This window comes from Rhinichthys klamathensis, unplaced genomic scaffold (assembly GCF_029890125.1).
Source record: "Rhinichthys klamathensis goyatoka isolate OS25496 unplaced genomic scaffold, OSU_Roscu_1.1 h1tg000082l_1, whole genome shotgun sequence".
In the NCBI taxonomy this organism is placed as follows: Eukaryota; Metazoa; Chordata; class Actinopteri; order Cypriniformes; family Leuciscidae; genus Rhinichthys; species Rhinichthys klamathensis.
Window position 1 is genome coordinate 3100910 of NW_026606624.1, and position 71102 is coordinate 3172011.

The window sequence follows — 71102 nt, forward strand, 5'->3', positions numbered from 1 at the left end:
TCTATTCTATTTTATTCTATTCTAACAATAATATGTATTCTATTGCATGTTGCACAACAATTTCCAGTTTGGTTTTGTGGCTATATAGAGATTCGATTCTAATCTATTCTATTCTAATAATATGTATCCTAATACATTTAATATACATTACATGTAGCGCAATAATTTCTAGTTTGGTCGTGTGGCTAAAGAGATTCTAATCTATTCTGTTTTTTTTTTTTATTGTAGCTAGTACTGCGCGCAACATTTCGTATTTTCTATTCATACGGTTGTTACAAACATGCGTTTGTAGTAACCTATATGTAGTAGGCACATGCTCATGATCTGTATACTAGGTTGTTTCCCCCCTCGTCCTTATACGACCTACTGACCGAAAGCGCTGCTCCATATTTCTGGCTATATTAGACATTTGCGCATGAGTCACTCCCTTCAGTGTGTCTGCTCAGCCCGTCCTAGAACAGAGAGGGGTAGGATCAGGATTTTGGGTTTGGGTGACGCGCTTTAATCACGTGCCCTTATTTGAGAGCGCCTGGCGTGCATTTCTTTCCCTTCTCGCCACTCCAGCAGCGCCCATGTCAGCCGGGCACATAATCAGTGTGCCATAAAGCAGTAGATGCTCCTTATCGCGGTGACCCGACGGGTTCACGTTAGTTCACAGGGTTCATCTGAGGAGAGGTCTCGGCCCCTCCTGTTCCCCCGAGACCCGGAGCGGAGCGAATCCTAAATGTTATTCATTTCTGTATCAATAACGGATTTCCATTCGCAGTCACCAGAGCCGACGAAAAGGTAGGGAACTTTGACTTTTCAAAGAAGTGAAAGCGATTTATTTAGGTGACGCGAACAGTCCTCAAAAGTAGTTCTAGTATAGAGAAGCGTGCCTTGTTATTCTACTCATATGCGGCGCGTGAAGTCGCCTCTATGTATAAAATGGCGACAGTAGATGGGAGTGCTTAGTTAAAAATTTTGGTAATAGCCAAAATATTGCGCCGCGCTATACACTCAAACTCCCGATAAAAACGTCTAGCCGGATGGAGGTTACTACTGCCTCAATATGAAGCGAAAGGGTTAACTTACCAGTTTGTTACAGTTTGTTACTCAGTGTTCTCGTCTGCTTTCAATTTAACTATTCGCACGCTACAACGTGCCTGTGTGATGTTACTATAGTCTGTCCATTTCGGAGCGTCACGCGTCAGATTCCTACTTCAAACGGGGGTCAAAATGGGACCCGTGACTCGGATTGATCACCGGCGAGGAGCACGGAAATATTGGCACATAATCGATTTCCAAAAGTGATCTTTACTATGACGAACGCTTCGGGGGGTTCGTGTAGTTTAAAGCTGGCGCAGATCTGGATAAGCACGCGCTATCAACTGTTAATGGGTACAGAATGTACTCAAACTCAGATTTAACTCCAGACCATAACCCTGCTGATACCACACATAATAAATCATTATTTAGAATGATAAATGCTTAGGGCATTTCATCTCAACTCTCTTTCGCAAGCATCTGTTCAATAAACATCACTTTCTGCTGAAGTACACTTTTTAAAGTTAGCATGCAGAATAACCTTGTAAAATGTATTATAAGTAGGCTATAGTATGCATGCTATCTATAGGTCCTTGTGTTTTTGGGTGAACGTCTGTTCCCTTGTGGGATTAGTGTTCTGGTCTGCAGTGTTGTAATCAGAGGCATAGCAATATTGCCTTTCATCCTGATTTTGAGCAATTAGAACAGTAAACCATTTAGAACGTGACCTTCCCAAAGTATTTGTAACAAAAAAACAAAAACAAAAAAAAAATACTCAAAGAAAAATGTGATTTGTACATACATGCACACTTTGCTCTGTTCTTATTGTGTCCAGTTAGAACAGCATGACGGCACGAAATGAAGGACTAAATGTTAAGTCGCTTGTGTGTGCACTTTATTGTATGTTGTTTTCCAGTAAAAGCTGCCGGTTTATGTAATATTCTTTGAATTAAGAGAAGAGAATTGTCTGTCTAATGCCAACTGGATTTTTCTAAGCAGAATTATAATTATGGAGGCTCTATGTCCTCTATTCGTGCTATAAAAGCAGTCAAAATGATTAAATTATTTATAATGAAAAGCTCACTGTGCATCTAATAACAAAAATGCCCTTCTGTGATATCTCACATTACCTTATTAAATTTGTAAATCTAAAGAGTGGATGAATGTTGTGGAGTTACAGACAGAAATGAGCTTCACAATAGGAGTATATCCCCAAAACCTCCCCGTAAAGCCCGTATTAACCTCAGTAGTTTTTGAGACAAACTTTTGGCTTAACGGCGGAGTGTCGGCCATACAAGTATTTCAGCTGTTCCAGCGCGGTTTTGTATGGAGGAGTCTGGCATTCGCCGAGACCTGGCACTTGACTCAGTACAATTCATGGTGCTCCGCCATCTTTCTTTTCTGTAACTAATGAGTGTGTCGCACCGGTGATCAAACTCAGCACATCACATCAATGATTATTTCTCTCCTATTTGAAGGCGTACAAAGTACTTATTTCACATGCGGATTTCTGAGTCTTTTCAGTGCCTTTAATGACAGATTTTTGTGTCACAAGACTGGCAAAGTAATTCTGAAAACGCAAATACCGCCTTTTGTAAAATTCTGGGGTGCTCTGTTAGTGGGGGGAAAAACTGCCATGATTACAGAGCGGAAAAAGGGATGGATCCTCATTTGTTTCCAATTTGTATATTGGCATAAACAAATAGCACAGTCAAATAAAATATTTGGAGTTTTGTTTCTCTTGGGTTGGAGGGCTACAAAAAATGTCCCCCAAGTGTGTGTGTTTTTTTGGTGAAGAATAGAGGATTTAGTCCCCTCTGTGTGTTGTGGGCAAGGAAAGGGAAAGGAGAGGGGTTGCTATGGCAATGTTAACACATGAGTGGCAGCGCAGACTGGCCTCCCAAGAGTCCGTGCAGCAGTCACCGAGGTAAGGGGGGCAAAGCGGGCACTTCTAATGGCACCCAGCTTTCTGTAGTACTACTCGCATAAGGTTCATTGACTGGATTTAAACATAAACACGGGCAGCCTAGAAATAGCTGATGGTAAAAACGCCTGTGTTGGTGGCATTTTGCTAATGAGTCGCATCCTATAATGAAGGTGAACTGTAGGATGCCTCAGTGGCGCTTCAGTCCCTACATAATTAATATGGACATGTTTGACGCCGTCACTGATACATCTCGCAAACAGCATCGGACAATGATGGCATGTAGTCACATGCCCATCTTAAGTACTGGCACACACATTCAGGAAATATTTCAATGGCATGCAAGCATTGAGGGCACTGCATATGGCTTCCGGCTCAGTGTCATATTTCCCTCGTAAATGGGAGCGCCATTGTGTAGAATGAAGAAAAATGGTCACGACAGACTCTTATGATGACCCTATTTTTTTCTTGTACTTATAGAAATATAATTATTACAGCATGTGCTCACTGACCTTTGTTATGGCTTCTTGCCGTTAAACAAAAGTCACATTCATGCAGCACTTATGAAAGATGTTCATGCTAAAATTGACTGAAATCTTTATGGGCTTATTCAGATCAGCCTCGTGTAATAAAGCATATCCAGTCTAAGAAATAAAAGAGGACGTCATGGTCGTGTCTGGGAGCACTGTGTATTTTGGGCCGTCATTTCAGGGTTTTTTTTCTAATTCCTGAATGGTTTCCTCCTTTATTTAAAAGACAGCTGGAACCATTGGAAAAAATATATACACATGGACACCACATTGTTTTTACCCAAAATGTATTTATAGTCTGATGAAAGAGAAGCTCACGAACATTCAGAGCTAAAAGCAAAGGTTTAATCAGTGCACGTTACTCGCACAAATCTTCTGCCAATATTTTCATTGAATTTGAAGAGGGATATTAGGACATATATACACAGCAATGACTTTACTACATATGGTCGACACTCAGATCTACAGTCAATGCAAGATATTTACATAATTGTTAAAGCAGAACTGGAGGAAAAATGTGAACCGCAGATGAACTTTATCCTAAAATGCTCCCGCACTGCCTGAAGTGTGTGTGGAGGAGTGCACCAAAAAGAAGAGGATTTAGGGGGGTGTGGGTGTGTGTGTGAGCAAATTATCAAATAAAAGAGAACTGGGTGCAATATTGCATGCAAGAATACAAACATACTCGCAGCTTGAATTAATTTGGCTGTTTATAACATTCTGTTTATTTTAGACCCCTTATCATGAAAAAATTATTTTTGTTGCTGCGCAGAAAAATTGAGATTTTATTACAGCTGCCTTATAAAAGATGTTCATGCTGAGAATCTTTGCAGGCTTATTCAGCGTCGTCCTATGTAATAAAGGACGTCCAGTCTGGGATGCTTCGGTCTTTAATCAATAATGAGAGAGAGGATCTTTATTATGTAAGGCCCGTATTGCCAGGCCTTTGCCCTCACACTGCATTTAATACTGTGCATCTAAAATGTTTAAGCAGAGCCAGACTTATTAAATGTGAAACATGTAACATGATGTAATATTTTAGTTTCAAACGGTTCAGAGACGTAAATGTAGGTCAGTGTTGTTGTGCTAATTTTCAACCAAATCTATTGCATGCCTTGACTCCACAGGTTGCCGGGATAAAAAGGCCTCCGGTTTCGCCGCTAAAGCTATGAAAGTACTGAGACGCACAGTAGCAGGATAGACTGTTTTGTGTGAGACTGGTTCACCCCGGTGCTGAAACACGAGGCCTCTCTTTCTGAGTTCCCTTTTCAATAGCTCACTGTCTGGAAACCTCTTGTCCTGTGTCTAATCGCACGTCTCGGTTGCCAGATAAAGCATCCCATTCTTTGAAGGGTGACCTGTTTTTTATATAACATTTTTGAACCATCTTCTACTTGTCCGGTGCTAATCAGGCTAGTCATTCAAAGCTTCATCTAGATATTAATATGTCTGTTGTTGTAGCATTTTATGGTTTATAATAGAAGAATCTGGAGAGCAGATTTTTGTTACCATCTAAGATAGTTTTTTTCTATTCTTTCCCAAAAAAATGACACACACATTTATGAACATTGTTAATATTATTACGCAACTTCTTGTAAAGTTTCTTTTCAGAGCCGTCTGGTGCAATTTCAGTAACCCTGATTCATGTCAGGGGTTAACATCCATTGATGAAATCTGAGTATCATGCACTCATAAGCAGGCTGAACATACAGTAAATGCCCACGTCTGGATGCAGGGAACCAGGATTACAGCATAAGTTGCTGGTGACCTAGTTTTATTTGTATTTATTTATTTATTTTTTTCTGGCAGGAAGGCAGCCGTCATGTGAAATAAAAGAGTCAGTTGCAAAAGAGTACGTCACTGCCATGTCTGGGAGCACTGTGTATTTTGGGCAATGTTTTTACTTCTGAATGGTTTTACCCTTCTTTTTTTAAAGACAGCTGGCCATATTTAAAATATATATATACACATGGACACCACATTGTTTTCATCCAAAATGTATTTGTAGTCTGATGAAAGAGAAGGTCAAGGAAATTTAGAGCTAAACACCAAACAGAAGTCTTGGGTGGCTTAATTAGAATCTTTTGCAGATGCATAACGCATGGAAAATCAAGTATTATATTAGCCTATACTAGATTTATTCAGCAGCTAGTTTTTAGCTGAAGTATTGAAACTGCTCAAACAAGATAAACTAATTTATGTGCTCTCCTATCAGCTTCCAAGATAGAGACAACACATGCTTTCATCAATCTATAGCGCCATTTTTTTATAGGTTTAAAGTAACACACATTAATTTATATTGATGTTTAAAATTTTCTATATTTTAAGTTTCAAAGTCAACTACATATGGCAGATGTAAGAATCTTTACAAGATATCTATTTATTTTTAAAAACTGGTGGAAAAATGTGAACCACATGACATTTATCCTGAAATCCTCAGAAACTGCCCAATGTGTGTTGTGTGTGGAAAAGTGTAGCAAAAAGATTGTGTGTGTGTGTGTGTGTTCTAACATATGTAGAACTGGGTTTGATTCGCTATGCAGGAATATAAACTCACATTTTTGGAGTATATTTATAACAAGAAACGGTATCTTGCTATCTGTTTATTTTAGATCCCTTATAATGAAAACTTCTTACAAGTACATTTTGTTCATTTTCTTTGCTCATAAAAAACAGATTTTATTTCAGCGCATCAGTACAATGTTTCTGCTCTTAATAAGGAACTGTATTTAGCTCTACTAGGCAAAGAGAAAAAGAGTTTTTACTTCATATTAGTGATTTTATTATAATAATCATTTAACAGTGGTTGGTGAGAGCATTTCAATAAACTCTCTCATTTAGAACAAATATTGTGATGCATATTCCATGCTGACATTCATTTCTATTTTGTATCAGTGTTTTATATAAAAATGTCATGTTTTCTCTCTTTAGGTTCACAGGGAGTTGTTACTTCGCTCCCTTTTACAATGGGAAGCCCTGATAGCTGAAGATTTTACCAATTGCTGGTTCATCACGGCTGGCTGATGACACCTCAACTTCATACAATTCCAGTATTTGTTTCTGACTCTTTACTCATCTGCACAATCCTACACTATGGCCAGCAAGAGGAAATCCACCGTTCCCTGTATGATTCCATCAAAAAACAAGCACTTGCGGGAGGACATCATACTAGGATGCTTACCTGAGCTCTTACCCACAATACCCGAAGACAGCATTCTCAGTATCTCTTCAAAAGATGAGGATACACAACGATTCCATGATATCTTGAAAGCCGAACCGAAGACTTCATGCTGGGAAAGGGGAACATATAGCTGCCCTTTGTGCTGCTTTGAGTCCGGAGACTTGAACCTGTTTCTTCACCACATGGACAACTGTCACATGGACTTTCATGCTCAACCAAACTTTTACTGCCTGTCTTGCAAGGTTTCAGCAGTGAAGTTTGAAGGTCTTGCTTTACATAATGCAAAATCACATCCAGAACTCCATACCACGCACAAGAGAGTATCCTTGCAGGTTACCAAAAGAGAGGGGGCTATCACAGTGGAGCAAACCCTGTTTACAGAAGAGGATTTCAGTGAATCTGGAATATCCATTACCAAGACACCCATAATGAAAATGACCAAAGGGGGGCACAAAAAAATTGTCGTCTCCCATACTGTTGAGGTACACCGGGCCGTCCCTAGCAGCGAAAAGCCCGCAACTGTAACCAATGGCACTTCAGTAAGGACCTTACCCCTAACGACATCAAATATCATCTGTGGCACTATTGCCCCTCCGGTCCATAAAATCCCAAACACACATGGAATACCAGGGATGCATAAACGTGGTCCTCTGTGGAACTCTAATCCGTCGTCACCTGATTCAAACATTGATCTCCCAAAGGTCATGATCCCTCTAAGTAGCATCCCCACCTATGATCCAGCCATGGATTTAAGCAGTTTTCTTAAGACCTCCTTTGGTAAGTTTCCTTACCCTACCAAAGCAGAGCTCTGTTACTTGACAGTGGTCTCTGGCTTCCCAGAGGAGCAGATCAAGCTCTGGTTCACGGCCCAAAGGCTAAAGCAAGGGATCAGTTGGTCTCCTGAGGAAATCGAGGACACACGTAGAAAAATGTTCAACACTGTATTCCAGGCCACACCGAAAACATCACAGAATCAGTCGCATCACCACATTTCCCAACACTGTGTTTCTGTCCAGTCCGCTTCTTTGAGTTCTAACTATATACAACAGATACCAAAGGGAAGTGTAATGGGTTGGAAAGGAGGGGTCATAGTCAGCCAGCCTAGTATGACCCAGGCTACATCCCTTAAGCAGCAGCAGGTAAATATCCATCATGCTGTCATCACTAAGGAAACTGGAAATGAATTATCTTGTCGGACAGCTGAGAACTGCAACATTGCAAGCCGAGGAGGTAGCGTGAGCAATCATGGACACACTGGAAAAGGTGAGACTGGCTTCAGCTCGTCCATCAAGACTAGCATTAGCTGCTTGCCTGGCACTCCCAAGAGTCAAAATAGCTGTTACAGTGAGGGCAGCATTATGAATCTGACGAACATAGTCAGGAAACTTGACTGTCAAGTCAATGACAGGAACACAAATTGCACCAGCAAATCTCACTTCAGTCCAACTTCCATTTATGGCCAACAGAAAGCGTCCAGTAATGCGAAAGAAAGCAGTAACAGCAGCTTTGCCACCACCAGCAAATATAACAATGGAAGCACTTATAAAAGCACCAGCCACAGTACTATTTGCACTAAAAGGGAGGGAAACATCTTAGATCACACCAGCAAAAGCAACTCTGACACTAGTGCCATTTGTAGCAGCAGCAGCAGCAACATACGAACTAAAGAGTTCATACCACCCCTTACCCATAGCCTGGTCCCAAAGCCTGGAAGTCTCATAGATCCATCCCTTGGAAAGGGCAAGGTATTACCTGAGCAACCAGGCACTCTGAGAAAAAGCTTTATCCAAAACTCATTCCCAGAACAAAAGCAGTTTCTTGCTCCCCAAGGTCAACTATACCATGTACGTACTTTTACAGACTCCCAGTCTGCTTTGGGGGGACTGTTTAGTAACTTGCCCCAGAGCTCCCTGCAAACTAACCCTGCAGCAAGTTCGCATCTTCTGGAGGAACAGAATCAGCACTCCTCTCCATCCCTTTCTGCTCCTCAGGAGCAACATCCTCCAAAAATCCTGCTGGGAGCACCTCAGGTCCAGTCCACAGACTTTACTGCCATTCACTACAAGGAACATGACCCCAAGCACTTACCTGCCTTAGACAAAGACTCAGAGCAATCAAATTCTGACAAAGAATGGAACAGAAACATAACACAAAAAGAAAACGAAGGAAGGGTTTCTGAACAGCACAGCGGAATTACAAATACATTTTACAAGTCTGACAAGAACGAGCATAACAACCTTGTTAAAACACTACATAGCTTCACAAACGATAACACTAACAAGGCTAAACAAGGCATGCCGCTTTTACGTCAATACATACAAGAAGTGGACCAATGGGAAAGCAACAGCGACTATCCTGAAGAGTCAAGCGTGAGCCCTATGAAGATAAACGTAATAGCGTTGAACAATGAAGATAGTTTGTACAAGACCAACAGCAAGCAGCTAATCAGCAAGCCGTTGGAAATCTTGATCAATGACAGTGGTCCCAGGCATAAAAACGACTCTTCAAAATGGCACGAAAGCTATCGGCACATACCGGTGGAGGCTGAAGAGCGTATATCTGATATAGGTAACACCGAACCACATCAACCAGATATCCTTGTGGGGCTTGAAACAGAGCAAGTTAAACTTGATCTGCGCTCGGAGCAGAAAAGTATTTTTCAGAGTCTAGACTCTGAAACTCCAATGCTGCCGATAAAGAAAAAATCAAAAGAGGCTATGGCGGAATTAGACAAATCAACAGCGGGAGAACAAGATTACTGGGAGATAAAGGATGAGGAGCATCAGCAACCAATGGGCAACCAGAGTTTGAGGGGGCATCAAGCGCAAGACAGTCAATCAAGGTAATAGCTGCAGACTATTGATGGACCATTAATCAGTTTATTTAAGAAAAATAAAAAAAGCTAATTTTGAGCATTTTCCCAAGAGACCCATTGTAGTTTTTCTAGCAGCTGACTTGTTGAGACTGACTGAGTCTTCAACTGCTGTCTACTACTCTTGGATTGTCACATCACATTACTTTGTTTAAGGTAATCAAAGTAGCACAAATTTTAAAATTAGTTTAATTGGGAAATGTGAATTAAATTATGTGCATATTAACAGCATTTGGCGTTTTGATCAACTGATTTTTGATACAGTATTTTGACTTAGTCACTGGCACGAACGTTTATGTGCTTTATTTAAAAGGCTATTTTTGGTGTTAGTGAAGGCAGAGCTTATGAATTATAGAGTTACTCAAAGTGTGTCTTAACGTGAATAAATAATGAAAATTGTGTGTAGCAAAGTGCTGGAATCTCTGCTCTCTTGTGGAGTTCATGGTGTGATGCTGTTCGTTGTGTTTGGGCTGGTCTTACACATTTTTCTTTCCCCCTACAGGGACTGTCTGAGAGGAGAGCTTCTGAAAGTTTAAGGACTTCACTCCGCAAGATGAAAAGGCAGAGGATCCCATATTCATCCTGAACATTACATTTCTTGTTTTCTTTAAATATGACAGCAGATGAGATTGTAACATTTGTGATGGTCAATGGACTTGAGTTTTTGGAAGACGGCCAGAGAGTAGCCGCTCCAAATGTAGGTCTGATTTGATTTAGGTAAATTCTGTGTAGGAAACTATGATGTATATGCTTGAAACTGCACTATCGAGGGTGTACTGGACGTTAGGAATGTCAGTTAGATATTGTGATACTTTGTAATATGTCAGATGATCAGCACTTCTGCAATGCCTTTGGTTTTACGATATTTGTTGGGATATTCCAACCAGTTTTCCTTCATGTCCAGATCAAATAAGTTCTCCATGGCTTATTTTTCCACACAACATCGAGCAGTTAGTGACAAATCATGCACTATAACTCGCTTTAGTGGTGTCTGTCTGCACACACAACGAATTGGCCAGACATTGCCTTAAACGTCACCTTTCTATTTCTATGACTGGCTGCACAAACAAGCTTTTTAGCAACTGTGTTGATGTGTGTATAAATTGGGGGTTTGAAATCCCAACAGAACTGCTGCTATATCTTCGGAGGTGTTTTTTTTTAATAAGCATTAGCAAGACTATTATATATGTGAAAAGCTTAAAAAAAAGAAAAAGAAGAAATGTTAATTTATGGTGGAGAAAGTTTAAAATGTTGTGCTTACAATCTGAGGGGTATTACAGTTCTCACAGACAGTCAAATCAAGTGCTCTGCTAACTGGATATTCCCTGTGTTTTGAGTTGGGCTACGATATAAATATAAATATATATAGTATATATTCACACACATTATGCATCATTTATATGCTGCTAAGTTCAGACCATCCAAAATGAATAACAGGTGCTTTTCATCCCTTATTATTTGCATTTGTATCGAACGTGGTTTCTCTTTTAAAAGTTAACACGTAAAGATAATATCTGGACTTAACAGTATTACTTTCCCGTCCGTTCCCATTGTGCAGGTCTGTCTAAAAGAACACGGTGCACTGGAGTGTTATCCTTTCTACACATTACAAATCTTTTGGTAATAAATGGAGAATGTCAAATTTAAGAACTGGCGTCTTGAATGCATTTCAGGCCATTGAAAGTTATACACAATGACTTGGCAAAGTTCTATTCCAACAAAAGTTCCAATGTAGTAATGCAAATGGACAATTGCTAGGATTTACGTTAATTGCTGCTTTCGTGGGCTAAAATGAAGCACATGAAAATGATCACCACACTGTCGCTTCAATCAGTTTCATTAACGTTAAAGCGGGAGAAGAAGCCATCTGGGAAGAAGAAACCGAGGGAACAAATGATTAGAATACTTTGCGGAGCACAAGAGTCACAGAGAGGTCCTCGGTGCACTTTTCAAAAGGAATGAAACCTTGCCTAAGACTACAGCTTGGCTAATACATCACACAGGCCGTTCTTCCAAGACAAACAGGCTGGGTCTTTTTACGCTCCCCCTCCGAGTTCTTCCTGAGGCCTGTTCTCAAAGCAAGACTTGGTGCTCGTTTCACGCGGTTCTGGGAACACAGGAAGTTCTTCAACCCATTATTCTAAGCAGAAAACATCTTAAAGCATCGAGTTCTCGAAAAATCTCGCCCGTTGATGAAACGATGTTCAGATTTTAGAAGAGATTTTAAAAAGCTAAAACCAAGCGAGTTTCTTTGATAACAACGTGTAAATCATGTTGTAGGGTTTTATTTTTTAAATAACCTACAAATGAGCAAAACAAAAACAAAAAAACAATCAGAGGTTATGGCATGAGCTTGATAAGTTGGAAAAAGTTACATGGCTGTCACTAACATTTCTTTCCAGACTGGAGTGGAAAAACAAAACAAAGATTCTGTTCAAGTTATTGTTAAAATAAGTCTATCCTCATATCTTAAAACAATTACAAAATAAAACAGCTTAAAATTAGAACACAGACTTTTGTTTTTTGGCAAAGTTGTTTTCCCTCACATACCCTTCAGAAAAAAAAAAACTCTTCTGCCATACCCTGAAATAATACATCCTAATAGTGATATCTTCAAGTAACAGATACAGGTGGTTTTTTTTATTACCTTTTTTTATCTTATGGAAACAGTCATTACACATTAAGTTAAAACCAGATGGAGACTCAAAGCCATGAAGACAATCTGTAGGATACTAAAGACAAAAGGTGTGTGTGTGTGTGGGGGGGGGGGGGGGGGGGGGGGGGGGGGGGGGGGGGTTGGGGTAAATTGGTTCACATTTACACTGGAAACAAGACCCTGATATATACGCTGTAAAAAAACAAAAAAAAAAAACAAGAGCAATTCACATTCTGCATGTTTAAGGAACTAATAGGTGAAGCTGTAATCCCCTGTAGCTCAACCAAGCATCCTACTTTGTGGTCTAGATATAGTTTACACAAGAGTTCCAACTCCAGTTTAAAAGTGAACAGTTCATGTAACACTCACTCAAACACACAGCTTTACATGGTCATATTTCCCATAAAATATCACACCTGGTGTACACATTTCTTCTCCTAAAAAGGCGTGTGCGTGTACTTAAGCAATTCTTTGATTTTTTTTTTTTTATCTTCTATTAAAATATAGAATTCATTATTAATACAGGAGGGCTAAAAATACAGCAAAACTAAAAATGAAATGATCCACAAAGCAATTTGTAGTTGAATACAGTAGCTATAGGACCACGCAAGTTCATAGTTCAGACATCCTCGGGCCCCTTTGTCCAGAGATGGGAGGGGAGTGAGACAGAAAGTGTTCATTAGGTCAGCCACTGATTTTCCAGTTCATGGCTTAAAGACCATGCAACCTTGCGTACAGACTCGCCATACTTCATTCTTAAAAGTACGACCCAATAAAACCTACAAGATTACAGGTCACAGCCTAAAAAAAATAAAATAAAAATCAGTCACCCAAATCATGGCATTTAGGCCTCCTCTCGACACTATGCTTGTTTCACATCTTTCCCTTGCCAGGTTCATAACCTGTTGGAAATCACTTAGACTAAAAGAATTATATATATATATAAAAAAAAAAAAGAAAAAAGAATGGGGTGGAGGGAAAAGTAAAAATCGCAAAGAGGATTTAAAATTCAAAGTCTTTTTCAGCCATGTCAATAGCCCAGGCAAATTTCTCACGCTGAGTTTTGTTGTAGATCTTTTCTATCGGGATTTCAAACTTCTTGCACCTGGAAGGAAATAAAAAGAATATTAAAATGGGGCATAAATCCAAAAGACTTTTACAGCACAACCTACGAAAATGTCATCTCACCAAGCTACTGAGATGCGTGGGTCCAGGTAGTTGAGCTTGGAGGTACCCAGGGCAATCTGCTTGTTTTCCTCCCGGTCAGTGGCTTGTACCTCCAGCTTCATCAGCTGCTCCTCGACCCTCTGCACGGCTTTCTTCTTGGTCTCCACGGCCCTGGGTTGCCAAAACCATCAACATTAAAGCAGCATACAATCACATACAAACGCACAATGAGCATCAGAGGGGCCAAATTCAGTTGGGCGCCCTTCAAGCAAATATTTTGACACTCACTTCTTGGATTTCTCATCTCTGCGTACTTTGGCGTCAGCCTTGGCACTTTTCAGTTCTCTTTTAGCATCAGCAAGCTGTTCCTTCTTTGCGTCAATCTGGTTTTAATGAACAAGTGAATGCAGGAAAGGCAAACATTTAGATGGTCCAACAGACCCTGCACTAACAAAAAAAATACCAGCATAAAGACAACGAGGACAAGGTCACAAACGTCTCATACCTTTGTCTGAAGATTTTGCATGGACTTCTCAAACGTCTTGGGTGGTGCCCTCTGGTGGTTACACAGGATGGCTACTGCTCGGTTAGCCCGATTGTAGGAGAGGATTTTCGCAGGAACATTTTCTTCCGCTAAAAACAATTAATAATAAACTTAAGTCACATTGTACATAACCGACTCTATTTCTGGTAACTCGCCCCAATCTAATTCTTTATATACAGTGAATAGAACTTACAGTTTGTGAGTTCGCTCAGCTGCTGCTGCAGTGTGATGGAGGCGTTGTAAGTACGGAACACTTTAGCCGTAAGGCCATCCATCAACTCCTGAAGATGCTTGTTCAAAATCGATGTCTGCAATAAAGGGAAGTCATTTTAAAATTGAGGACGTTGGTCTTAATTTGATGCATTTAGCATAAGCATTTTACTTGGTATTCTAAGCAATAAACACAGACTGGTGAAAAAGACTGCTTACATTGAGTCGATCGAAGAGGTCATCCTCCGGCTCCTTGTCCTCCATGAACAGCTGGAGATTTTTGAAAACCTGTAACATTTTAAATGGGATTTTCACAAAAGGCAGAAAAAACACGACTGCTAATTAATAGCACTCAGATAAGGAGTTTTCATTTGTACATGGCACAGTAAATCGGTGAAGCACACATTTGATTTATAAAAGCGCCTTTCACAAACCCAAGGACACTTGCAATGTACAAAAGACAGTCAAAAGTTTTTGTTCGTTTTTTTCTTTTTTTTGGTTAGACAACAAAATACAAAAAAAAGGATTGGAAAGAGCAACTGGCATGAATTGATGACTGCAGTATGAGAAGCAATCAACATTGGTTTAACAATTAAAATACGGGGGGGGGGGGGCAACTTCATAGATGCTGAAGCAAAGCACTCCCAAGTCTATGGGCACCTAGAAACATCTAATGCCCATGAAGGACAATCAAAACTTAGTTAATATCTTGGCAACAGAGGTTCAAAGAGTGTGCACAACGGCATAAAAATAAATCAATTCAGTTCAGTATCCCATGACGAGCATTAAAAACTGTAATTAGAACTTTATTGCATGCGTTTAGTAACCGGTGAAGTTGCTGGAGAATGATACGAGTGGACTTTTTGGTGTAATGGCACAGGCTGCAGAGTTTTGGATATATTAGCTCTGTACCAAAAACCTAATGAGATGCCTCAGGCAGCATCCTAACTGAAAAAAACCTTACAAGTGACTGATTTGGAATGCTCTACATCAGCAAACTGCACACCACAAAGGAGCCTCTGCATAATCTCTTCAAGAATTTCTAAATCAACGTTTATTTTGCCCCATCTTAGATAGATTGATTCTTATAGGGTATTGCAAAAAGCTCACTTTATATGTGATGGATACATGTTAGGGGTGTAACGGTACACAGAAGTCATGGTTCGGTTCATACATCACTGTTCGGTACAATGGAGGGAAAAGCAAAACAAAAATGCAGAAGGCAAAAAAAAATTTATTATGCATGTCTCAGGCTGTACCACCTAGTGTATTACTACATTTGAGTAATTCATGTAATTAACGTATTACGATTGGAGCATTTTCCCTCTCTCTGTGTGGGTGTGGGGGGGCTGGATTAAAGGAAAATAAATGTCTTAAACCTTGTATTTTTTAAATAAGTTTTATTAATAAAGTAAAGGCATACAACCAGTTTAGTGCATTGACAATATTTTTAAAATTAGTTTAATTAAATTAATAAAAAGACAAATACTTTGAGATATGTTTGGTATTTGTACCTGAATTTAAAATTAATTTGCTATATTTCAGATCAATATATATTTTTTCCCCTTAATTTTAACACTAACGTTATTCTCATCTGAATTATAAATAAATTTATTTCTGTATACAATACTACCATAAAAAATAAAATCAAATGTGTTTTTTAAATCAATGTAGAATGCGTAATTTAAAAATAAACAGATTAGTGCTCTGTTTGAGGACACGAAATGAAAACCAATGCAGTATGATGAATGTCCAAAAGATGGCACCCACAGACCGTTTCTAATGGGTTGGATAAATAGATAAGATAACAGCTGTCATCATGACTCATGAATGTTTTGCTGGTCAAACGGAAAATATATATAGTTCTGATTTTTTTCCCTCCCGTTTATCTACAGCTCAGATCTAGAATTCTGAAGTGAAACAAAGTAGCGCTGTAATAATTTTATGAATTAACCAAATAAAAGAGAAAGAAACTTGCGATCTTAAAGAGGCCGGCGGGTCCTCTAACTCTTGTGGGTCGCCACCACTCGCCATACACGTCCTTAGTGCTGCTATCTCTGACTCACTCACTGGACCGCCGTCGACCTGACAAAAAAACTGCACCTATGCGGAGCTCGCCTAGGCGGGGCTACAGATTATGTGTCCCTAAAGAACCCGCGTATCTTACGGTAGTTCCGCATTACATTAATTTGCACGCGAGTTTTATACCGTGTAAATTCATGCACCGAACCGTGACGCCCGTACAGTTTCGGTTCAATACGAATACATGTACCGTTACACCCCTAATACATGTGAGGCTGCCTTATGGTTCACCTAAAATTTGCCTTCAGAGGTGTACCTATGATGCCTTAAAGCATTGTTCGGAATGTAAAAAATATAATAGAGCGAAGAACAGGAGAGAAAAAAACAACAACTTACCCTCTTCTCAACAGGGACTTTGTTGTAGTATCTAATGGAGTCTTTACCGAGGAAGTCAAACTCCACGACATACTCCTGGCCGTCCATCTCTTGATGGAGAGATAGATGTTCCACTCTAAGTGAGCAGCAGCCCACTGTGTCAGCGGTCTCTCCTTCCTCCTTTTCATTACCTGCTCTCAGAGCCAGCTACACCACATAGAAACAAGATGTAGAACACCGTTCTGCCTTTCAACTTCTGCTTTAGCTCAAAAAGATATTACCAACTTTGCATTAAAATGTACAACCATGGACAATTTTTTGTTAACTGAACCAAATGCTTTAAGAGCTTTTATAGAGTACATCTGAATTAACATTCATTACATGCTTTCAGGGTCATGAGCTTGAAGTGAAGGATGTTACATTGATCTAAGAAATGCAAACCTTGTCAATGAAGTAAAGAGCAACAGCACGTTGTCTGATCCTCATCTCTTTTGATTTCCAGTCTTCGCGGTATTGCGAACGGATCCGCTCCACACACTTTTTCAACCGACGGGCTGTTTCATATTTCTGCCAATCCTTCTCTCCCTGCAAGAAATACAACACAAGGGACGCACCGATATTAAAATCAGATAATTAATTTTATAAGACGATAAAAACTTTCACATTATGGCTGATATTTAAAATGGCTGAAATCTACGCCATTTTGTCTATTTAAAAATAAAACCAACCAAAAATCTTCGATTTTGGAATTTCAATTTATAGAAATTAAAAAAGGCTGATGATACCAATATATACTACCGCACAAAAGTTTGGGATCACTAAGGTTTTTTTTTTAAAGATACTTATATTCATACTGAAAACCTTACTTAAATTTCAGCAAGGATGCATTAAATTGATAAGCAGTAGTGAAGATGTACATTTTTCCAAAAGATCTCCATAAATAAATACTGTTCTGCCTTTTCTGAATATTCTTTTCAATTCAAAAAAATATTATGCAGCACAACACTTTCAACATTTCCAAGTAATGGCTGCCTAATAGAAAAACTTTCACAATATTATCTTTTTTTGTGCAAATAAATGCAGCCGTGGTGAGCATAAGAAAATTATTTCCAAAACATAAAAAATAAAAATCATACTGACTTTAAACTTTTCAACGGTAGTGTACATCTGAATATTTTGAAATGTATAGAACAAATCAGTCAATGCTACTGAAATCCTAATTCTACTAAAATGAGATGCCTGTTATAATTTACCTTAATCCTTGAACTGGGGTTCAGCATGATGTATTTGATAGAGCCTTGAATATTCTCAGTCCAGGACACCAGCCACGTCACCTTGTTGTCATGACGCACCTCCTTCCACTTCGTCCCGGGAGGTGGTTTAGGATGTTTTGAGTCCCTACAATGAGAAGCATAGGATTACAAAAAAAAAATTCTCAGCAGATGGGATGATGTTGCGCTGTGTTGAATGCTCCTTACTTGCTGCAGTTAACGATAATGTCCTCAGGTCGGATACGACGCTTCAGCATGCCCATTTTGGGATGGTCACCTCTGCCACGGAACAAGCCTGGAGGCTCAATACGGAAGTTGGCAATGCGCTCTTTGTGATTGTCCATAACACAGAAGCCATACTCCTGCAGAAGGCGCTCATTCTCCTCTTTAATTTTCTAAAGGTGGAAAAAAGAAAGTTTGACTCGAGACAAAACACCACGATATTTTACCAACAATTACTTAGGTAAAATTAAAAATCAAAATACCAGTTTCTCTTCTTTAGTCATGGCCTTCCTGGCTTCGGATTGAGCTTTGAAATATTCGCTCATTTCAGAAAAGTCACACTTATTCAGATCTGAGATTTTGGATTTCTCTTCAGATGTCATTTCCTAAAATGACAAGATCATGCAAGATTAATAAAAGTCTCACACTTTTTAAAAAGCAAGAGGGGAGGATGACACCATGGCAACATTACCTTCCTCCAATCTTTGAAGAAGTTTTTCCGAAATATATCCTTGGTGGTGTACTCATGGTCCAACATCTTTGCAAAGAAGGTGGCCACCTCCTCTGCTCCAGGGCTGAGTTTCATATGTTTACCTGGTGACAGACCATAAAATACCATAAAAGCAGGTTCAGGACAGCTGCAAAAAGAGCTAAATCCATCTTTTCATCAAGATCATTCAATGTTACTAAAGCCTCAGCGTCTGAACCTTTCTACTAAAAAGCCAATTACTGAAGATAATGGCCAATGTCCATTGTAAAGAACTTTGAGTTTGGGTGGAGTCTTTAGCAATATACTAATGAAAAAAAAAAAAACCACAGTGTGTTCAAAGGAACAGAGTTGTTTAAAACATTTGAAGTTTACACAATCCAACATCTGCTTCTCCAACAGTTTTGATGGCCATCCAATCAGAATAACTCTAGAACAGGATGGTCTACCCACCTCACACACTGCCATTGAGTCGTTAAAAGACGTACCGTCATAATAGAACTTGACATTGCTGGGAATAGGGTCATATGGAGGCGCAAAGACAGGGCCTTTGTGTTCCAAAAACTTCCATTTCACGCCATCTGTGTACCTCTCTTCCTCCCACCTAAATGGTATGAAAAAGCACAAAGATGGAAGGAGGTAAACCAACATCCCAATACAGGCAACCACAATGGCTCTGCAAAGTGCCGGAACAAGGACATTTCTGATCTGCACCATATCTCTGAATAAAATCAAAACAGACTCAAGACGAGGAATAAGCCTACAATTACTTGACCATGAGAGGATGTGAGACTAACCATTTCCACTTATCTTCTGGCTCCTTTTTTGCTTTTTTCTTGCCATCTGTGGCAACTTCTCCTTTCTTGTCTTTTGTCTTCTTTTTGGGCTTTATGTCCTATGGCAAAACAGAAGATTCCAAAAAAGTTTTTTTTGTACAATTAATAATTTGAAAGTCTAACTTAGGCGAGATAAGCCAATGCCTTAAACATACCTCTTCTACCTGTTTCCGTTTCTTTGCCTTCTTTTCACTCCTGTCATCCTCAGTTTTAATCTTTTTGGGCTTGAACTCAGCACTGAAGGAATAAAAAAAAAGAAGTTTTTGTTTAAATTGTCTGGCACCCAACACCTTTCAGTTACCATATAATCACTTCCTATATGCTTTAAAGCTTAAAATTATAAAATAATTTGTGATTACACTTACTCGTCATCATCGCGTTCTCTCTTCAGAGACTTCTCGTGTTTAGGAGAGTGGTAGAAGTCATCATTCTCAGGTTCAGACTTAATAAAAGGGCTGTATAAAGGATGAGACACATTATTTGTTTTCTTGCTCATGAGATCAATACTGAGAACCCATTTAAATTGTCTCAAGATAAATTCATGTTTTGAATTATGTGATTACAACCATGCCATTGGTCTTAAAGGGATCATACGAGGAAACAATTTTCTTTGATCTTTTAAGATAAACTCAGCGTTCAGAGGAAGCAGTATAGATACTATTATACAAAACAGAAGTTCACGAGTAATAATAAGGTACAAAAAGTTTGCTAACACTGGTGTATGTAGCAGCTGAATATGTCCCAATATTGGCAAATGAAGTTTATGTATACCAAGATTGCTGATCAAGTAGGATCTTTTGCAACTCTCTATGCACACCTTGGCAGTAGAATCACCATTGGCTGGAAAATGTTTTAGTTTAATCACTAGACTGATATTATAAACTCATAATACATATATAACGTATAACATATATATGTATTATATATACATATTATATATATATAACCACCAAATCAGCTTATCTTTGTAAAAAGGCACAGCTTCTTAAATATCTCAACGTACACTTAACATCAGTCAATCAAGCATTATAATATTATGATATGATAATCAAGTACTATTTAATGATAAAACTTTAGTAATTAGAACTAAAACTTGGTAACAATGTATGAATGCATATTTGTCATTTTAACTAAACTTAGGACTGGTGGTGGTGCTTAAGATATTGTTGGTCATTCACCGTTTCTGTATAAAAAAATAGATAATGGTAATTAATATTAAGATACTACTACTACTAGGGGTGGTTAATCTGTCTGATTTCCCGATTCGATTCGATTATTGAAGTCCCGATTCGATTACAGTCGATTTTCGATTATTAACGATTCTCGATTAGCGATTATTGATTTTCCATTTCACAACAGTAAACGAAAATACACTACAAAGTGTTTGCAGTATTAAAAAAAGTCAGCTGCTGAATTACTTAACTCTTTTATTGAGAAACAACAACTCAAAGCACTTTCTGTGTCGTGTAGTTATAACTTCAGAATTATTTGTATGTAGCTTATGTTCTGTAGAACACAGAAATTAATACATCACATTGTGTTGTGACTCATCAAGTTGAACTAAACAATAACAAATAAATGAAAGGCTTATTTCCTTTAGGAAGTAGATCAGAACCAACATACTGTAGAAATTGGACCATTTTCTTCTAGAAAGACAGGGTGTTGTAGCAAGCAACGCTCGTTAGGCCGGAGACACACTGGCTGCGTGGCGTGAGCGTGGCGCTTCTGTTGCGTGTCAGCTGCGTCGCGTTTTCTGTGTCTTTGCACACCAGAAACGTGTCTGACGCGGCGCCGCTGCTGCTAGGTGACATAGAGGGACAGTCTACATTTGGGTTAGCGGTGTGTTAATCCTTACTACAACAATTTCAACTCTTGCCTCTTGCCTTTACGACAACAATTTCAACTGTTATCACACATCTTCCAAAATCCGAAAAATAGGGAAGTGGGCTGTCTGTTTATTTCAATAACATTTACAAATTTTGTGTAGCTTTAAAGAGCCTATATTTAGCCTGATGGTGGACCGTCACTCAGAAGACACACTATGTTGTTATTGTAACCTATAATCTTTATATCCTCCTGAGGCCCAGAACGTTTTTTTCAAAAGTTTTTTTTTTTCTTCATGTAATCACATTGTTAAGAGCATAAGAAACAAATGAAAAAAAAAGAGATATTTTATTCATATGTTATGCTATGACCTCTGTAGTGAACACCAGGACTCGATTGTTTAAAAAATAAAAATGACATAAATTTGTATATAGGCAAAAATAATGGCAATATTTGAAAATCGATAATTATTATTATTATTTGTTTAAATTACATTGATATCTGAATTTATATCAAAACCTAGACTTTCAAACATCAAAATGTAATTTATTAATATGTATTCGTGTACAAAATGACATATAACCATCGTTTCCTATTCTATTTTGCCTGGAAACGCTTCCAACACGCTTGCGTGTCGCGTGAAAAATAGGCGTCGGTTCTATTTCTAGCATGCAAGCGTTGCAGGCAGTGTGCAAGCTCTAACCTGTTAACATGGGAGCCGAAATAAAAACGGACACACCACGCAGCTGAGACGCCGCCACGCAGCCAGTGTGTCTCCGGCACACCTGCTCTCACTCGCTCTGGCTGCCGTTACACGCGCTTGCTAACTAGTGATGTGTCGTTCATGAACGATTCGTTCATTTTGAACGAATCTTTAATATGACTCGGGACTACCGAGTTGTCTCAGAGAGTGATTCGTTCATTTTGTGTTGATCGCGCATGCGCATTGCGCAACATATGGTTTCTGAATCTGTACTGGAAATGATTAGTTCATCTCTCTCGAGTTCGGGACGGGTCCGAGTCTTTCGTTCTTCCTGTCAGTCCCATAGAGGCTATGCTGTCAGTACCGGAAAGAGTAATGATTAGTTCATCTTTCGAGTCTCGAGTTCGGGTTCGGCCGGGTCCGAGTCTTTCGTTCTTCCTGTCAGTCCCATAGAGGCTATGCTGTCAGTACCGGAAAGAGTAATGATTAGTTCATCTTCTGAGTCTTCGGGTTTGAGTCCTTCGTTCTTTTGTCACGTGACTTGTCACCGTATTGAATAGCCTACTAATTCACAACCTTTTTACAAACAAGCACGTAGTTAATGTATAATATAATAGTAGTTAATTAATGTATAATATATAATAAAACACACCACAGATGCACAAGAAAAATTTAAAGAAACGGACAGGGACAATAATAAGATGGAACTTTTATTTTTCAGATAATGTTTATTTCACATATTTTGTATTTTAATTCCTAAATATAAAACAATATACATTCAGACGCAGTCAATAATACGAATCTAATATTGTATTTGATGCGAGATACCAGCGGTCACGTGACAAAAGAACGAAGGACTCAAACCCGAAGACTCGAAGAAAATGAACTAATCATTACTCTTTCCGGTACTGACAGCATAGCCTCTATGGGACTGACAGGAAGAACGAAAGACTCGGACCCGGCCGAACCCGAACTCGAGACTCGAAAGATGAACTAATCATTACTCTTTCCGGCCCTGCTGTATCACACACGGCACGGCCCAGCAGACAGATCAGAGTCAGACACTGACGAGTCGAAAACTAACGTCTCGAGACACAAGAAGAGGAGAACAAACCTGATAAATATGAAGTTGCAAAGGCAAGAACGTCTCGGATGAGGAGGTGAGGTGAACTAACAGAATCAGACTGCAATAGCCTGAACTTAAAACCCAACAACTAATCAATTCATAAAAATTTCGGTTTCTTATAATTTGGCTTTGGCTGCATTACCCTATAATTTATTTTTATTCTTTTTACAAATGTAATCAACATTTTCGTAAGTTCTAGATGTGTTGGGATATTTAACATGCCATTTTAATTATATTATGCTGAAATGAACGAAATGAACGAAATGACTCGAAAAAAGATTCGTTCATTTTGCTGAACGAGACTCAAAGATCCGAGTCAGTAAAATGATCCGAACTTCCCACTACTATTGCTAACTGGAACTGGGCGCGTTCGTGACGTTCAACTTCCGGTATAACATTTTTTACAAAATAAAATAATGCAATTTTTTTTTTATAATAATAAAAAATCGATTTTTGAAAATGTAATAATCGATTCATACTCGTCCATAACATACTCGCGATTAATCAATAATCGATTTTTTTCACCACCCCTAACTACTACCAATATACAACGCACTAAGGATTGAGCAGCTGGGTTCATGAATATTAATCACGTTGTCAGCTTTCACTCAAACTCATTTGCTGAAATCAAAACAGGGACGTAATAGATGAGCGCCAGCCAATGAGATTGCTGTTTGCGCATTAGTTCCACCCACTACCGGAGAAAACGGTATGTCTTCAGCTTGTTCTTAAAAGCTGAATAATTCCAAATGAACAAAGAATAGTTACATGTAGCGCACCGATTCTGCGTGGTACACAAGACTCTCACTCTTTGCGTGTGAGAAACAGCACTCTCAGCAAAGCGACGGCGAGTTGTGTGCCTTCACACGAGTTTATGGTACAACAAATACTCTGCGCATCCATTGAGATTAACTGAAATACTAGTACAGATCGCTTGACAGAGAGCGAAACTCAAGCGCTCAGTCAGCGTTCAGTGAGTGAAAATATATATGCTAAATTTACACTTGGCCTCTAGCGCGCACACACTGGTGAGAAAAATTCAATTCAAAATACAAACTTTTCTGAACCAGTCATGTCAAAATAGTGGAGAAAATAAAGTTTGTGACCACTTTAAAATGAACATCTACTCTTATGGTTACAGTTGCATGATTTACGTCAGATATAGGATTCTCACTCACCTTGCAAATCCGTTCTCCCTCTCTTTTTTGGGCTTGCCATCAAAAGACTTTTGAGGAAGAAAACGTAGGAGGGGAAAAAACAACAAGAGAAAGTGGTCAATAACAGCATTTAATATTGTGTGAATCACAAAAGACTATTTACAACTCCTCCATAGCCAGAGGATTCAGGTCAGATAAAAATGCTGCGATGTCAAAGTTAGAGGATTCTGCCCACCCGTTCCTCCTTTTTCTTCTCTTTGTGTTTGTCCTTCTGCTTGTCTGAGGAGGATCCATCTTTGAGTTTCAACCTCTCTTTATCTTTATCTCTGTGCTTTTTATCCGAGGAGTCCCTGTGTTCGCTGCCAAAAAGCAATAAAACATGTTGTGATCTAATTGCCACAATGGTCTGGTCCATCAACAAAATCAGCTCCAAATAGATGATAATGTTTACAAAGGAAGTTGCAGTAAAGCCAACATTCCTTCCTGTGGTCTGAACACTAAAGGCCACGCCCTGCTTATCAAACACACTCCATAAAGAGCAAACTGGGCTATAAACCACCTATACATCTACTGTAGAATAAAAGTGACATCATACCTGTTGCTGTACTTTGATTTCTCACGTTCTTTGTCTTTCTTGTGGTCCTTGTGTCTGTGTTCTTTGTCCTTGTATTTATCTTTGTGTTTGTGAGAATCTGCCAACAAAGAAATTAAAGATTATGTAGCACATTCAAAAGGCCACGAACACCTGGCAACAAAAGTATGTCCCTGGAACAGGAAAGACAGATTCAAAAGCAAAACTGAGGGTTATAAAGTGTACAAAAGAGTTAAATCAAAAAGACCTCTACATCGAAATTGTTCTGGTGCTATAGGTGTTCACAAACAAAAAACGAGGCAAAGAATAACCTGGAAACACTATGGCGGCTAATTTTGCTCACACCTAAATGAGAAATCTATTTGAGAATGGTCAAATGCTGAAGACCATTTACAGACAACTGGTTTGAAATAAGTACAGCATGACACATTTTGGGTTGTCCTTGCTGACCTACTGCAGACACATTAATCACACCTTGTAGATTTTGGCACTTTACCTCTTAAAGGGTGAAGTGTCCAGTTTTCACTCTCAGCTATGAATGGTGTTTATAGATACGCCATTCTTCACAGGGTTCAGCTAAGACTGTTTACTCTGAGAGGACTATTGCTTTAGGAAATGTGTAGGTTGGTAGGCTGGATTGGGTTACAAGAGAGCCAGGCATATCCTACTGACACTGTATCGGACAGTGAGAAACCTGGAGGTGTTTTGTAACAGGCTTCCCAAAAGGCAAAAGCAAAACGATCTACGTTTCTATTGCGAGGACCAAAGGAAAGAACGGGAATTATACGAGGCTTCAGAATCCAAACAAACTTAAATGTCATCCTTTAAGAGCACAGAGAAACAATGAACCTCATGTTACAGTAGGGTGCATTCAAGCATTAAGAGGGACAGGAGTGCTCAGTTAGGACGTGAAATCAAATCCTTTATCTTCTACAGTGCGCATGAGTGCATTTCCAAATGCGACAAACCTTCCTCTACCTCTAGATATGCATCCTTACTTGAACTCCTGTTCAGGCCTATTATTCATCTAGAAGTGTGGTGTTACATTTTAGCCTTGTGCTACATGTTATTAATTACGTAAAAAAAACAAAAAAAACATTCACTAGTATGGGCCAACCATTCACCATGTCCATTTTGCCCTTCAGCAAAACATGCACATCTGGGACTGTGGGATAACTTATTTGTGAATTGTACCCTCTAGTGGACAAGTTCATTGTCAGCAGAATTGTGAAGCTTCATTACAAAAAGCAAATCCACAGTAATGAAGTCTGAAATAAGCCTTTTGACTAAAATGAATGCATTGAGTGAACCAAACAAAGGAAACGCAAAAGAAAAGCTTCATATACTAAAATGACCAGCAAACGGACAATTAGATTTAGTGCATGCTAGGCCAGTGCAAAAATAGTCCCAAGATATATTTAAGATTGAGACAAAACACATTCCTCAAGTGTGATTTCAAAAAGTTGCCACTATGATACCAGATATATAACATTGTTTATGGTACATCTCATGCGTACAAATGTAGTTATGGGCCGACACAAGATTTGGAGAAAAAAAAGCAAATTTCTACACATTGTGTCACTGTTTTATTAAATATACGATCTCATTTTATTGTTTCCAGGGCTGAGCATGGCTTTTTAATATCCCCAAACCCTGATAAGCACTTGGTGGACGCTCAATGGAATGGCATGGTGTAAACAGGCAGCTCGTGCATCAACAGCCATCAGTTAAACATCCTAAATGCTCTTATAGTGGGGAGCAAAATTGATTACCAGAAGCATCATGCACATTTAGAGTACGGACTGTGTGGATTTTAAGTGTAGCATGAAAAAAAAAATTCAAAAAAAGCATTTATTTGAGATGAGTTGCAGAAAATAAATAAAAAATAAAGGATAAAACGCGGTGGCAGAAATCCTTTACCCACCCACATTGTTGTATCTATTATTTCCCAGTGGAATACAAAATTAATTATCAAAGTACAATCAAAATGCATGACGACTGACTTAAGTCAGCAGCGGTTTTGTTTAATTTTTTTATTCAGATTGAAACTTGAATTTTATTTTGAATTATACCATTATACTACTAACATCATTGCACTTATAATAAGCAGTGGAAGAAATGTCACTGATGCCCTGTAAAATAAAGTGCATAAGAAACCTGATTATTACGCGTTTGTGTCAGAAATATGAAAAATATATATATATATAAAAAATTAAAATCACGAGTTTTCATTTTTGTCTATTAAATTAGCACATGTTGGCACCCTTATAATGCATTGCATAACACAAAAAGAGGTCTGGTGCCTAAGTGCTGTGGGATTTCCTGTCATGGCATGCTAAAAAGTTTTAAACTGCATAGAAATAGGAAATACTCTCATTAGTAACTTATCTTTTCGAGGTAAAAAAACTACTACAATAAAAGCAGTGAGTTCAGTAATATCTTTGGATGGCCATGTTTTGAACCTGCATGATCAAACTAATGTCACCAATGACAGTTGTGTGAAATCAAGTTTAGCTACAAAAAAACAAAATCCTACAGTACTGGCTCGTTTAGGTTCATTAAATCTGGTTGTGACTTAATTTGACGCAGATTAGATTACAGTATACAGTACAGCATAACAAAAGATGAGTTTTATAGATATTAAATACCTGCATAATTACAGTTGATGTTTTAATAGTAAATGTCCATTTTTCATGAGACCTCATCGAATAAAAGTGTATTTGAGGTATGTGTTTATTTTCGTGCGCTGTTTTAAAACAGGTAACACGTTTCTCAAACCTTTTCCTCCATAATCACGTCGATGTGCACTTAACGTTTGCTACTAACGTTACATTCAGACCGCTAGACAGAGAAAAAGAAAATGGCGCAGAGACTAAGTCCTCAACCCCCAAACCCTCACTTTCACAAGCCCCGTTTGACCATTTTTCTAACTCTAAAAACGATCAAGCTACATTAACTAACAAAAAACCTCTTTCTCTTTCAAAATCGCCGTTTTTCGTTTATTTAAAAGCAGTATAAATGCGATTTAGAAGGGCTCAATGTGAACAATAGGCGCTTGTCAGAGAGCGAGAGGGGACTTAGTCTCTGGGACGCCATTTCTGTCCTTAAAACTAACTGGTCGTCAGGCAAGCTGCTGAGCGATCACGTTAAATGTATAAAACGCATGTGTTTTATCATAATGTGGTGATTAGACAAGTCCCACTCACCATTATATCTGGATCCCGACTCGATCTGCGGAAAAACAGTGGTGTATAAGTTAATGTTAAACCGTGCCATGTCAATAGGCTGCTAACTTTCAACTTAATGCTAGTCGAAGTTAGCATTCAAGCTAACAAACCTGTTCATAAAACAGCGTTTAAACACCACCGCTGCGGAGGCCAGGGGACTGTTTAAAGTTTTTATTCCCAAAATTAAGCATTTGTTAGTGGACGTTAATGTACGATAAGCGGCAAAGGACAGCAAGGGCTAAAAATACAAAATTATTACATTCAAAGACGACTTCTGGTGCATGTTAGCTTAGCATGCTTGGGGAAAACTGCCGCTGCGGATGGAATTTAAACAGCCGAGCTAGTGACTACAAACCATCAAGAAAGAAAAAAAATAACTGACAACGTTAAATCACAAACACTTTACCTGGGAATCGTTGTGGGAATGGTCCCCACTCATTTCTATGTGTCTTATTTTAAAATAACACAGTTAAAAGCCTGTTAAAGTAAAATGCCGGCGAGGAGCTGTAGGCAGAATGAAGAAAGACACAGTTGTGTAACAGACCAAGCCCGAAATTTAAAGCACTGCGCATGTCAGACGCGTTTAAAAGGATAAAAAAGGCGTTATTCCTGCCTCTGGCTCCTCCCATACAGCTCCGATCTGTGACGTCACCCCTCATTTACTATGGTGGTAAGAGCCACGTGGTACCAAGTGAAGAGAAGCTTGTTAAAACAATTATTATTATAAATAATAATAATTGTAATAATAATAATAAACCATACATTTTTAACATTTTATTAACAAAATACAAGCTACAAAGCCTTCTCTGATGGAATGACTGTCACATGGCTAGCTATTATACTTTTATACTCTAGAATATTAGTAATAAGACATCAAGAAACCTTTGGCACATCATTGATTGGTTTAACTAGTTCAATCATCAGCCTCGACATTACTCGCAGTTCTTACAGTTAAGACGTCCACACTGACTTTAGAAGTTGTGTTCGTATATTTTTTGTTGTCATTTGAACAAATCAGTTATTTCAGAAGTATTTGTTTGTAATGACTCTCTTATTGTTGAGTGGCATTGTGTGTGTGTGTGTGTGTGTGTGTGTGTGCTCACTGCTCACTAAAAAGTAGATGCCTTGCTTCTCAATGGCCACATTTATCTTAAAGGGATACTCCACCCAAAAATTAAAATTCTGTCATCATTTACTCACCCTCAAGTTGTTGCAAACCTGTATGAGTTTCTTTCTTCTGCTGAACACAAATGAAGATATTTTGAAGAACGATTGGAACTTTGGCACCATTGACTTCCATAGTATTTTTTTTTTCTACTATGGAAGTCAAAGGTGCCAAACAACTGTTTGGTTCCAATCATTGTTCAAAATATCTTCCTTTGTGTTTAGCAGAAGAAAGAAACTCATACAGGTTTGCAACAACTTGAGGGTGAGTAAATGATGACAGAATTTTCATTTTTGGGTGGAGTATCCCTTTAAACCAGCAGTAGGCCTATAGGCTATTGTCCAGACAACAGATGTACAAAGAAGACGAAGACTTGCATTTCACAACCACGTCTTATTTATGATCTTTGTGAGGCTACTGTCATGATAAATGTACGCTATACCTTAAATATAGCTTTCACAGTTAACTATTTAAAGGACAATGAGCAGTAACAGAATTTTGGTTCAGAACTTTAAGGTGGCCTTAGGCTACGTGATACAATATACTTATTATGTACATACATGTTGGTGCATGGTAATAACATTTAAAGTATGTGCATGTAATTAATATTTGTAATAACCCTAACCTCAAAATCATTAGCAGTAAATGTGGAAATTTTACAAAACAACATGTAGCCTACACAGTGAACACATAGTCGTGCAGGTATTAATGTTAGTAGCCTACATAGCAGTTAAGGCCACTTAATATAAAGTGTGACTGGATTCTGCAACAACTGGCCTAAAAACAAACTTTGTACATTGGTTTTTATTTATTTTTTAAAACTTTGCTGTGCATATCTACACTACACTCACAAATGAACGATGAATCAGTATAATAATATTTCCTGGTTTGTTTCAGAAACGATATTTTAATGTTACAATAATATAATATATTGTAATATAATCAAAAGTTCGTTTCAATTATTTGGCAAATCAATTCAAAAGAACGATTCGTTTAAGAATCAGACGTCACAGTTTAGAACGTGGTGAAGTCTTTGTAAACATCGTGTTCGGAGTCAATGCTGGTGTTTCCATTAGATGGCGTCATTGCCCCTACTTCTATTCAGCTAGGCCTTATATTAAATCCCACCAATACTCATAATTCTCCCAGGTTTTATAAATTTCTAATATTTTCTTCTTCATTTTTTAGGTAATTTGCTTCTGTAACCTATACTTGCAAACAATGAAGCGTAAAATATACAAATATGAACCAGAGTAAAAGTTAAGAAAGTTCAAACTCTGCATAGCATAATATCTACTATGGATAAAATGAATACAGACATGCGAGATTGGTACAACAATGTTTTAATGCAAATATAAACATCCTACAACTTTAATAATTTTCAATAAAAATAGAATATGTTAATAAAGTACAAACAAACTTAAATTATCTAAAGAATAAATCAAATAAATAAAAAATCATACTGAACCTTCACATGACATCCTGTCATTATTTGTCATATTAAATCAAATTATATTGTTGACTGTTTATAAATGCATATCTCTGCCTGATTAACTGTCTTAATGTACAGCTGGGAGCCCTTTTATATACAAATAAACTTCCATTATAAATCACAAGAACAATTTGATAAAGAACAGAGCAAAGCAAAACATCAGTATCCATAATGAGTCAACTCTCATGATGCAATGACACAATAGATATAGTAGGACACAGTAGTCCAAAGATATCACAAATGTCTCTGCTCATTGATGATGCTGAGAGGTATTGTCTGTTCTCTGATACAGACACATGTATGAATCACACAGCAGTCTGCGCACCAGCTCACTGCACTGACTCAGATCTGCTGTGGAGATCTCCTCTTCAGACTGGGAAAGAAAGTCTCCAACCTCAGGGCAGGACCTGATCACGGGAACGTTGTACCCATTGTTATCATCACCTAAGGATTAAAATAAAATAGTCAGGAATTAACTAAATTCCAGCACCTATGTCAGCATTTCATCTGGGTTTATCTGGTCAGTAATGGAGGGCTTGTGAAACCTCAGTGAAGTGATCCAGTGCAAATAACATAAATAGAGAGATTACAGCTGTGTCTGAAATCTTCTGCAGCTGACTTTTTGCCTCTGACTTTGCAGGTAGCGTTTGTGCATGAAGGTACCTCACGAAACTCATTTCAGACACACTTCTGAGGCAGCATAACGGTTTAATGATGTACAACAAAAGCTTTGGTGATAACTAGGCGAATATTTAATTAGTATAATATTAATTTATCACTAGAAATGACTTCAAAAGTGGAAAAAGTTGGTCTGAAATGTACATTTACACACAAACTGATGACAAAAAGCAACTTTCAGATGCCATATTTATTTTTTGGCAGTGGCTAGATAGCTAAATAGCGATATATGCCATTTACACCAATTGTAAATAGCAACAAAAAGTGAAAACAGCAGCATTTTCTGTGCAATAAGTGTAAATAGTAGTTTGATTCTAATTGTACTAAGTGTAAATAGTTGTTAGATGCTATTTATACTTATGGCAGATACTATTTGCACCTCAGTGTATTGTAGTATATTATAAAACAGTATAATAACAACATATTTAATATATATGATCATTTAAATGAAAGCTGCCTCATTGGGACATTACTATCCCTAAAGCCCTACACCTAACCCTACCCGTTAAACACTTTATTCCCACTATTAAATACAGGTTAGGCACTTTAATTTCACTTTTCGCATATTTCCTTAATGTTTATTTAAAATAAACACCTCTCTGAGCTGATATGCGATGGGAAACTCGGGTTCGTTGTGTCAAAAGCTAATGCCACCGGCCTTACTCTCCACGCCACTGATCATGTTATGCAGCGGGTTTTCTTTTGTCATTTTGTCTGGCTCAATCAGACAGTGGTGGGCGGAGTTAGTGTAAATAGCCTCTGCCATTTGCACTTGGTGTAAATAGACACTCCCTTATTTTTTAGCTTAACTTTCATGGAATGGAACGCACTGGATTGTAGGAAATCAAAGGCAGCGACATCTACACTCACCGGCCACTTTATTAGGTACACCTGTCCAACTGCTCGTTAACACTTAATTTCTAAGCAGCCAATCACATGGCGGCAACTCAGTGCATTTAGGCATGTAGACATGGTCAAGACAATCTCCTGCAGTTCAAACCAAGCATCAGTATGGGGAAGAAAGTTGATTTGAGTGACTTTGAACGTGGCATGATTGTTGGTGCCAGAAGGGCTGGTCTGAGTATTTCAGAAACTGCTAATCTACTGGGATTTTCACGCACAACCATCTCTAGGGTTTACAGAGAATGGTCCGAAAAATAAAAAACATCCAGTGAGCGGCAGTTCTGTGGGCGGAAATGCCTTGTTGATGCCAGAGGTCAGAGGAGAATGGCCAGACTGGTTCGAGCTGATAGAAGGGCAACAGTGACTGAAATAACCACTCGTTACAACCGAGGTATGCAGCAAAGCATTTGTGAAGCCACAACACGCACAACCTTGAGGCGGATGGGCTACAACAGCAGAAGACTCCACCGGGTACCACTCATCTCCACTACAAATAGGAAAAAGAGGCTACAATTTGCAAGAGCTCACCAAAATTGAACAGTTGAAGACTGGAAAAATGTTGCCTGGTCTGATGAGTCTCGATTTCTGTTGAGACATTCAGATGTTAGAGTCAGAATTTGGCGTAAACAGAATGAGAACATGGAACCATCATGCCTTGTTACCACTGTGCAGGCTGGTGGTGGTGGTGTAATGGTGTGGGGGATGTTGTCTTGGCACACTTTAGGCCCCTTAGTGCCAATTGGGCATCGTTTAAATGCCACGGCCTACCTGAGCATTGTTTCTGACCATGTCCATCCCTTTATGGCCACCATGTACCCATCCTCTGATGGCTACTTCCACCATGTCACAAAGCTCTAATCATTTCAAATTGGTTTCTTGAACATGACAATGAGTTCACTGTACTAAAATGGCCTCCACAGTCACCAGATCTCAACCCAATAGAGCATCTTTGGGATGTGGTGGAACGGGAGATTCGCATCATAGATGTGCAGCCGACAAATCTGCGGCAACTGTGTGATGCCATCATGTCAATATGGACCAAACTCCCTGAGGAATGCTTCCAGCACCTTGTTGAATCTATGCCACGAAGAATTGAGGCAGTTCTGAAGGCAAAAGGGGGTCCAACCCGTTACTAGCATGGGGTACCTAATAAAGTGGCCGGTGAGTGTATGCTGCCTTCAAAAATCAATCAGATGAAGGTATCTCAGTAGACAGGATGTGACATGATCATTGGATTCGGACGTGCCTTGTTGCCTCCCTACTTTCGTATGTTGCCTGCGGAGGCAGTATTTTTCAGCTTCGAACGCAGCCTACATTTGAATATGTTGGAAATCTAGCATATATGACATACCGCATCGGTCAGCCATGCTGTCAAAGAAGATCCATGAGCGTGAGTCAGGCCCATATTTGACAAAAGACACATAATGGCTGGTGTTTATACAGAGAACTGCAAAGAGTTGCATCTGGTGCCTCTGTACTGAAGCATCTTCTGGAAGATGATCTGGAACTGTAAGTTTGTGAGGAGTGTGTTCCTGTCGGGAGGTATGAGTGTGAACCTGTAGAAAGAGCAAACATATTTGGTAGTGTTTGTGGGAGAAGGCATGTGGATGAAAAAAGCATGTAAAATGCATTATTATATCACAGAACTGTTGGAATACAAAGTACATAAATACGATTTTAAAATTAGGTTCACTACCTGTGTGTTGCAGGTAGAGCAATACTGCTTAATTTTGCCTGGCTGGAGCTTATGGTCCGTCAAGCACTGGCAACACTCATATTCAGCTAGATGACCACACAGAAAACATTCTCGAGGAGCTGCCAGAGAAAACAGGAGAAGCATGAGAGATATTGTATCTGCAACAGTCCAATATCTGCTTCCACTAAACAAATATGATCAGGAGGAGATTTCATTTGGAAGTATGCTTGTTAAACTCACAACAATGTAAGACATCTGTGATGTCCAGCTCCGTTGAGGGAATGATTTTAGGGAACATCTTGAACTTCTTACCAAATCGTGGCATTTGAACTATAAGGCAAGATGGAATCTAAAATAAAAAAGTTTTGATTAATAATGCATACTTTTTTGCAATATATCTACTAGGTAGTTGGCAAAAATGGGGTATGCAAACTGTAATATAATAAATAATCAAACCAAAGAAATTAACAAACCTCTTCAAACTTCAGATCACTTGATACTAAAGACATCTCAAGCAGCTGTTGAACTGAAGGCACGGTTCCCACCTGATTCTTCTCTACAATGATCTGATGCGTATAGGCATCCTGTGACAACTCTCCATGTGACCTAAAAACAACACACAGGTGTTAAGATTTACAGTTTAAGCTTGTTTACACAGAATGTATACTACCGTTAAAAAGAGATTGGTCAGTGAAATTCGTTTTTGAAAGTCACTTAATCTTACCAAGGCTGCATTTATTTGATCAAAATTACAGTAAAAATGCAATATTGTGATATATTATTATTATAATTCAAATATTCCTGTGATGCCAAAGCTGAATTTTCAGCATCATTACTCAATCAATCCTTCAAAAATCATTCTAATATGCTGATTTGCTGCTCAAGAAATTTTGTAAGGGAATATCTGTGTCTCTGTCTGTTTTTTTTGTTTTGTTGCACGTTTCCTGTGTTTGAGTTGGTTTCTATGGTTTCTTATTGATTTCATTCTCAAGTGAACCTGTGTCTCGTTTCTTTGATTTAGTTTGCTTGTGTATTTAAACCCTGAGTTCGTTCTGTCTGATCTCGTCCGTTTATAACAGTTGTTCTGTTTGTATTTTGCTATTCCTGCGTATTCTGAGTGTTTTGTTTCTTTAAGTTTGTATTTAATAAAATTACTGCTGCATACAGATCCTGCTCATCTCATCCTTGCTGCGACCATTTGTGAAAGAATTATTAGCAAAGTTGAAAACAGTTTAATATTTTTGTGGAAACCATGATACATTTGATAAGGATTCTTTGATGGATACAAAGCTCAAAAGAACAGCATTTATTTTCAAATAGACACCTTTTGTGTCAATTTAATGCATCCTTGTTGAATAAAAGTATTAATTTCTTGCAAAAACTGACTGACCCCAAACTTTTGAACCATAGTGTATACATACATTCAAAAACATAAATAAATAAAACATTATATAATTGAATATAATACAGTATAATAATATAATATTATAATGTTTTAATAAATACATATTAAAAATACTTTTTAACCTGTGTGCAAAACATATTCATTCAAGGGTTGTGTAATTGCAGTAAAATGTAAAAACTCAGCCATGTTTCTCAGATAAATAAATCTGGAGTGATGGACAAGCAGAGCAACTGAAACAAACCTGATTTTGAGCAATGGCTCTATGTGTAAAACATGCTTTAATAGTAGGGTGATGAACTCCTCTGGATCTGAAGGATAGCAGTAACAATATTTTATTTTAGTATCAGAGTAACGTTCTCTCTAAGCCATAGATGAAAAACTTGCAGCTCTACATCACAAAAGTAAATGGCCGCTATGGGACAAGTAATACCTTTCTCCTCTGTAGCAAAAGATTTGCAGCCCAACTGTTTACGAAACTTCATCACACTCTCTGCTGGAACAAAGCCCGATCTGTCGAGGGAGGCAGAGGTCATATGAAATGAACTGTGAGTACCCTGATGACTATAAACACATGCCCACGTGAGCATGAGTGTTTACTCAAGCTCTACAAATATGGCTGTGCATTAGCTTTGTTATGTGACTTTCTTATGTACTACCACACTATCATACATCAAGGGATTTGGGAGCTTTTACCTGCGTAAACGGTTCACAATGTCCCGTCTTAAAATGTGTGAAATGCCTTCCTCACTATCGGCTGATCTGTTAAACATTCTGCTGAAAGCTATGGATGACGTGAAGAGACTGTAAAAGCAGAGAACAAAAGAAAATGAATCAGTACATGCGAACAAAAAGAATGAAACGTGAAATAACAGACATAACATGCCTTTCTTAAGAGGCTTACCTAAAGAGAGTGGCATCTAAATAGCAAGAGTTGAAGTGACCTTGGATCCCCCTCATTCTGCCCACCAGATGAGACATAACATCTTGCTCAGCAACAGGGGGAACATCTTCATCCAAATCTTCCAGGAGTGTGACTAAGAGGAAAAAAAAAGGTACTTTTTTTTTAAAAAACACAAAAAATTCTTGAGGCCTTTAACATTCCTCTGTTTCTAGAAGTGGAATAATATAGCAGAATAAAAGGCCTCACCTGAGGGAGGTTCAAGTGGTTTCTGGATCTCATTCGGAGTGAACAGAAATCTACTGTCTGGTTTGCAGTTGGTCAGTGGCACAAACAAGGCTTTGTTTCCTTCACAGGTAAAATACCGTATTGTACCAAGCGTCCCATCCGAACAAGTCGTGGCTTCATTGTCCTGAAAGGATTTGAGAGATTTTTTTTATCATTTGCATGCACAAAACACAACATAATCAGCATATGCTCTGTACTAAGAGAAAAAATGTAGATGCTCACCAGCTCAAGTCCTGCCCAGTAATTTTTCTTTCCATCTGGAACTCCAATCCATCTTATCACCCCATATACAGTCAGTCCATTCAAAGATATGGCCTCTGCCATGTGCCCCACCTCCAAAGAATAATGGGACATGGCCTGAATGGAGTTGGACACATCCTTGTTGGAGAAGATACTTCTTTTTTTTGCATTGCGGAACTTAAGAGTTGGCATGGAATTTATGCGCGACACTGCTTTCCTGTTCAAACCTAAAAAGGGAATAACATGTAAATCATATTATTGGAGATATCATCACCTGACATTCCTCAAGTCATTTGAATGATCCCATCAAATTTTGATATAAAGCATGATAGATGCTATGACTTGTTCAAGCTTTGAGACTGACAAAACATAGTCTTTCCAGTTTAAGATAGCAATCTTTTCCGCAGTCTAGTCATAGGATCTCTCTGTGACTGACCCAAATCAATGCTGATTCTCAGCGGTTGCCTGGTGTTTGAATGTGATGGAACCACCTGGACAATGTCAGCTGCACTGAAGAAGGGAAGAGGGACAGTCTTCTTCGACAAAATATCCTGCTCACCCTCCTGTGAAAAAAATTCAAATGCATGTCAACAGATCCAAGTGGATTCTTTACGCCATTAACATGACTATTTTCTTTGCATTTCAAGTATTTTATCTATGTGATCAAAAGGTCGACAACAGGCCAGCTGACAGTCTTGCCTGGGCCCGGGACAAGATAATCTTAGATGGGGCCCCCCCACGATTTTTTTATTTTTTATAAAACACCATATACTTTTACCCAAAATGAATAATAAAAACACGTTTAAATGGGTACATTTTCTATAAATGTCTTCATTTTCTTTTCTGACATAGCCTACTGCAGTTCTTGTTAAAACACACTAGACATGCAAAATCTGTGCATTTTGGGCACTTTTTGTGTGAAATCATATTTATTTTTTGTCCATCAAAAGTGTGCTTTCACTTTTAAGCATGAGCAGCGCAGCAAAAATAGACTCGGATCTGACCCATTATCTGTTCACCGATGATGACAGTGATGCATTTCAGCCGGCTTTTTATTTCTCATCTCCATAAATAGTAGTAAAGCTAATGCAAGGGCTAGAAATCAATGAATTCTTTGCTAATACTTCCTCGTCATCATAGAGAGCGCAGTTCGCACCGCTTTCTCCTTTCCACAAGCGTTTGCTCTCCCGTGGCGTCTGTCGTTGCTATGCAACAATGAACTTAGGCGCGCCTGTAAAAACGAGCGCGCCGCGTCGCTATTATTATGAGCTAATATCCAAAATATTTCCATATGTGGCTTTTTCCTACTTTCTTATCAACAAGTGGATTTACAGCCACCACAGCAGCAGCACCGCCGGTCGCCATGTCTCAGCGCTTTTATGAAGAGGACGCAACTGCACGCGCTTTGGGCATGCACGCGCATCCCGGGTTTGAGAAAACCTGGTACCGTGGCGTGACGTTTAAAAAGAAATTTGTACCGACTTGGTACCGAAGTGCCGGGTCTTTGACAACACTCATAAACGTTGGCTGGGCTGTTTCTTACCTTGCTCTACGTTGACTTTACTAACGTTAGTTCCAGCTTCACCGTCACCACCTTTTTAAAAATATTTGTTTAGGACATCTCGAAGGCCTCTATTTTCTTCTCTTTTCTTTTCTTTTCTTTTCTGAGCACCGGACTTGTGCTGACCGGACATTTTGAGCGTAACGTTAGCCTACTGAACTTCAAATCAAATGACAACATCATATTTTGATCAGTGGCCAAACCATTTTTGTTTTGGGGGTGTGGGTGGGTTCTTGACCACTATTTCAAGGACAATTAGGAAGAAAACAAATAAAAAGCTTTTATGTAACTCAAATATTAGATATTTTTCAACAAATATGCCTATTTTATTTATATTTTTAACAATTATTCCATAATTTAATGAGGGCCCAGTTCTGGGCCCCCCTCCCTACCCTGGGCCCGGGACAACAGACCCGTTTGTCCCCCCCTGTCGGCGGGCCTGCTTACGACACTGTTGAAAAATGCATGTTTAGATTATGTAATGTTACAGTCATGTCATGTTGATTCAGATTTTGATAAGGGATTTTCCCAATAAAGTAAAACTACAAACATTTCCTCTTTATGTAAAATTGTATATAAAAATTGTATGTACAATAATCAAATATTTTTAGGTAAATAGTCTATTTCAATATTTTAGCAAAACTACAAACATTTCCTCTTTATGTAAAATTGTATATAAAAATTGTATGTACAATAATCAAATATTTTTAGGTAAATAGCCTATTTCAATATTTTAGCAAATTTCTTTGCATGAATTAATAGGTACAACACGGCAGCAAAAGATGCCTTTCCTCACCATTAAGTTCAGCTCAAATCCCAACATTTGCAAGACTCCTGGTTTGTCCTTCTTGCCTATTTGAATCAGATTCTTGACCAGGCATGGTTGAAAATCCTTCTTGTGTTTGACCACAACAAGATCATCCTGAGTAAGGTCACAGACTGCACTGAAGAGCTGGACGTTGCACATGAGCTCCAGTCTCCTGCTGGCAGGAGAAACGAACAAAAGTAGCTGAGCTTGATGGCGTGAGAGAGGGTATGTGTCGTGTTTCTTCACCGAACCACTGCTCCTGGCACTGCCACCTCCGCCATAAACCATTCCTATGAGATCTCCTGCTGCTGTCTCCGCATCCGCGCGCAAAATTGACCCGCGAGATAAGCCCTTCTTGCTTCTCCTCACTACAATAAAGTAGCGCTCCTGTCGTTCCATGTCCAGCTCCATGTTAAATGAAGAGTGTGTGTTCAGCAGTCGCTTTATCAAGACAGAGAGGAGTCAGTCATCTACAGTCGTGATGTCATGCATTTCATTGCTGACATGTGATTAAAGATGTCCATCTGTGTCAACCAGGAAATCGGTAATACAAAATGAGTAATACAAATTGATTTGAATGCATTGGTTTATTAATATAGGCTAATAAATGCATTGGTTTATAAGATTAGTGAGAGATTTTTTTAAATAATCAATACAGACAAAGTTTTCCAATAACAAATATACAAAACCGATTATTAATGAATGATTTAAATCTGGTTTTGGCACAATCATAAATGATAATAATAATAAAACAATAAAAAGCATAATATAGATTTTGTAAATAACAACAAATTAAATAGCCTAATAACAATGTTATATGGTATTTAGCCTATATGCAATGTTGTTTACCAATCTAAAGACTGCAGATTTCTTTGTTTATGTTGCTCACTTAAAATAAATATGTTAAAAGAATATATTCTAACAATATATAAAAAGTAAGTTACTTTACCTGAGAACACTCTTGGTTAGGACAGTGGTGTGACAATGGCATTGTTAGTGGTATTCTGTAGAGACCCACTATCAGTAGACTTGATAAACGAGTAAAATACATGTAGTACATCTCTATGAGAAGATATAGAAAACAAAACAATGTGACAAATGTCACTCACAAAGAGATTGCATTATCATAACTAACGGAACCAAGTAAATAATTATAAAATCTATAACATTTTATAGTGTTCGCCTACTAATTTGCCTTGTTGTGTAATTAAACTAGCTTACAATAAAACTGTGGCAATTCTCAAGTACAATATACATACATCTAGTACAATATTTACCTAACATTTTGGGTATAAGTGTCTTTTTGGGATCTGCTCAGCAGAACACCTGTGATGCCGATAAAAATGTTCACTTAAGTTGAAGACAATTAAAAAGAAAATACACCTTCACATGTTGTAGACAGTCACCATTTAACACGTTCAAAAGTCTGCACTGTTAATTTTTTAAGCACATGCTTTTGTATTCATGCACTCAGCAGGTGCTGGTTGAAAGCAACTGACCTTGGAATGTTTGAACACTAACTTGATGAACTTGTTTTGTAACTTGTTCTTTTCACTGTCAAAAACTTTGTATTAGTCATTTTAAAGGGTAAGAAGTCAGTGACTATAGTTCAGTTCAGTATGCAAGGAGATATGAGATAGACGTGAATGCCCCGTCTATACTTCTGTGTCCAATTAAAGAAACGGTATAGATCTTAATTTAACTGAAAATAAAAGAATGCATATAGAAGTGTAGAAAAAAAAAAAAATTACAATCCATGTTCATGGGGAAATATCTTTTAAACTGCCCAAAAAGGAGACTAAATAAATAAAGTTAAAGAGAAAAATACTGCTTCAGATTCTTTTTTAAAATGCCTCTACTGAATTGAACAAATAAACTAAGACAACTGTTGTTGAAACTATTCAAAAACTAAGAAGTTGATTCTTTAAAAATCGGGCACTGCATTGCCCTGAATTAAAATGATCTCAATCATGCAAATTTCCTTAATTTTTTTGTCGCAAAAAAAAGAAAGAAAAAAGATTATGGAATAATAATCTTAACTCATTCTGCCCTAGAGGGAAGAGCATTATAATATGGTGCAATTTGCATATGCATGCAAATTACGGTTCTGCAAACCCCACAAATTGTCCATGAACCAATGCATTATTAATTTTATAAATCTGCAGACATGTTTCAGCAAACACCTGCCTACTTATATAAAGAACCCTTTTGAACTCTTGAGTTAACACGAGACATCTGAAGTCATGCATTTCATCTCCTGCTTTATGCGCTCTCATCACTTTCTGACAGATAAAACTGCAGGAAGCATTCAGCCGAAAAAACCCTCAAATAACTACGGACGCCACATAGTTGAAATAAGTTGACATTTATCTGGCTGCCCATCAGATCAGGTGATGTCTATGAAGATGTGTGTTTAAGAAAGGTGTTCGCTAAACATGCCTGATAGAATGAAATCTTTTGACAGATTTTTATGTAACTGGTAAAGATGACCTTTATATACTTTCCCTATTAATAGAATAAGACTTGCACTTTATTAGTACAAGATAAACATTATGAAACAATAAACAACATGTGATTCGGAATTGTTGACACAATAATGATTTTGCGTATAGATGGCAACAAATGTCCAGCTTCAAGTAAATAGTTGATACCTTTGCAACACCATCTTGGTCTGCTACACATTTGATTATGTATTGGATGCACTAAAATGACCCGTTCACATGACAGCAGCATTCTGGGAAATCTGTGATGTTTATGCTGCAGGGCTATGATGTCCTTGCTGAGAAACAAAGAAACAAAACAGAGCAACCAATAAACTGCTAACTTTATTCTCAACTCTAATTGAAAATGAATTGGGTAAAACAAGAAAAATAACAAAGTATTCCACATCCAGCAAACCACTCAGCACGCCAGAGTTGCTATATTCACGTGGAAACACAAAAAATATCAAACAAAGTATCTTGTAGCTCTAAAAGAATGTAAATAATTTCTTTTACTAAGAGCATAAATCATATCAAATATCCAGTTCAAATAGCTGAGAATATATGTCACTTGCTAAAACTAGAAGAACTAAATGTCATCATTAAACTTTAATGTTTATATATATTATAATGTTGAACTAAAAACGTATAACATTGTAAATAGGATTAATTTTAGAGTGGGGAAAGAACATGATTCATGATTTTGTAATACACTCTGGAAGACAGTCATGCCTCATAGATGTGGACATGTCATTTTGACCACAGAAAGTTGGAAAAAGGCTCCAGGACTAGACTACACTGACTGGGCGAACCCAGGCGCCCCCTCGTGGTTGTTATAGTGCACTGCATGACAATAACGCTTTCTGGACAGTATATTATTTATTATAAATAAATGACGGTCAAGTTGGAAAGTAAGTATCTGTATTAATGCGGTAAACTGGCTGAAATGGATTGCCATTGATACCCCATTGCTTTATTGTCTTCACCACAATAAAGTGATTTCACTACATGATCTATATAAGTTATATAATGTTACAATGAAAGAACACATGGTAATTCAAAAGTCCTTCACTTAATTTTATTGCTGCATGACAGTCTAGTACACTAGCATGTAAAAACAGATTTTCCAATGGCCAACATAATTTTTGGAGGCATAATTTTTGCTGCCACTGGGATTATTATACCGGCCTACATTATAAATAACAAAATAAAAATGATTCAAACATTCTCATATCAAGCTTTTATTTTGCACCAAGGTACTTGCATGTGCTTGCGCGCTTGTTGACTTTCTCTGCATCTTAGTAATTAAAGTTGCGACGGCCAGGCTGGTGGAGCATCACGCGGTGTATGCGAGAGTAATGTTGAGGAACACGTTGACGAATGTGGTTCTGGCGTTGAATGCAATTGCGGCCGAGATTGTGGCGGTTGGCCCGGGCCTGAGCCCGCTGTATACGGCCCACCTGCGTGACTTTGACCAGAGCCCCGGACTGAGAGACCAGCCGCTGAGATACTCGAACACTGCCTCGAGAAACAGGGACTTCCGGATCTACGATGCTTTAGAAATAGAACAAAACACCATTTCAAGTCAATCCAATCCTGTCCGTCAATGCAATCTCACAGTAGAAATAGTTATAATGATTGCAATCTCTGAGCAGATGTATTGGTTTTACCTTCCATCACTGACCAAGCTGGCAGCAGATTTCTCAGTGCCTGACAGGGTTCTTATTAACTTGAACTGCACCTCACTGGGTTCAGAGGATGTCTCTCCATCTACAGAAAAGAATAACACAGTTACCACAGAAAGCTGTATCTTAACCCTGTAAAGCCTGATAAATAATTGTCAGATCTTTAAAAACATTTTTTTTTTTAATTTAACAGATTATTGAACCTTTAAACAAAATAACAAAAAACTATGGAGCTCACACTTGAGGAAAAAAAACCCTCAATGTTATTCAGAGCCCCAAACTCAGCACAAATATTTAATTTGTTGCAGTTGCTGATATTTATATAACCAAAAAGTATGACGAAATCAAATAAACCTATGTTGCTTCAATCCAGTAAGTGTTCATCTTGAAATATTACTAACAATATAAAAGCTATTCTTATATTTACACAGCAAAAAAACAAAAACAACAACATGTGAACCACAACCTGAAAGGGGAATTGTTTTTAATTATACTGCAAGACCTTTTCCTTGCTAAAAAATTATAAACTATCATTTATTTAGTCTCAAATCTACTTTATTTATAAAGCCCTTTCCACAACAAAGTCGACCAAAGGGCTGTACAGTTAAAACAGATAATAACAAATAATAATAAAACATAACACAAGACACCAGTCAATAGTAAAAAGAAAAGAAAACAGCAAGGAAACAAACCACCTACATACACATCATAAAACAAAACACAACTGCCAAAATTTCAAGAGTTAAAAGCCATAGAAAACAAATGTGTTTTCAATCGAGATTTAAAAGTGTCAATTGAGGATACAGATCTGATGTCAGGTGGAAGGGTGTTCCACAGTCTTGGGCCGGCAACAGAAAAAGCCCAATCCCCTTTAGTTTCCAAGGGAGTTTTAGATTAGTTTATTAAATTAGTAATAATATATTCTAGGGCCAGGCCATGGACAGCTTTATAAACATAGAGTAACACCCTATAATGAATCAGATATATAACCGGTCCGGTAGCCAGTGCAGCTTTACCAAAACTGGGGTAATATGCTCCCTTTTCCTAGTACAACACAACAATTTAGATAACAGAAGGAATGAAGTATATTGTGTACAACAGGGTTTCCAGTAAAGTTTCCATAATGTTGATCATTTATAGGCCTTAGAAAAATGTGTATCAAATATGATAAGAGTATGTTTTATAGGCACAATCACACAGACAACTGTTATCTGTGCTAAACAAGATACTAAAAAGATATTTTGAATTATGTTTTGTCCATACAATGTAATCGATGAGTCCAAAACCACACATTTATTGACTTTTTGTATGGATACAAAACAGAGTAACTGATGACAGAATGTTCATTTTTGCATATCTCTTTAAGTGAATGCAAATTATTTACAAATATATTACTTGCAATCCCTGAATTAAATGCACTAGGACGTTCCTTCGTATGAATATGAGACATTTGTGTCTCTGTACTCACCAGCTGCATTGACCATGAGCCAGCCCTCCTCGTCCACTTCCGGAGACCCTTGTTTTGGTACAGTTGGTTCCTGAGTTGTTTCATTCACGCTTCCAAAGAGCAGGTTTGTGAGCCGTTGAAACATGGTTATAAATTACAAGTGATTGTACTTAATAATAGATGGTGAACTGGATTGCCTTGTACACGGGTCTCTCTGGCAGATGTTACGAGCAGATCTCAGCAGAACGACTTCAGCCAGACCTTTGGTAAAGGAAAAATGTGACTATAAATTTAAACACTGTGATACTCTCTGTTTTGAATTATATCAATCAAGGCTTGGTTAGTAACCACACCTGACAGGATCAGGCTACGAGCTATTTTAAACTCAGAACTCATTTTGAGGTCAGGTTTCATTCTGAAATCAGAGCATCTTTTTTTTACAGGCCTGGCATAAAATAGCATCTTTTTTTTTTTTTAAAGGCCTGGCATAAAGTAGGGATGAATTTAAAAATAAGTAATAATAATAAGCACTTTACATTAATGCTTTCCCCATCCATGCACACTTAGAAATTTAAAACATTCAGTGAACATTGTGGTTTTAGTCATCAGTTTAGATACCAACAAAGACATGTTCTAAATGTGAGTGCCATTTCTGTGTATATTTGTTCATATGGCCACAAAGATGGATGAACAGAATTTTGGGAGTGCATTGTTGGACCCCAGCTCTATTGTTGGAGTCCATCTGTCGTTCTCCAGCTGGGGGGTGTGCCATTGAAACCATACCTAAATTTTCTCCGAAAACATAGTATCTGTATCACGTGGAAATGATTTAATTTCAATGTTTGTTTGTTTTTGAATGCAGGTTTCATTTAGCAGCATTTATCAAATAACGTTTACTGTATGTCGATGGTTTGTTTTGCTCTTTAGCTAACGTTAGTCATCCAGATGTCGAGGAAAACACAAGGGGAACACATTTATCATGTTGTGCAATGGGCTACAAATACACAGTAACTCATAAAAAAAATGTTGTAGAAGAAATGTAAATGACAAATACTGCAAACATCACATATGAATCAATGAAACAGCGAAACAGAAACGTGGCTATAGAAGATTATGATTAAGAAATATGGTATGAGCATGTGTGATACATACAAATTTGTATACATGCATATATAGGCTACAAACAAAACAATTTGCAAATATACAGATTTTCTCACATTGCTAAAATCGAGGCTTAAGTAAAACATACTACCTGCTTCTTTATAGAGCAACCGATTTTCCGCCGTCTAATTCGTTAAAAATAATTTTTTGGTCTTTTTGGTAGTTTCCGAGGTAGAGGTGCAGAATATATGATCTTTTGTTTATTTTTGCAAATGATAGCACCGCAGTATAGATCCCAACGAACAGCTGATAATAAAAAACAAAAAGCCCAGCGAAGTAGCTCCGCCTACTGCTGTAGGCTAGTCCAATAAGATTCGTACACAAAACGAGAGGTGGAGCCAGAATTTAACGGGGCGTATTATCCGTTTGTCATCTATAGCTGACCTGGGAACAGTTTTTAACATTAAACTATAAAACTCACGGGTCGACCGTAAGTAAAACTGATTCCAGTTCAGTTGTGGAGGAAAGGAGTTGGACATGTCGAGGGGCGTGTAAATCAACAAAATTTGAAAACTGCAGAATGTGCCGCAGCAACGGACAAATGTACCTTCATGTTGTTCCACACTAAAAATGGAATAATATTAGCAGAGAGTCACTTGCACTGTATGGAAAAAGACGCAATAGGAGTTATTAATGACGGAGGTTAAATTTTCAATGGTGTAACATTTTACAACATCTTTCCGCATTATAGCAAATGCGCCTTTAAATAGTCTAACGTTACTGTAAATGGTACTAATTACTTTCTACTAAAACCACTCGTAATTTTCTTACAGTTCTGTCAGGGTTATGGCCTCTTATCACTAACATTACGACTTGTCTATGAATAGTAGAAAGAAATTAAAACACTTTACAAATCAAAATTCTTGGACACAAATAAATTATCCATAAATATAATTAAAACGAACGTGGCAATATGCAAATATGATTGATAGTAAGTGAATAGGGAAAAATGCTCTTTAAATAAAGTTAAATAAGTCACATTAAATATTTTTTAAATAGAATTGATGAGCCTATATTTGGGCCTGCTAAACACGTAATAGAAGATTTTTGCGTTTTTAGTGCACTTCATCAAACATTGTGGAATGTGGACACAAACTTGTTTCATATCATGGGCGCCAGAAAACCGTTAAAAACTACGCAAAATAACTATATTTTATTACCACAAGGTGGAGCCATAATCAAAATTGTACTTTTTCAGTCTCACACCAAAATCATTCCAGACTCGTCCTGAGTGGCATCTGTTGAAAAGTGCACTGTGCACTTGTCAGCTTATCAAAATTAGTTAATAAAACATCTCCAGAACATATATTTCAGTGTATGATATAATGGTCTTGACGATAAAATAAAACGTGATGACAGCTTGTGAACTTTTCTTAAACGCTGCATCTGTACAAACCAGGTCTGGCATAGAGCGTTTTGATAGAAAGTAGACTACAGATTTATGTTGCACATGCTAATTATATTATCCTTCATTGTGCATACTTTGGAGATGGCAAACATTTCCTTCACAAAAGCTTTAATTTAAATGAACAATGATCTGGCTTTATGCACATTGGCTTGGAGCCGCGAAGTAAACAATGAATTTAGATTGGCTAATTTGCACGATCTTGATAGGCACGAATTAAACAATTCACTTGTGTGTATTACCTGCGAAGTGCGCTTGGGAACATTCACACCTAGGCAGCAGTCAAGTGCTGGGTAATTAAATGAAACACTGACGACAGCGATGGCTGTAGGCTGTTCTTTTGGGCGGGTCCAAATGGACGTATACCCACTCAGTCTGTCAGACTGTTTTAAATAAGTACAGACTAACTAATTGTAGACCATTTCAGATCAGTGTTCAGTGTTAACGTTACAAGAACTGCGGATTGGCGAGGACGCTACATTTTAAGGACTATCTGAAGCGGGGCGTTTCAGCGAAATTTTACCCTTGAAAAATAATTGGACTGGATTGTTAAAACTTAAGAGTTCAGAATGCCTCGGTCTTTCCTGGTAAAAAAGTATTTCACCAGCAAGAGGCCAAACTACAGCGAGCTGGAATGTCAGAACGGTGAGTTTTGCTCCCTTTTAAAAAATTCGAATCGATCTAAACGTAAAATGATTTTAAAGTGTACAACTGGCCCCTAAATTAGTTATTCTGATAAAAGTACCCAGGGGATTGCATTTGTGTCATCGGTACATCGGGCATATTACTATACATATAAATCGTTTTAATACAAAAATATCAATTTGGCAGTTGTATTTTCTATCATTTCCCTTGTGGAATTTCAATCTATACACAGCGCCCTTTCTTCACTGGATCTGGTTGCATGTGATGCACATGTGTTTTTTGAGTTTCTACTTCTGTTGCAACTGAGTGTCCTGTGCTTTTCACTGGCAATCACTTATATGGTAAAATACCAAGTCCAAAAATTCTTTAGCAACTAATATGGTTGTAAATATCATTAGGAACTTATTTTCTCTTCCATCAGATACTCTGCCAGACAGATACCCACTTGCAGAACTTCCAGCAGTCAGCAATGACTTCCCAGTGACTTGCTTGACCACTGGACTGATTTGGGATGTCAGCTTGCTACCTTCCCTGCACAATCCCACATCCACATCCACTAGCCAGGGCCCGCTGGACCTCAGCTCCCCGTCCAGCAGCGTCAGCTGCAGCAGCAGCGGAGAAGAAGATGAAGGACGAACATCAGACCCACCGAGCCCAGATTCCTCAGACACCTACCACCCCCAACAGACCAGCAGGCCGAGACGCAACAACAAGAACAGGGCAGGACAGAGAGAGGACAAGAGCGAGGCCACCGTCCCAGTCACTCGACCGGCCTTCTTTTGCAAGCACTGTCCCAAAGAATACAACAGTCTCGGTGCCCTAAAGATGCACATCCGCTCACACACTCTACCATGCGTCTGTCCCACCTGTGGAAAGGCTTTCTCCCGACCCTGGCTGTTAAGAGGACACATTCGCACACATACAGGTAAATCAATTGTTTTTGTTGTTTTTCTTCAACAAACTTACAAAATGTCTTACTAGCACTATATGGTTCATGCTAATTTTGCATTGTGTTTATAATTTAAAGATGTAAATATCTTACATTTTCTTTTGGAGCTCTCTAAAATCTCTTTTCGCAATCATTTCATTAATGCAACACCGTTAGTTTAGTGATTCACTCAGTCAAGTGAGTTTGTCCTCAATAGAATTGCTTTTCATTGATCACTCATTGTGCTGACATCTTTTTAACAATGACACAATAGGACAATCTTATCAATCACTAGTGTGAGAGCAGAGATAAGCAAAGATAAGTTGATCAAGAATGCTAAGGAGCACTTGTTATCATCCTTGCTGAGTAGCCACTTATTTTGTGTACTTGTGGTTGATTCAATCAGGTTACCATGTGACTGTGAGCTACTTCGACAACATGTTTTTTTTTTTATATACAAAGATATGTACTTTTAGAACAGACATTTATGATTACAAGTGCATATTTAACGGTAGCTTTAAATCGCTTTTTCCCCTCAGGTGAGCGTCCATTCTCCTGCCCACACTGTAACCGTGCCTTCGCAGACCGCTCTAACCTGCGTGCGCACCTGCAGACCCACGCAGATGTGAAGAAATACCAGTGCAACACCTGTTCTCGCACCTTCAGCCGCATGTCCTTGCTGCAGAAACACAGCGCTGCCGGCTGCTGTCCCTCCACGGCCTGAGGACACCGGGAGACATTTTATTCTACTTCAGGACTCGGTGCCTTGTGAGATAATAATGACCGTGCGCTTCTTCTCTCAACACCCGCGCATATATGCAATATGCAACAGGAGAAGGATGATGCGGCATTTAAGCAGACTTCTTAAACATAACATGGTCGATACATTTCCACAATGCCACGTCAGACTTTTTTTTCTTAACCAAAATACTTCAAATGAAGGAATTATGAATGTTAAAAGTATAATAGCTGTTCAGCTAGGAGTCCTGAAGCAGGGACAGCTGCTGTCAGGTTGGGGGTGGGCTCACTAGGGTAGGGTATGTCTCTCAGCATGACACACACACACACGCAAACATATGCACACAGACAGACAGCTGTTCTGTGGTGCGGAGGCAGTGTGCTAACAGGTGCCCTGGCCCTGACCGTCACATCTCTCTGATAACAGGTGGCGTCTGCCAATTTCTCTAGAAACACACTTTGAGAGTCGTAATGGACCACAGTTGACTGTGGTGTTGTTTTTTTGTTTTTAGTGGGTTGTAACCTGCATGCCATGGTTCTTCGCTTGTTTTTATTGATGTTTGTTCTTTTCACCACACATATTTTTTTTAGTTTTTTACTCTGTGTCCTTTATCACTCCTTTTGTTGTACAGGGACTGATTTTTAAAATGCACTCCAGTTTACCAAAGAGTATTGAAGTCCTGTCATTGTGTACTATTAAAACAAATGATTGGGCATTTAAACCAAAGCCATGCTACTTTTTGTAATTTAAAAAGTTTTTCTTTTTTGTACCTCAAATGTTTTTTTCAAGTGATGACATGCGACACTTCTGTATTTTTATCTGATGTGACGAAAAGGACAATCTTAGTAAATCGCCATCAATGTTTTTCATATTCTGTTCACAATGCATGTGGACATTTCAACCCTAATATGTCACATTTTACTGACAATTTCATGCAGGATTTTCTTTTGAATGAAATTGAATGAGTTCAGTGCAATTTTTTTTTAGCATACTTTTTTTTTATATATATATATATATATATATATACATTTCATGTCTCTTTGTATTTGTCCAAATCATTTCCACCCAATAAAATAATTTAAGTTTATACAAAGACTGATTCATGCTCACTTGTTTTGGATTCGCCACAGTTACAAAGTGTCAAAAAGACTCATACTGGTAATCTGATGGCTCATGCTATTTGGAGCTGTTGAAATGCATTATCAGGAAGAGCGGTGCTTCATTTCCAATGAATAGGAGTGACTCACTGGTTTGTAACTGTGATGTTTGCTGGGTGGCAGGTGAACGCACTATGACAGCAGAGGGACAACTGCATGCACCTGCCCCACACACCTGTCCTGCTGCACGCACACGCTCACTCGCTCTCCGCAAACAAAACGGTTTACCCAGAACGGACTCCTGGCCTGCTTATGCATACGGATGTGTGTTGATCTTTTTGTGTATGCACGGTCAGTGCAGCAGATCCGTTTTATATACAAGACATAAAGATGTCGTTGTGGCCTGATGGCGTTTTAGTCATCTGAGCGCTCTGTGTTCGTTCAAACTGTAATTTTGCCTCTGGAGGTATTGCTGTGAGGCAAACTGATGGAATGTCTTGCATAAATATTTTCATGTTGGAAGCTTTGCTTACGAGCGTTGGAAGAGTTGCGTGTGTATGCTGCATTGATGTAAGGCGCTTCTATCTCTGCTGACCTCAAAACCTGGCATGTGTAACTGTAATGACTAAATAATCATTCTGAGCTAGGACCGAATCTCTGCTACGAAAGCCTGTTTCCACCTTGGAATTAAAACTTTATATCTCACAATTGCAACTTTATATGTGACTTGTATCTCTTTATTTTTCAGTTTTGACTTTGAATCTCACGATGTTTTATCACGATTGCGACTTATATCACGATTTATATCTCAGAGTTGTAACATATCTCACATGACTATCTCACAACTGCGACTTTGTTTCTCATAACTGTGACCTTTAATCTCACAATGTGATTTTACATCTCGCAACGGGAGTTTAAATCTCACAATTGCAACTTAATATCTCACAGTTGCAACTTTGTACCTCACAATGTAACTTCATATCTCACAGTTGTGAATTTGTTTCTCATAGTTCTGACTTTGAATCTCATTGCCACTTTATATCTCACGTGACTTCATGTCTCATAATTGTGACAATCTCACAGTGTCATTTTGTATCTCACATTCGCAACTTCACAGCAAATTGCAACTTTGTTTCTCATAATTCTGTCTGACTCTCACAATGTGATTTTCTATCGTGCAATTGCTACTTTAAGGCACAATGCAGCTTAATATCTCACAATTGCGCCTTTGTACCTCAAAATGTTTTTTTTTATCTCGCAGTTGCGACTTTATATCTCACGATAGTAACTTTATCTCAGAATCGTGACTTTATATTGTGCACCGTTTATTTCTTAGTTTAAACTTTCTCGCAATTACCTTTTTCATTTTCTACTTTGAGGTGGAAACAGGCTTCCATACTCTGTTGTCCATACAGTTGTAAAAAATTAGGATGTGAAAAGCTAAAATGGATCTTCCAACAGCACTTGTGCTGTAAGCTCCTAGTGGAAACAGATCTACATTAATCAGACCGAACTGTTGAATCCAGACAGTGAGTCAGCTGCTGTCAGTAGCAAGAGTGAGTTCTCATTGTAAGTATAGGTGCGTTTGTGGAGCATGAGGTAAGTCCTTCCATGTGCTGTCCCAGATCTGAACGTCTGAAAGAGTGTTAGTATGAGGAGCCTCTTCCCGTTTAGTCACTCAACCACTCACAGACAATCACAATCTCTGGAATGCATGTGTCAGGTGCTGACATGTAGTTTACGACAGTGAAGTGTGATCCTTGGGGGGGTGCTGGTTTGGAAAGAATTGTTTAAGCTTCACATTTTGGTGATGCAATTGGGGTTCTTTTGTCTTTAGGTGGAACAGTGGAAGTGGAAGGACGCAATCCTCCAAACGCTCTGGAAAACCGACAGGAAAACATCTGTATGAAATGGAAGCAGAAGAGTTACATGTGGTCGATTTGTAACAAGCCCAGAGGGGAGGGAGAGGCGGTCTAATGAGATGACGTTATCAGAGTTGCTGTGGGAAACTTAAAAGAAGAAATTCCTGATAAAGCTCGACTCGGTTTCGTCAGCAGGTATAGAGACCACACACTAGTATTTCTGATTCATCAAACTTATCCAGGCAAAAAAAAAAAAAGCACATTTCCAAACCTGGAAAGTGTGTGGTGAGCCAACACGTCAATGTGCCGCCAGAGAGTTTGCTGTAAAGCAACCCGCAGCAATATTTAGTGCATATTCTGTGCTAAGAAATGAAAACTAAATGCACTCTCATACAGTCGTTCCTAAGGGATAATGAGACGTCTGGCTCTGAAATCGGAGAACTTCTTCCCCACTGCGCGTTCCCAAGTGCCAGAACGTTCACTGTAATTTACCAAAAGTGGCTGCTGCTGCTGCCATAAAGCATGTGTTTAACATTCCAGCCCTTTTCTCAAGGCTTGTGTGTGCCTTTTATACTCCCTTTCTTTTGCTCTTGCTCAACTTTGCATGGCTAAATTTGAGCACAAGTATGATGCGTCTTTGCCTTACTTCACATGAGGATCATCTCTCTCCCTCAGAGACACCCAAAGTCCCAGGCAGGAAATGGGAGTTTACATTGGCCTGACTTTGCAGGGAGAGAACAAGTGGGCTCAAGTGTTCAGCGACTGCAGCGGAGCCCCATCCCCCCACTCAAGATTCCCTCCTACGCCTGCTCTCCCACTCAGTCAGGGGGAGAGCGCTGCAAGGGCCTTGGCCAAGACTTGGGGCTCGGGGCCTGGGATACAGGAAGAAGCTGTCAGCCTCTTATAAACACGAAGGGTTTTGCACCCACGACAAACTAGCGCCAGAGGGAATGCTCCAACGCCGCCATACTGTCTGTGTCAAACCGACTGAATGCAAAAAGTTACGCGTTTCTCACCACAGGTATTCTAAACTTCATTACAAGCATCTCTGCTGTTAGTACCTCAGAACGCTGTTATGTCTCCTGTGTCAGAAGGCAAAGGCACTCATTGGCCAGTCAGTCAAAGAATTAACAGACAGAGTTCAAGTAAAGAAACTGCTTTCGGACCGCCTTCCAAGGCACTGTAACGTCATATCTGATGATCTATAACAGTGGTTCTGAAACGGTGGTACCGCCGTTGTGGTATGTGGAGGACATTCACAGCACGACTCTGAAAAATCACTACAAAAATAAAGTGTCTATTTAAATTTTTTATAAGAAACCCCTAAAAAAAGTGTGTGTTTTATTGTAATTTTCAAAAAAATCAATTGTATTAGATTTTTTATAAAGTGTATATTTTATAAATGTGTATATTTTATACATTTCAGAAAAATCACTACAAAAAAGTTGTATTTAATAATAATTTTAAATAATAATATTAAATAAAAAAAAATTTTTAGCGATTTTTCTGAAATGTATAAATTACTTATTTGTACATAAATATATATTACAAATTAGATGTGAATTCCAAGAGACTGATGGGGCTTAACTACGGCTATATTTTTTATAAAAAAATATAGCATTGTGTTGCTTGCAGTTTCCGCTGAAAGCTATTTAAAAAAAAAAAAAAAAAGGTACTGTGCTCCGATCTGCAAAAATGTTCATTTATAAATTAACATGCTGGTTTCAAATGCTCCGCCAAACAGCATTGTTATTCTTTCAAACAAATGCCAGACTGCAAGATCAGAATTGTGGGAAATCATAAGCATCGAAGGACACATCTGTGCCACCTTTAAAATTTACCAGATGGAGGCATTTAAGTGGACAGATCTACAAATAATGGATTCAGACATGCCTTGATGACTTCCTACTTCCATATACTACATTTTCAGGTTCTGGACACAATCTATGCAATCGAGTGTAATTCCTTTCAGATTTATTTTCTTTATTTCAGGTTAACACAAGTACAGAACACACTTATGAATCAGTTGCATGAGAAACTGAGCGCAGTTTAATGTCAAAGTGTTGTTTATTTATAAGGATGTAGGACTTGACAGATGAGAGAATCACACATTTCTATCTCAAACTTCACCTCACATAACCCACATCTTTCAATGTCTGTCCATCATATGTGCCCCAGTACGAACACTATGAGCCTAATTACAGACAGATACTTCTGCATCAACTTCTCCGAGGTCTCCCATGAACAATAGCATCTAAACAAAACCACCAAACAAAATGCAAACAAAGGCCCTCATCTCCCTCTCCAAGAGCTTCAGAGTTTGCCAGAGGGCCGCTGGAGAAGCAGAGAGACCTTATTACAGAATAATGAATCACACACTCACTAAGTCACAGGGTTGCTGAAGATGAATGTGCTCTCTGTTGGTTTTCCTGGAGCTGCGTGTTTACTAACCAATGACGCAGGCTGCACTTGATCAGAGACATGTGTTTCTGAGGTCTCAGTTCCAGTGAGAAGCGAGGGGAAGGAGAGCCGAGCGCGAATGTGTGGCGCCTGGGCTCCCTTGGCCCCGACTCTGCCACACACACACAGGGGTTGGGGTAACTGTGGGGGTCATGCTGAGAAAAATAAACCGTGTAAACCTCAGGACAGGAAGCAGACTGCAGCGAGGAGATCCACATTAAGCGAGAGCATGAAGCCTCTAATTTCAGTCCATGCACTGATTTTGAACCTCAAATCAAACGCCAAAATTCATTGCCAAACACTCAGATAGCAAACCAAGGTGCTCAAGAAGCATCTCATAGTAACCTTCCTAATTATATCAATCGAACCTAAAGGTCTGCCCACTTGTGGTACCAGCTATTGCAAAAATTACTGTTATTAAACAGGTTTCACTGCTGTTTTACAGCCATGCAACATGTCCTAATGTTCAATGTTTGTACACAATACATTTACCTTGTTAATTGTTAACTTATGTGTAAAATGGTTACAAATTAATTTGTTACATATAAACGTAGATTGGTCTAATTTGATACTAAACCTTGCCTAACCGCTAGTTGGTCATAGTACTTAAGACACAGTCTTAACAACATATTGGCTATGTTTATGCAACTGGCCCCAGAGTCCCGACTGTGAACACAGGAAATCTCGCAAAATTTCTCACGGTCAAACGTGACTTTAGAGTAAACACACGGGCAAGAAGAAATGACAATAATAGTGTTTGGACTGCTTTTTACAGAAATGATACGGATTAAGTCGTGTTATGTTTCCGTCAGCTCAGTTTCTGATTTGGTATCGTTTTGTTCCAAGCAACAATTTACAGAGTGTGTGCACATTTGTCCTCGGGGTTCCCCTGACAAAGCAGGATCTCTGATCTGAATATTAAACATGTTGGATATATTTGTGATTTGAGATCGGTGCGGCCCCCGCGCTCTTCCGAGCAGATTCAATCACTCTTAACACACCTCACACCACAGGAAAATCTGATAAAATAATCTGTAGAACCATCGAGATAATCGGGACTTTACCTATAGGATTGTGGGAAGGGGAGAGTTGGGACCAAAATCGGGCCGATTATATTGTAGTGTGTTGGTGACTTAAGAAGACATTTGTAAATAACTTTACTGGAAAAAAATAAACAAATGAATATATATGAATATATATATTATTCATTTGTTTATTATATAAACTTCCTTAAGACAAGATAACGTTTTTTTTAATAGTCTTGGTTTAAGCATAAATTTCACAAAAATATTGATTGTTATGGAAAAATATGAAAAAGTGAAATATATTTATTTAATATAAATTTACTATATTGTTTATTGTTAATTCATTTTCATTGATTAATGTTAATTAACATTAATGTTTATTTATATAGCTTGAAATATAATGTAGAAATTAACTAACCTATTAATAATTGCTGTAAAAGTATTGTCTTTTCCCCATTCATTGTACCTAATGCATTAACTAAAAAGTAAACTTATTATAAAGTGAAAAAATAATGTTGTAATATCCGACCCTTTGGGGCAGTTCAAACAAACAGACTGCAATTCCATTGGCTGCCACTATAGTGTAGAAATCACATGCTTCATCTTTAAGGTCTAATAGAATAACAATTCCTCAGATGGTTTTTGTTGAATTATTAGTCATTTATTACATTCATGACATATTGTACCAATTATGATTTAAGACCATGACCCACACCACTTACTCTAAATATCCTCGTCAATTGCTTAAAGTCATGTAGAAATGCATAATGACTCAAGACTAAAATTCTTTCCAAAACAAGAGAAACATCCTTGACTGTAAAAATGAATGTAGGCGTTGGCTGAAAAACCTAAGCGAGAGGGAAGTGAGGCACATGGAGGATGCAAGTCCAATTTTAGGTCTGGCTAGCAGGTCGTACTTAACTTGTTCCTGAGCATAGCGGCTTGTATCCTGTGCTCAGCTCCCACTGCCCAGGCTTTTTCTCACACATGCGGAGGGAAAAGGGTGCCGTTATTCACAGGCTCAACCCCAGATGGACAAGTGTCAAAACTTTACTGTTAGATCAATGGTACCTCACGGCATTTCGAGACTTTAACTCTTGAATTTCCTGTTGTCGTCGTTGACCTGTAAAAGGGGGCGTGAACTTCTGACTGGGTGTGTTCTGAACAACTGTCCTTCAAATATAAAGAACAAAAATTAATGCATGACTGATGAAAAGCTGTTTATAAACCGGAATCACGTGGGGTGGTTCTCAGTTTGCCGAACTAACTAAACAATTTAACACAAACTAACACTCGAGCATACACAGTATATCTACAGCTGTCATATAACATCATGCAACCCACCAGCACCTTCCCCCAACACAAATACATACGTCCAGGGGTGGTCTTTTGTTGCAGAGAGACCAAACAGCAGCCCAGTAATGACGAGAAGCCTTTTGCAACCTCACAGTCACCCTGATCTACAGGCAGTCTCTAATCCTCATATGAGGCATCGTTCTGATCTTCTCATCCTGTTGTTTGGAGGAGTTTGACAACCCACAATCTCTAAACTAACATATTATGAGAGGGGGGGATTCGCTCATTAATGTCAGAGATCTTGAGCAGGAAATGAGATGAAACTCCTCCAAAACTCACAAACACACGCATTCATATTCTCATACATGCTAGCAGGGGTGCAACAAGCGTGTATGAGATTTGACTCCGGACATGCCTCTTTTGGGGGGTTTAAAAGGCTCATTATCGTGAATATAATGTTTATGTATTTTCTGCATATTTTTTTCTCGGGGCCCCCCAAGAGAAAATGGCTCCATATGCGTTGCATATCAAGCTTAGCCCATATTTGCACCCCTACACGCTTGCACCTTCTAAAATTAATGAATACATGTTAAACAAAGCAGATCTTCTTGCCAGCTTGTTCTCTTCTGTCAGTTTAACAACTCTCATGCTGAAGTGATTAGACTGCAGCTTGTTGTTTTCCCTTCCCAAAAGTAAAAAGGCTTCACGCAAAGAATGCTGAAAGACTTGCCACCCAACTGAGCTTTGGGTTTTAGGAATGCTGGCTTGCCTTGAAATATAAAGACTGTAATGAGCCATGAACATACGGACTAAAATCTAAAATTTCTCAAAGGTAAAGTCCCCCGTGTTTTTAAATATTGTCATGGTGTGCTGACCAAAGCATTTTCCTATATTCAGCTCCTTTACTCTCTCTGACATCAGTTTGCGATTCAGAGACTCTGTGGTGACCATGAAATCTAGAAAGAGAGGGAGATCTAATAAGTGAACCTTGGGAGGACATTTATAATTAAGTTTACTGCAAAAAAAAAAATCATTTAAAAACTAAGTAAAAATATCCATACATCCCTTAAACAAGATATGTACTCGAGAAGCAAAACTGTTAAAAAGATAATAAGAGGTATTTTATAAGATGTTAAACATAATAAATGTACATAAAATTAATAAATACATATAGAATCATTTAATATAAAATATAATATAATCATATTTTTAATAAATAAAATAAAATGTTTTAGGTGGATTTTATGCTTAGAATAATGGAGTATGCGAAATAATGAAATTAATAAATATAAGTATAAGTAAATAAGTATAAGAATTAACATTACTTTTATAACCTTTACAATTAATAATTATTTTATTTTTAAAAAACTTAGTTCTGAGTTCACCAAACTGATAATAAATAAGAAAAACAAATAAAATATATAAAATAAATATAAAACTTGTTCAGATAAGATATTTAGATATTTTTGCTGAAAAAGTCAAAGATAGTTAATAAGAAAAGGCTTTTTTGTTATATTCTAAAAGGTATAGCATTCATCGTCATCTTTAGTGCTGGGTAACATAAGTATAAGAATCGCTCTTCCTCTTTTGCTTCTATGTTCACTTACAACACATACATAAAGGTAGTTGTGTGTTTATAAGCAACGTGGACCGCCGGGCCTTTCACAGCACTGTTTTAATGCAGAGCTCTATCAAAAGAACCCTGTCTCTCACTGGAACGCTAAATGAATGACACTCGCCCACCATGCCGGACATTCACACCTTAGATCAAAGAACTGTAGGATAACGGCTTTTGCTCGCATACCAGTAAGCTTCGGCCAGCCCTCCTCCACCCACCCTCACTTTTAACACCCCAGTGATAAGTCTGAAGTGGGCAAATGGCACAAACACCTGTCTGCAGTTCAAACACTGTCATCGTCCTTGTGCAATCACCTGTCGGCCATCAGCTGTGAAAAGGCTTCTCACTTTTACGAACCAGGAAGGGGATTTTCATTGTCTCTGTGATATGGTCGGTTTGTTAAGTGGTTTGAGTCTATGTGCATGGACCAGAGAGCTTGAATCCCCCTCTAAATGGCCCTTTACAAAACAAACACTGGTGTTTGCTTAGAAAGATGCATTAAATGCATGCATTAAGGAGTTGGTTGACACCTAAGTGAACTTTTGTGTAATGCAACTTTAAAATAGTCCCCAATTTGTTTTTAATTCAATTGTGTAGGTACACTTACTCGTGTAAAAAAAAAAAAAATGTGCAAAATGAGAACTAGTGTTGTAAATCTCAACAGAGTCAGAGAGAGGAAACGCAGAAAAGAGGGATGAGGAGAACAAGAGAACATCAGAGGGTTGAGGGAGGAAATCCCACAGCAACCTGACCTCCATTTGAGCCAACATTACACATGAGTTAACCTACTGTCTCTCTTTCTCTTTCTCTCTCTGGGTGTGGTAGGTACATCAAAAGCTCCATGTCTCTATAGACTGTTCCCATTTGGGACATTTTGGCAAAAACAAGCAAGGTGGCAACGGCCACTAAAACACAGGCAATTTTTGAAACAAACATCTAAACAAAGCACACAATTATATCTCTCCCATATAAACACGCACAAAACCGAGCAAGTGCATTCCCACTGTCTTGCGAAGCAGCAGAGATAGAGGTCTCTTAAAGCGCTGCATTCCTCTGCACTCATCCACAGTAGAGGAAACAGAGCCCTCTCTATCATCTCCTCATTCAGAAAGCTCATGGTCTGCATGTGATTTCAATATGGACATGGCAAGTCAACTGAGGGTCTGTTCACATTCATGCTAATGCAAGAGCGGCTGTTGATACGTTTCAGCGGGAAATTAAACAAATCTTTTGGAATTTATATGTTCTTATATCTGTAACAGAGAGGTCAACAAGCAAACTAAATAAATGTGTTATTTTGGGGAAACATGCTCAGATTTGTCCAGGATAAAAGAAAACTAATAATAAAAATAATATGAATACAAAAAATAAATATTGAATTGTCTTGTTTTAAGAATTCTTAGACCTTTTCCTGGAGGAAATGGCAAAAATGATTAATTCAAATAAAAAAGTTTTTTTTTTTAAAATGTGTTATATTGGTAGAGAAAGGTTTGTCTTGGTAATTTTATGGTTAAAAAAGAAAAGAAAAAAATAAATATATATTTTAAATATAAAATATATAAAATGTATAATATAATAATAAACTTTTATTTAACTTGTTTTAAGGATTCTTATACTTTTTACTGGAAGACAGGAAAAAATATACAAATTAAGGAAATTATTTTTAATAATGTTTTAAAAGCCTGCACTGATTTGTCTGGTACGTTCATCTAAACTTTGGTCCAGTGGCACTGAAACTCTTCAGTCAGCCTGAACGGATTTCTTTTACTTACTAAATAACTGTTACAAGGTTCTTCTTATACCTGCTCTCACAAGAGCATAAAAAGCGCTCTGTCTTTTCCGCAAAGGCAGCATATTAGTGTTAGTGAAGGATATGGCAAGTGCAGTGACGGGTGGGGGTGGCCGAGGCACCTTGCAACAGCTGGACTGAATTAGCCAGGGGGATCGGGGGGTTAGGGGGGGCTCTGAGACTGCTGGCGCCAGGAGCAGGCCAGCAGGTCAGGGTGGATGAAGATTACCAAAACACAAGCGGGCAGCCATGCCCTGCGGAGGGACTGGGAGGGGGGGAGCAGGGGTTCCTGGCTCACAGGCCTTCAGCTACAGGATGGGGCGGCAGGAGGACTTCCACTTCCTGTCAGATAACCCTTTCCTGTCCATATGACATCCAGAGAAAGAATGCCTGAAAAGAAAAACAGTGGATGCAGATATTCACGTGATAATGAAATATCGAACAAGGCACCGTTCTTGTCTGAGCTAATGTTGTTAGCAGCTTTTTCTATGCTTTTTCTTCCCCGTCATAGTTCACATCTGTGAGCGAACATGACATGAAATCAAGATATTTAGAATTAGTGGGAGAACGGAATGAAAACAGAGAGAACGTTGCTGTAAAAATCTAAATATAGACGTTTTATTAGATTTGGAAGCCAAATGGTTATGTATAAACACACTTAGCCATCATGTCTGGATGTGAAGTGGGGAATGTTCAAGAACAAATTCCATATGAGGCAGAGAAACACAGACATTATGGACAGACATTGTAGGCCTGTAAATTCAGTCTCCACCATGCAAACACTTTTTTTTACAGTCTATGGCAAACACTCAGAAAACAGCAAGGAGTTACTTAAAACTACTTTTGTTTTGCCATGGTGTCATCATTTGGTGTCACAACAAATGCTAAAAGAGGATATATAATACAATTGCAAACTTACAAATACAGAAATAACGTGTGCATGAAAGCTTTGTAAAATAATGGTAAATTTCAGGCTATGAACAATGATTTACTCTCTTCAGTTAACTTTACGGTTAAAGTGGCACATGGGGCCATCTAGTGGCCGATTACAATATAGCATCCCTACAAATTGTGCTAATGATAAAATGGTAAAGATCTCATAGCTAATTATGATCGTCATTTAGTAGGGGTATTTCCATTCAAGTGACTTTAATTAACAGTGCAGTAATTACATAATCAGACCTGGAGAATCCTAGGTTAGTAGTAAGAGTTTTCATTAGTCATAAAGACTGTGTTCCATCACTGTTCCACTGGACAGAATGTATTTCACAAGACGTGACTGGGCACTGTTCTGTATTTCATCAGTAGTCTTAAATCTAATGTAAAGAGCAAATTGTCCAAAAACACTTAATATTCTAGCTGGCACATCAAACTCCCGCTAGCCACACCTGCACAATCACTATCTATCCACACCAGTAACTAGACAATACCAGTAGATGGCGCCAAACGCACCTAACAAACAAAACCAAGTTATACAGCGCTGACATACTGTACGTTTATTTACAGACATTATTTTGGATAATTACTCTGATTAACATGTTCGGAGTTAACCTATTCATGATTATAATGGTCCAGCCTCCTGTATAACCCGTTTTCTCAGAATTTTCTTTTTCTTTTATTACTTATAATAATTCTAAAATTAGACAAATATATTATGAACACAATAAGGATCCATTTATTTATTTTATTTGCAAAAGCAATTTTTCATAAATTGTCACAACAGAAAATCTGACAACAAAATAAGTTGCTAGCAATTAGTTTGAAGTGAATTATATACAATCCCAATTTTTCCCAAATGTTTTATTTTATTTCAATGATTGGGATGGCACACAGAAAATATAAGTAGGCTAATTAAACATAATTTAAGTTATTCTACATTTGAGTTAGGTACATTCTAGTGACCGTGATTCATTTCAAAGTAGAAAAAAGCCAGGTAAAATTGTGGGATCTGTTTTGTCTCGAAAAAGCAGTGCCCTGAATGTGAAGAAGTTATCGAAAAGCATGAAGCTACATACAAATGTTACACTGCAGCAACATTATATTCTATAACAATGGGCTGTAACTACAACTGGATGTCATATGTGCACAGCTTCTCAAGTATGCACCCAATTGTCAGTTCAGTATCATTAAGTGCAAAATGAACACCTAATTCACTAAGGGTAGTGACACTGCTCAAGTGCCTGAGACTCTGCCAAGAAACAGCACTTCTCAAGATGCTTCGGGGTTCACACCAACACCCCACAATGTTAGAAGTGCAAGTGACACAACTGACACCCTTTCTCTCACTGTAGATAGATATCAAGCCCCTGAGGGATGCCATTACAAGTGTCAAAGTAGTATTGCCATATTTTCCTGCCAAGCTGTATATTAGACATAGTGCTAAAGCAACTGAACAAGATTTCCAGGGTTATGTTGTGCTGCAAACATCTTCCATGATATATTCACTTACAGGTGCAAATTCTCACATGAAGGCACAACAATGACTGTAAATGCTTAAATATCATTAAATGTATTTTGGTATTTATACAGATCTTTTTAGACATATTAACTGAGGGCAAATTAAATAAAAAAAATGCAGTTTGAACTTTCAGGTATTTGTATACAGCAAGATCCCCAGTGTTAAATGAACACTCCTGGTGTACATATAGGTCCACGATACACTATATGTACCAGGAGAGTTCATTTAACACTGGGGATTTTGCTGTATTAACGTACAGAAAAAGCCATTTAAATGTTTTTATTATAGTGTATCCAAATGTAAGATGATGGATACACAGTATATACATACACTGAATGGGGGCAGTAATAATTTTTGATTATTGTTATTAAAAAAAAAAGTTTGTTTTGATTACCAAGGCTGCACTTATTTGATCAAGAATAGAGTAAAACAATAATATTGTGAAATATTATAGTAATCGAAAATAACTGTTTTCTGTGTTAATATATTTTGAAATGTTTATTCCTCTAATAGCAAAGCTGAACTTCATTATTCCATCATTACTCAAATTTTCAGTGTCACATGATCCTTCAGAAATCATTCTGATTTGATGCTCTGGAAACTTTATAAGATCAGTTGTACTACTTGATATTTTTGTGGAAACCATGATACATTTTTTTTTCCAGGATTCAATAGACAGTTCAAAAGAACAGCATTTATTTAAAATAAAAATCTTTTGTAATTTCATAAATGTCTTTGGACCCACTTCCTCGTTCTTTTTTATTTAGCTAAATAAACATGAAAAAAATCATTAAACAACACAGTGTGAAAGGCCAATCCTAGACATTGCCAAATGTGACTGCATGCCGTCAGATTTATAATGGCCTGAAGTGCTCTGCTGCTCCTGCATATCTATTTGCAAAACACCATTCACACATACATAACCATGAACTAGACATTCTACTGTACGTTTTATGCTAATGTGGGCATGCCTCTGCTGCTTTCTAGGACTCATTCAAACAACATTAAAAGACAGTTTAAGCAATGCAGTGCCCTCTATTGATGGAAATGTCTAAATGTTTTGACTGGGGTTCTATTGCCTGAATAAAGTCACAGTGAAATCAAAATGGACAATATTATTTTATTTAATGAAATATTACCGTATTTATTATAAATAATTTGAGATGATCCATGCACATAATTTTTTTTATTCATAGGCCTATGCCCTTGTAATCTATGCTCTTCTCTGATGACTTGTTTACTGGTCACCTCACACTCATATGACATCACAGCAATAGCAAACTACAGCATCCAATCAATTTCCGATGGACAAAATCGAGTCCCTCCCTAACTTTGTTGAAGATGAAGTGCTATGACAGGCTAGAGAGCACTGGCTATGACTTGACAACAAATGCTACACCAGACGCGACAAAGCGACTGTTCAAATCTATTTGTTCTCCATGTCAGTAGTACGATATAGTGCTTGGAGTGCGTCAGAAATAAAACAGGGCATCAGTTTACTGTCTGGGATTTGTCGTGTCGGTGTAGTGCCTAATTTCGACCCCCCTCGTTGAATTCAGTACCTGATTGCCTAGTCCCAACCATTTTTTACAGTCTATGGTCCCAACCCCTTTGGCTAAGCCACACCCTAGAATGTAGATTGACCAATCACAGCGCAGCCAAGAACGAGCTCCCACAGAGGTCCGACACTTTTTCACAGCGCTCCATTGACTTTAACACAGGCGTCTCATATTTTTGGTCTTGGCAGGCTATTACCGTCGTAGTTTTATCAAAAATATGGTTAAATGTTGTGCCTGGGGCATTTGTAACACAGATACGCGTTTCCCAGAGAGGTTGGAGGGGGGTGTCCGTTTTTTTCCCTTCCCAAAACCGAAGTCAAATCCTGACAAGTGTCGTCTAGCACACGCTGCTAATAAATACAACGTTATACTCGCGTAGTCCGTTTGCTTTGTAATAACGATTATAGAAGTGAATAGAGACCTACCCAGCTTTGCATGAACAGTGTTGCTCCTTGATATTGTTAGTCCCAGCCTCCGTCTCGATTAGTAGGATATGCGGTGGTTCATTTCTTGACTGTGACCGGTATGCTTTTGTTTTGCCTCTGTCTATGTGGATGCCTTGTTGTTCCTTGCGTTTCACCTGTATGTCGTGAAATATAGCCTTCGAACGTAACGTTATATTGCAGCCCCTTTTGCCTACTTCTATCGGACACTTTATTTGCTGCTTTATAACTGTTTGATAAAATTTCAGCAGGAAGAGCTGTCACAGCATAAGCCATGTTGATACCAGAGCCCAGATGAAGTTTGTTTGTCGGACGTAGCAACAGTTACTAAGGGGGGCGGGGCTTAGCCAAAGGCGAATAGAGGCGGGGTGGAGTAATGAGGTTTTACAGACAGTTTGAGGATCCAATGGAGTTACGCGGTTTGGTCACAAGCTCTTTTTAACACTTTTCATTGGTTAAATAAAAAAATTAAATAAAACTAAAAATGGGTGACCAATAGTAAAACCAATATATTTATAAAAAAAAATGGAGATATAAGGTTTCGGCCCGACAGAGACGATATGCTTGTTAGGAGTTTTGTGTTTAAAACTAAAGATGGGATCAAATGTTGAAATAAAGATAAGAGAATGCTAGAAAAATAAAACACATGCTTCACAGTTCAGATGCTGCTCTTTAGTCTTTGAGAAAGGCATGCTGAAAGCCATCTGTGTCATGGGCAGGCTGTGTCTGCGTTTAAGCAGTTGCTCCATGAGACAGGTGCCACAGTCTCCCGGGACGCTTCAGAGGCGCAGGGAGCAGAGGCAGAGTAAACTGACTTCAGTAGTGGACAAACCCCCCTGCATTCCACACCACCTTACAGATTAACTGTGGCCTCTGGCATGTGAATCACTGCCCTCGTAAGGTTCAGAGGAACCATGGTAAGAGCCATGAGGTGGACAATGTAAAATGTGTTTAGAACCTCACTCATGTGATGTGCATGCTGTCTTCAGGTAGCCTGTAAGAAACCACTCAGCAAGACATGCCAATTAGCAAGGTCTCCATACTAGCAATGATCATCACCACATCAGTATGAAGTAGTCTGGGGACGCTTAATGCATTACTGAAACCAGGCAGGGATTTTCTGCGATATCCCAAAGTGCGACCGCTTGTCTGCATTGGTTTAGATAAAGCCACGTGGCGGTGAGATAGCCGAACAAAGGCATGTCATGACAGGGCATAAATAGAAAAACAGCAAAAGATGCTGGTATCCCCAGCTAGGGCCAAAGGCCATGACTTAAACCAGTGAAAGACAGACTATTGTCTAAAGCCACAGTGGTAGGAGGAGAGTCTCTTTATCCACCACTTGCTTAAAGACTAATTGACTCATTGCCTGTTTGTGTGTTTGTGTTAGGCTCTGCTCACGGTATTGGATGAGATTACTGAAGAGCTGAGGTATTAACTCATGTCTCCTCAATATGCTTTTCCGTCCCCCCTCATATGGATTGACGACTTGCAACAGAGACAGCACAGTTGCCGAAAGCTTTTGTGGACAATCACAGCGATTAGCCGACGTCCAAACTGAATGGAGGGGCTAACTGCTACTGGCACCAGTGCATTCTCATCTAAAGGCCGAAGGCACTATTTTATTTGAAACACTGACATGCGTTACTATTTTTCCTATTACCACTTGCTGGGCTGGGCGTTTATTTGAATTATCAGGTCTTACATGACAAATTAGGTATGTGTGGTGGTCTACCCCCTTAAAAGTGTGTGTGTGCCTGTAAATCTCAGCCTCCCTCCACTTCAGTGTCTAAGCCTGCTGGCATTTGGTGCACGATGATCTAAAACAACTGTGACCCAACTGCAATTGCAACTTTGATTCCAGGAATCCCTGTTTCAACGGGGATGATGTGACTTAACTCCACTGTTTCGCAACAACCGATAAACATGCAGATAAATATATGCATGCACAAAAGTCTGGCTCATTTAAAATGTTTCTGAGCTTGTGTTATTGAATTACTGTGGCTATTTAACAGTTTTTTAATCTTCCTAAATGTTGCGTGTACATAGAAGGATCTGAAATGTTACAGGCACCCTATGATTTCATTATCTCTCACGTTTTATCTGTCTGTCAACGTTTGTATGCACAGACAAGTGAGCAAGCGAGGCTGTACATAACGCAGCTGCCACACTTATGAAGCGTCCCAGAATAGCCCTCAACTGCCCTGCTATATCTAAATGAAGCGCAAGAAAGTTTCAGTCATCAATGTAACACTCCTTGCTTAGCCAAAAGATAGCTGCAGTCCCAACAACAACAACAATCATTTGTAGTTATTCCACTAAATTGCCATAAGATTGATAACAATAGCAGTGACAGGTTTCAACATTTCATAGATCATGATGCTATTCATTACGTTCATAATGCTGTCTGCGTCCTGTAAATTAGTAATTTTGTTGAGTGATTTCTTTCTTAAATAATAAGCAGTCTTTAACAATAGCCCTTGTCTATTGCTCTTTGTCAGGAATGTCAGCCTTTGGCATGAGGCAGGGATGGAGTATTCTTGTCTATATCGGGACACTATGAGCCCCCTCCCCTTTTGGTCCACACTCTTTACCCCTTTTCCACATACAAGGACACTGATCTCAAGGTCAGATCCACAGGGGCCGGTGTGTAAAAAGAGGCGCTCCTCTCCAGCACGTTCAATTACTGCACTGACACCATGGTGGAAAAGTAGCACTGGCTGCCCGCATTATAAGCTGAATTTAGGCCTGTTCTTTTAGCAGTTTGTCTGGGAAGTTCTGCACCACACCTGCCGTTTCGTATATCAAAAATGTGAGTCGGCAGTGAAGCCTGGATGTGTGAATTATTGAGAAGGTCTGAAGCCACATGTAATTGCTATCTTAAAGGGATAGTTCACCCAAAAATGTACATTTTGTCATCATTTACTCCCCCTCATGTTATTCCAAACCTGTATGAGTTTCTTTCTTCTGTTGAACCCAAAAGAAGATATTTTGAAGAATGTTGGTAATCAAACAGTTGACGGTAGGAACTTCCATACATTTGTTTTTCTACTCTGGAAGTCTGTCTGGCTACCAACATTCTTCAAAAAATCTTATTTTGTGTTAAACTGAAAAAAGAAACTCATACAGGTTTGGAGCAACTCAAGGGTGAGTAAATGATGACAGAATTTTCATTTTTGGGTGAACTATCCCTTTAAGAAAATATATATTTTTTTAAATTAGCCTGGTGTTTTTTCCCCAAGCCTTCATGCTACATTTATGACAGATTTAGAGTTATTGTACTCATTTTCCTTCACCTCAATCAGAAAATTGTGCTCATTTCCATCATGGAAAGAAAATCCATCTCAATTATGTTGCTATTATCATTAAGAGCAGTGCATCTTGGCTTATATTGGCATGTATTTTTAGCGTCCCATATCATGTCAAGCACAAGGGACCCTTTAGTAATTTCGTCTAGGGTTGCATTTACTGTGGCCACACACACACAATGCCTCTCTCCGCTGGCGTTTACAACAAAGGATTCCGCATACAAGCAATTAGAGTAAGGGAGAAGACCGAACACATGGCCATTATGTTCACCTAATACTTGTCCTGTATGTTGAGGAGAGAATTGTTGACGAGTTATTGAAGAGATGTTAAAGAGCCAATGGAAAGGGTGTTGCTTGTTGCCGCTGAGTGGATCTCTGTAACCTTTATCCATGCAGGGGCCGGGGGAATTTTGCAGTGACCACAGCCGCACAGATGATTGTCGGTGTTGAAAACAAAATATAACTCGGAGAAAAATTATTAACTGTGAAAACTATGAATTATTAACTGTGAAATATGTTAATTATTATTGCATTTATTAAAAACATAAGTGTTAAGTTGATGCATATTTGAGCACATTTGTTATGGTGATAGCAGTTACAAAGCTGATACTGTCTCAATTAGCACTAAACATGCATCTATTTCGATCTGATAATCGGCTTGATTGATATTGTTTGACGATAGTCACAGATAGAAATGATGGTGTTCGCAGGAAAAGAAACTTACTAGTTATGAAATTACTTAACATTTTACATAACAGGCAATCATTTTGAAGTTAGAAACATGAAACACAACAGCTAAAAACATAAACGAAAAAAACGAATATAATTTTTTATGTCATTAAATATGAATTGCTTTTATTGCTGTAGTCTAATGATTGCTCTTTTTATTGTCAAAAAGCTGAAAAAATATCATTTAATTTCACTTCTGTAAGCTACATAATTATCCAAAATGAAAATGTAAATTTTGTTTAAAAAAATGGATAATTGATTAGTTTCTAATCAGTGCCCTCCACTCATTTAGTCTGCCTTATAATGCTGCCATAGAAATAACTAAGCTTGGGTTTGGGTAAAGATAAAAATGCGGCTTGCCCTTTTGTGTCAGTTTGGGCACACAGTAAGCACCAATAGGCGGTGGAGGAGGTGACACATGATAATTTCTGTGACCATGACCTTGGCGGAGATGATAAAAGGAGTTTGCCCACTCCACCCGTTCAGTCCGTATTAAGGTCAGTTAGCAAATTATGACTTGACACTTTGAATCATTTCATTTATTTGATCATTTGTTTATACTACAATACAGGAATCATAAAATGCTATCAAATCAGACTTAAAACTTAAACTTTTATTTTGTGTCAGTAATTAGTTTTATTACATAATAGGCTACACCTCCTGGAACATATATTTAATTTAAATTGTAATTGTTTGTGATGAATATTCCCTCTATGTTAAAGTTAGGCTACTATTTGGCTTTTTGTTAACATAATAGCCTATATTTTTCATTTAACTTTTTTAATTATTGAATTTTAAGTGTAACCAAAAATATTTCTCTTCTTTTAAGGTATCTGGAAAGTTTTGTCTTCAGCGAGTAAAGGAGCGGTGGATATCATCATGTCGAGACTGTTGGATATGGAGGAGTTTGGGGAAGCTGCACCGTTTCTGCGCAAATCCAACCTGGAGCTGCTGGCAGCGCAAACTGTGGCGTTTGATGGTACTTGAAATACAATTTCAAGTGACTTCAACAATTGTTTTACAGCGGATACAAACACTTCAATTGTCTTTGAAATACTTGGCATCTGGTTTACGCGGCTGCTTTTAGGTGTTCGTAATTGCATGCTAGGTTCTTAAACTGTTAATGTTGAAAAGGGCATATTGAAATAAATGTGGCATTGAATGCTGGATTCATAGCACACAAACCAACGATAAACTTTCTCGACGCATGGATATTGACAGACTTCCTTGTGCGCAGGAAAGAAACGCGCTTGGATACCAGATGAAAAGGACGCGTACACTGAGGTGGAAATCAGGGACATTGATGGTGACAAAGTCATCGTTGAGACGAAGGATGGAAAGGTAAGACTCTTTAATGGAATTCGATTCATCATGTAAAAACGATTAAATGAGGACATCTGAATTTAATGATTTGCGGATATGCCAAAACAAATGAACTTTTGCTGCATTAGGGCTTTGACTTAAGTGGTGTAGAATCAATGCAAATTGTAGGCTAATAATTAGCTATGTTTTATTGTGCGATAATGACTTGCTACACTATTCCACCAGTTACCTAGATAAATAGCCTACATAGACATGAAATATTGGTTTGAGTTTAAATTATTTTACAATAAAGGAAAATAGGCTACCCGCCCTTTACAATATAAAAGGCCAACGTAAAAGGTAGGCTAAGATAGGCTATTTAATTAGGGCCATATTATCATTTTTATAATTAGCTTAACCTGCAATTTAAGTTAGCAATTTTTTAAACAATGAACTAGTTAACAACCATGTTTATCAATGTAACTTGTCATCATCTTTCATCATCCAGCACTTTGCATTACCTGTTCGACGGTCTTCCGATCAATGTTTTGGTTTTCTTCTAAGCCTCGCCATTTAGGCT

The 71102-nt window shown here is 38.3% G+C and overlaps 6 protein-coding genes across 8 annotated transcripts in view; 3 read left to right on the forward strand and 3 right to left on the reverse strand.

Annotated features, from left to right (window-relative positions):
- The first annotated feature begins 494 nt into the window (after positions 1-494).
- zhx3a (zinc fingers and homeoboxes 3a) lies at positions 495-11183 on the forward strand. The gene is made up of 3 exons (XM_056251501.1): positions 495-786; positions 6412-9503; positions 10036-11183. The coding sequence occupies exons 2-3, from the start codon at positions 6574-6576 to the stop codon at positions 10067-10069; spliced, it is 2964 nt and encodes a 987-aa protein (XP_056107476.1). The 5' UTR covers positions 495-786; positions 6412-6573; the 3' UTR covers positions 10070-11183.
- Positions 11184-13129: 1946 nt separating this feature from the next.
- top1a (DNA topoisomerase Ia) lies at positions 13130-28514 on the reverse strand. Its single transcript, XM_056251502.1, has 21 exons — positions 28359-28514; positions 27932-27956; positions 24729-24825; positions 24369-24492; positions 24155-24201; positions 19689-19778; positions 19479-19560; positions 19285-19382; positions 18976-19091; positions 18473-18594; positions 18264-18386; positions 17986-18173; positions 17761-17905; positions 16949-17092; positions 16529-16714; positions 14330-14398; positions 14094-14208; positions 13862-13989; positions 13645-13739; positions 13378-13527; positions 13130-13294 (listed from the first exon to the last, which is right to left on the reverse strand). Exons 1-21 carry the CDS (start codon positions 28389-28391, stop codon positions 13192-13194), a joined length of 2280 nt encoding a protein of 759 aa, XP_056107477.1. The 5' UTR covers positions 28392-28514; the 3' UTR covers positions 13130-13191.
- A 2345-nt stretch (positions 28515-30859) lies between these two features.
- On the reverse strand, positions 30860-39564 carry cyldb (cylindromatosis (turban tumor syndrome), b). Its single transcript, XM_056251334.1, has 13 exons — positions 39075-39564; positions 37154-37280; positions 36700-36944; positions 36439-36601; positions 36193-36325; positions 35985-36092; positions 35722-35801; positions 35533-35599; positions 34360-34492; positions 34127-34235; positions 33887-34005; positions 33542-33746; positions 30860-31053 (listed from the first exon to the last, which is right to left on the reverse strand). Exons 1-13 carry the CDS (start codon positions 39495-39497, stop codon positions 30860-30862), a joined length of 2106 nt encoding a protein of 701 aa, XP_056107309.1. The 5' UTR covers positions 39498-39564.
- Positions 39565-42791: 3227 nt separating this feature from the next.
- Positions 42792-54937, reverse strand: tp53inp2 (tumor protein p53 inducible nuclear protein 2). 3 transcript variants are annotated; one of them, XM_056251507.1, is made up of 4 exons: positions 54919-54937; positions 44720-44959; positions 43237-43336; positions 42792-43120 (listed from the first exon to the last, which is right to left on the reverse strand). In XM_056251507.1, exons 2-4 carry the CDS (start codon positions 44841-44843, stop codon positions 42865-42867), a joined length of 480 nt encoding a protein of 159 aa, XP_056107482.1. In that variant the 5' UTR covers positions 44844-44959; positions 54919-54937; the 3' UTR covers positions 42792-42864. The 3 variants fall into 3 exon arrangements, with proteins under 3 accessions (XP_056107482.1, XP_056107480.1, XP_056107479.1); XM_056251505.1 differs by lacking the exon at positions 54919-54937 and adding an exon at positions 45955-46141; XM_056251504.1 differs by lacking the exon at positions 54919-54937 and adding an exon at positions 45951-46141.
- snai1a (snail family zinc finger 1a) lies at positions 47646-50302 on the forward strand. The gene is made up of 3 exons (XM_056251503.1): positions 47646-47909; positions 48331-48834; positions 49377-50302. Exons 1-3 carry the CDS (start codon positions 47834-47836, stop codon positions 49559-49561), a joined length of 765 nt encoding a protein of 254 aa, XP_056107478.1. The 5' UTR covers positions 47646-47833; the 3' UTR covers positions 49562-50302.
- Positions 54938-70032: 15095 nt separating the features above from the next.
- The window catches only part of myh7ba (myosin, heavy chain 7B, cardiac muscle, beta a), a 17766-nt gene continuing 16696 nt past the window's right edge, over positions 70033-71102 (forward strand). The window contains exons 1-2 of the mRNA XM_056251335.1: positions 70033-70199; positions 70458-70561. Of these exons, the coding sequence (XP_056107310.1) occupies positions 70100-70199; positions 70458-70561 (204 nt within the window). The 5' untranslated portion in view covers positions 70033-70099. The remainder of the gene's footprint in view (positions 70200-70457; positions 70562-71102) is intronic.

What these genes read in the sequence shown, in the direction of transcription:
- zhx3a (XM_056251501.1), top strand. Translation starts at nt 6,574, where the DNA reads ATGGCCAGCAAGAGGAAATCCACCGTTCCCTGTATGATTCCATCAAAA. An exon ending in GCGCAAGACAGTCAATCAAG is followed by an intron (nt 9,504 to 10,035) that starts GTAATAGCTGCA and finishes TTCCCCCTACAG; the next exon opens with GGACTGTCTGAGAGGAGAGC.
- top1a (XM_056251502.1), bottom strand. Translation starts at nt 28,391, where the DNA reads ATGAGTGGGGACCATTCCCACAACGATTCCCAG. An exon ending in AAATCAAAGTACAGCAACAG is followed by an intron (nt 24,493 to 24,728) that starts GTATGATGTCAC and finishes GCTTTTTGGCAG; the next exon opens with CGAACACAGGGACTCCTCGG. An exon ending in TCTTCAAAGATTGGAGGAAG is followed by an intron (nt 18,387 to 18,472) that starts GTAATGTTGCCA and finishes TTGTCATTTTAG; the next exon opens with GAAATGACATCTGAAGAGAA.
- cyldb (XM_056251334.1), bottom strand. Translation starts at nt 39,497, where the DNA reads ATGGAGCTGGACATGGAACGACAGGAGCGCTACTTTATTGTAGTGAGG. An exon ending in TTAGATGCCACTCTCTTTAG is followed by an intron (nt 36,093 to 36,192) that starts GTAAGCCTCTTA and finishes CTGCTTTTACAG; the next exon opens with TCTCTTCACGTCATCCATAG. An exon ending in GTGATCTGAAGTTTGAAGAG is followed by an intron (nt 34,236 to 34,359) that starts GTTTGTTAATTT and finishes TTTTTATTTTAG; the next exon opens with ATTCCATCTTGCCTTATAGT.
- tp53inp2 (XM_056251507.1), bottom strand. Translation starts at nt 44,843, where the DNA reads ATGTTTCAACGGCTCACAAACCTGCTCTTTGGAAGCGTGAATGAAACA. An exon ending in GCTCATGGTCAATGCAGCTG is followed by an intron (nt 43,337 to 44,719) that starts GTGAGTACAGAG and finishes TCTTTTCTGTAG; the next exon opens with ATGGAGAGACATCCTCTGAA. An exon ending in AGCTTGGTCAGTGATGGAAG is followed by an intron (nt 43,121 to 43,236) that starts GTAAAACCAATA and finishes CTATTTCTAAAG; the next exon opens with CATCGTAGATCCGGAAGTCC.
- snai1a (XM_056251503.1), top strand. Translation starts at nt 47,834, where the DNA reads ATGCCTCGGTCTTTCCTGGTAAAAAAGTATTTCACCAGCAAGAGGCCA. An exon ending in CGAGCTGGAATGTCAGAACG is followed by an intron (nt 47,910 to 48,330) that starts GTGAGTTTTGCT and finishes CTCTTCCATCAG; the next exon opens with ATACTCTGCCAGACAGATAC. An exon ending in ACACATTCGCACACATACAG is followed by an intron (nt 48,835 to 49,376) that starts GTAAATCAATTG and finishes TTTTCCCCTCAG; the next exon opens with GTGAGCGTCCATTCTCCTGC.